This window comes from Oryctolagus cuniculus, chromosome 8 (genome assembly GCF_964237555.1).
Source record: "Oryctolagus cuniculus chromosome 8, mOryCun1.1, whole genome shotgun sequence".
Taxonomy (NCBI): Eukaryota; Metazoa; Chordata; class Mammalia; order Lagomorpha; family Leporidae; genus Oryctolagus; species Oryctolagus cuniculus.
The window spans coordinates 142,136,396-142,208,484 of NC_091439.1; the positions used below are offsets into that span (position 1 = coordinate 142,136,396).

Consider the following 72,089-nt stretch of genomic DNA (forward strand, 5'->3'; position numbering starts at 1 on the left):
CTCAAAGAAGTAAGAACTGTCCTCACCTTAACCTCCAACAGCAGCCAGGGTTTCCACAGACAGAGAGAGGAAATGAGGGAGCCCAGGACTAGAAGCAGGCCAGACTAACTCCAGCCTACAGCTCCTTGCCAGCATATACACACTAGACAAAACAGGAGTGTTCAGGCATATAACTGTCTTCACACTATGAACAGGACTCTTGCTTTCCTACATCCCCCTTTGCCCTCATCATTTTGGCCATCTTTTCCACCAGGGGCAATGTTTCTAATTTCTCCTTTTAGCCCCATAATCATAGTGCTCCTATTCCTACCATGTATAATTGACATGCTTCAAAGATAATTACAGGAGCATATGGCTGCTATATACCAAGCCATCATGCAAGAACAACACAAGATTGCTCTTCTTCAATTAATCTGATCCAGAGTATAGATACCCCATCCCATGTCAATGCTTCATATCAGCAGGAAGTAGCCATAAAAAAAAACCAGCACCCCCTCTTATCTATACTCAGAGTCAGGGTTGATGGAACAAGGACATAAGCCTCAGTCATTTTAGGTTCTTGCTACCGCTTCCTTCTTTCAAGAGACCAGTTCAGTCTCACACTCTGTATTGTTTCCCACCCCACCCCCTGCATTCTTCTTCAGGTTTGACAGCCCACAAATAAACTTGAAAAATCTGTGTGGAAAGCTCACCTCCACCTACTGTTCTCCACCCCCACCCCTAGCCCAGCTAAGTTATAAAAAGGCCCAGCTTCCTGGGGTCTTTGCTCTCTGCCATGTGTTTGGTCTGTATGCACACTGGTAGTTGGTCAACCTCTGCAACTTTATTTTCTTTGAATAAATGAGGTCTGGTTATCTCCTCTCTGTTTCCACCCCCTTTTCCTTACAGCTTGTCCCAGCAGGCACTTAGGGAGTGAACTAATGGATGAGAGATCTCTCCCTCTGTCTGTAAATCTGCCATTCAAAAGAAAATTAGTATTTAAAAAAGAAGATAGTATATAAATAATACCACATTGGTTGTGGTAAGTGTACCATGTTAATATGAGGCGTTAGTAATAGTGGGAACTGGGGTATGGGGTGTATCTGTAAACACTGTTGTCTTTGCAATTTTTTCTGTAAATCTGAAAAATCTTTTTAAATAACATTTATTTTGAAAAAAATAACTTGGAAGTCTATATTATGGGAAAGGGCCATAACTTGGCATTTAAAAGTTGAAAATTGAAGTGATGAATTAATGCAGAAAAATGGTTCCCCTGGATCCAGAACAAATTAATTGGTTATGCTTCCTCTGAATGGTAAAATGAATGGGAGTATAGTCATAGTTGTTGGAAAAGTCATTTTGTTTACTTAAAAGATGTTATTTATTTGAGAGCTAGAGTTAACAGACAGAGAGAGAGACAGAAAGGTCTTCCTTCTGTTGGTTCACTCTCCAAATGGCCACAACAGCTGGAGCTATCCGAAGCCAGGAGCCACATGCTTCTTCCTGGTCTCCCATGTGGGTGCAGGGGCCCAAGCACTTGGACCATCTTCTACTACTTACCCAGGCCACAGCAGAGAGCTAGATTGGAAGAGGAGCAGCCAGGACTAGAACCGGCACCCATATGGGATGCCGGCACCACAGGCAGAGGTTTACCCTACTAAATCATGGCACCAGCCCTGACAAATAAGTTATTTAAAAAATTAAGTGATGGTTATTTAAATCTCATAATCCAGAAATCACAGAGTTATTGCAAGCTACATGGTGAAGAGAGTTTAAAAATGAAAGCTTTAGGGTGGGTGTTCTGTTGCAGTGAGTTAAGCTGCCACTCGGGATGTGTTCAGCCTATGATGAAGTACATGGAATCTTATCTTGTCATCACTCCAGTCTAGCTTCTTGTTAATGCTGAAGAATGAGAAGCAACATTCGATTGTCCCAGTCCTTAGATTCTGTCCAGCAATATGGCTCCTGGGTCAGCATGACCCAGTTTCATTTGGGAAGAAAACCAACAGATGGAAGATTGCCTATCTTTGTGCATTTCCCCTCTTGTTCACTTTTTCAAGTAAATGAATGAGTGAATGAATATATTTTTTTAAATGAAGAAACTTAAAAGTGATCAAATGTTTGCTGTTTTCTTTAAGTGAACAAAATGGAGTGGACAGAAAGCAGATGTGATTTGTTAATGTAAATCCATTTAGCCAGCTCTGTGAGAGGTGATTTCTATGAGGACTTTTTTCTTCAAGATGGCATGATAGGAGCCAGGTCATGACACCTCATTCCTAGTCATCTTCCAAATTAGATCCCTTTGCTACTCATGCAACATCAGAGGTGACTATAGCCATTGTCTGAGTTCATTACAGGATTAAGATTGAGGTACAGAGCCTTGGCATTGACTCAATATGATATGTGCTCATCTCTCTTCTTGCCTTTGGTTAAGACCAAATGCAATAATTGCCCCCTTTGAATCAATTTGTATTCTCACCAGAGGAAGGCACCCTTGGTATTACCTTTCTATGTACTAGAGGAAGAATCTCTGGACCCTGTTCCCAGTTGTTGGTACCCAGTTTAAGAATTGGTATCCTTGGTAGTATAGGGTACAGCCACTCTTGTATATTTTAATGCCATTGTCTAGTTCTTCAGGACTCAAACACAGGTACTACTACATATGATGAGTAACCTATTACCCACTCTTTCAAATATCCATATCTCATTTTGATAGGACTTAATTTTGTCTACTCTATTAAGCTATATCAAGGATCAGTTTTTCCTAAAATTTTCTTTTGATGATTTTCCTAAAAATTATAATATACATTTATAACTGATAAACTCACTTTCAGTTAGCAGTTTACTATTTATTGGGTACTTAAATCATATTTCTATAATTTTTTTAAGATTTATTTTACTTTAAAGTCAGAGTTACACAGAGAGAGGAAGGAGAGGCAGAGAGAGAGAGAAAGAGAGAGAGATCTTCCATCTGGTTCACTCCTCAGATGGTCATAATGGCAGGAGCTGTGCCAATCCAAAGCCAGGAGCCATGAGTTTCTTCCAGGTCTCCCACATGGGTGCAGGGGCCCAAGGGCTTGGGCCATCTTCCACTGCTTTCTCAGGCCATAGCAGAGAGCTGGATAGGGAGTGGAGCAGCTGGGTCTCGAAGCAGCGCCCATATGGGATGCCAGCACTGTAGGTGGTGGCTTTACCCACTACGCCACAGTGCCTGCCCCTTCTATAATTTTTTTTAAATATTTCAATTTGAAAAAGTTACAGAGAGGGGAGAGAGAGATATCTTCTATCTGCTGGTTCACTCCCCCCATGGCCCCAAAAGTTTAGGATGGGATAGGCTGAAGTCAGATTTATCTGGGTCTCCCTTGGGAGTGACAGGAGCCCAAACAATCAGACCACTTTTTTTTTTTGCTTTTTCTCAGGCTACTATCAGGGACCTGGATTGGAAGTGGAGCAGTTAGGGCACAAACCAGCACCCCTATGGGATACTGCCATTGTATATGGTGACACCATGATGCCCACTCTTCTATAACTTAACTTTTATCTATGAGAAGCTACAACTATCCAGTTCTTTTTCAATATTATCATTTTGAATAAACATTTATCCATTAGTTCAGATGGAAATAAAGTAAATATTTCATTATACTTTCATTTAACACGTATCACACTCCTTGTTGTGACCTGACATCTAAATCTATATCTCTTTTACTTTGATGAATTCCTTTCTTATTTAATTTAAGAGACTTTGAGACAGAGGATTCCTGTTTGCTAATTTATTATGCAAATGCCATGGCAAAAGCTGGTTGCTGAGAACTCAATGCTGGTTTTCCGTGTGAGTTTTATGAACCCAATCATTTGAGCCATCAGCACTGCTTCTCAGGGTCTGCACTAACAAGATGTTGGAGTCAGGAGCTGTGTGCATATCTAGGAATTGAACTCAGGTACTCCAATAAAGGACAGAAGCTATGTAACTATTGGGCTAAATACCCACTCGCAGTCTATATTTTAACTGTGAGACACAGATAAAAGTTTGATGACCCTCTGTGTAATTTGATAGCAATATTTTAATAGACCAATATAAGGATCCTCCTATCTGACTTCAATGTAGTTTCCCAACAGTGGCATTTTTGGAATTGCAGTTTATCTAGTTGCAAATCATGTAAAGGCTGATCAGAAAGTTAGAGTGAAAATGCATCTTGATCTGCTGATTTTGGGGCTGTATATTTCATTAATCAATAACAGGGATGGAGGGTATTATATCCTAACTGTATTTTATGCTGTTACACATGGAAATTTTTTTTTTTTTTGACAGGCAGAATTAGACAGTGGGAAAAAGAGAGAGACAGAGAGAAAGGTCTTCCTTTTCCGTTGGTTCACCCCCCAAGTGCCAATCCTAAGCCAGGAGTCAGGTGGTTCCTCCTGGTCTCCCATGCGGGTGCAGGGCCCAAGCACTTGGGCCATCCTCCATTGCCTTCTTGGGCCACAGCAGAGAGCTGGACTGGAAGAGGAGCAACCAGGACAGAATCCGGTGCCCCAACCAGGACTAGAACCTAGGATGCCAGTGCTGCAGGCAGAGAATTAGCCAAGTGAGCCACAGTACCAGCCAGAAATGTTTTCTTAATTTCATTTTTAAAAAGTTCATTTTTAGTATATACAAATGCCTCTGATTTTTAAAATATTATTGAAACAGTTTCGATTAATGTGTACCACTCAGTCACTATTTTAGGGGATAGTGCAATATTTAAATACATATACACCATAGAAACTGATCAAGCTAGACAACTACTGTTTCCATTTCCTCTCATGGTTTGAGCCTACCAGCTCCTGTCCTCCAGTTCTTTATACAGTACTTAATATGTACACAGTTGTCATCTAACTATACTATGGAACAGCAGAAGGTAATCCTGCCTCACTTTACTTTGCTACCTGTTATCCATTCCCCCTCTCTCCCTAGCCTCCAAACTTCTCAGTCTTTAATAATCACAATTCTATGTTCACATCCATTTTTTTCACTTCCATATATGACAAGAAACTGGGACATTTGTGTTTCTGTGTCTGGCTTATTTCAATTAATTTAATGATCTCTTTTTATTCATTTTTCAGGATGTAACAGTGTTGTATTTTTTTGTGATAAATGATGTTCCCTTTTCCACTTTTTCATAGATAGACAGCTAGATTGGTTATAGTTCATGGCTGCTGTGAACTGTGTTACAGTGACTATAGGAGAATTGCTGTCTCTGGTATGCAAGTTTCACTTCCTTCTGATACATAACCAGGAGTAAGATAACTATGTCATGTAATAGATAAATTTTTATGTTTTTTGAAGAATGACCATACTTTTCTCCATAACATTTGCATTAATTTGCATTTTCACCCATAGTGTCTGAGAGTTATCTTTTCCCACATTGTCGCTAGCATTTGTTCTTTTTTATCTTTTTGGGATAAGAAGACATAATATTGTAAGTTTTTTTCTTCTTATCAGTTTATTAACTTGTTTATTAAAAATTTATATGTTTATTTGAATGGCAGAGATACAGAGAGAGAAGAAAATACAGAGATCTTTCTACTGGCTCACTCCCTGGGGCCTGGCCAGACTGAAGGGGCTTCATCTAGGTCTTGCACATGAGAGGCAGGGGTCCAAGACCTTGGCCATCTTCTGCTGCTTTCCCAAATGCATTAGCAGGGAGCTGAATTGGAAGTAGAGTAGCCTGGACACAAACTGGTACTCACAGATGGCAGCTTAACCCACTGTTCCACAATTCCAGCCCTTCTCTATCCAGATTTCTCAAAAAAGTCATTAATATTGGCATCCATGTCATTTTCTTTTCATTGTTATCATTCAATTTAATGAAGTCTTATTTTTATTTCAACTATTCCTCTCAAATGGCTCTTCCCAAGGTCATTAGTGATTACCATGTTGGTTAAAAGCAGCTTATGCTTTATTTATTTATTTATTTATTTTTTATCTTTTATTTAATGAATATAAATTTCCAAAGTACGACTCATGTGTTACAATGGCTTCCCCCCCATACCGTCCCTCCCACCCACATCCCTCCCCTTTCCCACTCCCTCTCCCCTTCCATTCACATCAAGATTCATTTTTGATTATCTTAATATACAGAAGATCAGCTTAGTATACCTTAAGTAAGTATTTCAACAGTTTGCTCCCACACAGAAACATAAAGTGAAAAATAATAGATGTTTTTTTTAAATGATGATGAAATCAGATCAGACCTATTGTCATGTTTAATCCCAGTGAGAGTCAAGTTGGGAATTGATAATTTCTTTCTTTTTTTTTTTTTTTTTTACAGAAGATCAGTTTAGTATGCATTAAGTAAGGATTTCAACAGTTTCCACCCCCATAGAAACACAAAGTGAAATATACTGTTTGAGTACTCGTTATAGCATTAAGCCTTAAAAGCAGCTTATGCTTGAAATTTCTCATTTACTGAGTGCATGGACCAGTGAATGGAGGACCTCTGTCTGTCTCTCTACCTCTGTCTTTGCCTCCCTGTGACTCTACTTCCCAAATAAATGAGTGGATCTTTAAAAATAAAGCAAAATATGGGGCTGGTGCTGTGGCTCAGTTAATCCTCTGCCTGCGGTGCTGGCATCTCATATGGGCACTGGTTCTAGTCCTGGTTGCTCCTCTTCCTGTCCAGCTCTCTGTGGGGCCTGAGAAGGCAGTGGAGGATGGCCCAAGTGCTTGGGCCCTGCACCCGCATGGGAGACCAGAAGGAAGCACCTGACTCCTGGATTTGGATCGGCACAGCACGCCGGCTGTAGCGGCCATTTGGGGGGTGAACCAATGGAAAAGGAAGACCTTTTTCTCTATCTCTCTCACTGTCAATAAAATAACTATTATATATATATATAATATATTATTAAATATATTATTATAAAATAAAAAATCTGTCTGTCAAATAAATAAATAAAGCAAAATAAAAAAAATTTAAATACTGCTTTTGATTGTATGGGAATTTTGGTGATATTCTTCCAATTTATTAATAGGGAATATTTTTCCTTTTGTGTGTTTTTTTCTATTTATTTAATATTTTCTAATTTTTCATTGTAGAGTTCTTTTGCTTTCTTGATTAAATTTATTCCAAGACAACAAAAGTTTTTTAGCAATTTTGAATGGTACTGACATGATAAGTTCTTTATCATTCATGAGATTTTTGTGTGTTGATTTTATATCTTGCAAGTTTAGTAAACTTCTTTATGAGTTCCAATAGTCTTTTAGTGGGGTCTTTTGGTTTCCTTATATATAGGATTATGTAATCTACAGGCAGGGATAATTTGACATTCTCCTTTCTAATTTGTATCCCTTTGATTTCTTTTTCTTGCCTTATTGCTCTGATTAAAACTTTTAGAACTATTTTGAATAGCATGGTAAGGATGAGAAGCTTTGTCTGGTTCCAGTTCTTAGTGAAAATGCTTCTAACTTTTTTTCATTCAATATGATACTGGTTGAAGATTTATCATATATTGCATTGAATGTGTTAAGAGATGTTCTTTCTATACTCAGTTTGCTTAAGTTTTTTATAATGAAAGCATACTGTGCTTTCTCTGCATCAGTTGAGATCATCATGTGGTTTTTATTCAGTTTATCAATGTGATGTATCACATTTATTGATTTGCTTATGTTGAATCATTCCTGCATATCCCTCTTGGTCCATGTGAATAATTTTTCTAATGTATTGTTAGATTCTATTAGCTAGTCTTTTGATGAGGATTTTTGCATATATATTCATCAATGGTATTGTTCTATAGTTCTCTTTCTTTGTTGTATATATTTTTTCTGGTTCAGGAATTAAGGTTATGCTGGCCTAATAGAAGGAGTTTGGGAGGATTCCCTCCCTTTCAACAATTTTGAATAGCTGAGGAATAATTGGAATTAGTTCTTTAAAAGTCTAGTAGAATTCAACAGTGAACCTGTCTAGTCCTGGGCTTTTCTTTGTTTGGAAGGTCTTTATTACTGATTCAATCTTTGTCTTGGTTTAGGTTTTCTAAGTGTCTTCGTGACTCAAATTTGGTATATTGTATGTGTCCAGGAATCTTGATTTCTTTTAGGTTTTCCATTTTGTTAGGCATCACTTCATATGCTCACATTCTATATTGCAATTGTAATCTGAGTTTTGGGTACTCCGCTTTCAAGAAGTTTCATGCTAATATCCATGGGAAAAAGTGGATGATGTCTCAAATTTCTTAGTTCCTGTTGCTTATTTGACCTGTCACCTAAGTGGAGGACTTGAGAACCTGATCCAGCCACAGCTGTTGCAGACATTTAGAGAGTGAACCAGTAGTTGGAAGATCTCTCTGCCTCTCTCTCCCTCTCTCTTTCTCTTTCTGTGTGTGTGTCTCTCTCTATCTTTTTAAAAAAATCAATTTAAAAATATTTACTTATTTATTTGAAAGTCAAGAGTTAGAGAGGAGAGATAGAGATCTTCCACCAACTGATTCACTCCTGAGATGGCTTCAATGGCCAACATGTGGCCAGGTTGAAGCCAGGAGATTGTTCTGGGTCTCCCATGTGGGTGGCAGGAACCCCAGTACTTAGGCCATGTTCCTTTTCTCAACCCATTGGCAAGGAGCTGGTTCAAAAGTGGAATAGCTGGAACTTGAACTGGCACCTATACAGAATGCCAACTTAATAAGTGGTAGTTTTTCCCATTGTACCACAACACCAGCTCCCCTCTCTGCCTTTCAAATAAGTAAATCTTTAAAAAAGATTTTTAAAAGACCTAAAGTAACAAAAGTCATTGTGATTGAGCATTGGAGAATCTATTGGAGTGATCTACTTTTTAAAAGATTTATTTATATATTTGAAAGTATCATTGAGTGAGAGAGGGACAGATTGATCTTCCTTCTGATTTGTTCATTCCCCAAATGGCTGCAATGATTGTGGCTAGACAAGACTGATATCAGAAGCCAGGAGCTTCTTCCACATCTCTCACATGAGTGCAGGGGCCCAAGCATTTGAAACATCCTATGTTGCTTTCCCAGACACATTAGCAGGGAGCTAGATCAGTTTGGAGCATTAATTTCTGTGATACTCTCCTTGCAGTTCAAGTATACAAAACCCACCTGGCACAAAGTCCCATTTATGGGTAGGCTGAGTATAACAGTTTTCAACTCTCCAAGGTTTGGGCTAGATGATTTCTGAGTAATTGTGTTAAAATAGACATTAAGCCACAACTCTCAGTTTATGCTTTGTTAGCATAGTTTCATGTTTGCCAGTGATAATGTCTCTGACAACTTTAGGTCTCTGTATTGCAACCAATGAAAGCATCCAGACCAACAATGGTGATATCATCAGTCAGCAGAATGGTGTCCAGATGAACTTAAATGGCTTTTCTTGTTTGTTAGAGAGGTGATTTCCTGCTGTAACCTGACATCTGGACACAGACATTGGAGGCCATCCCCTCTGCCAAGTGGAGTATGCCATGTTTGGATCCATCCTATGGTAAAGAGGCCTCAGTAGCCATGCTCAGGTTTTATTGTTCTATATCCATAGCCAACGTCCTAGTAGACAACATGGTTTGGAGAATCACATGCTCAAGTTGTGTAGGAGTCTGTATTTCTAGTATAGCACAGTTAATAGCCATCTAATTTAATTTTATTGGAACAAAGCAGGGTTCCAAGAGAGGTAATTTATTGCATCACAGCATTTAAGAACTAATGGATATCACAGCTGACCCAGAGAATTTAGAAGGCATGTGAACCTTTAGAGTGAAGTCATTGCGAGCACGAAGGGTAGTGTCTATAATATTTATTTTGACTGATTTTTGCACCTTTCATTGGAGAGAGACCCAGATAACCTGGACTGATTTGTAGCATCAGTGACAATTTTTTAAGTGAGGCATGCCTTACACAGAAACCCAAGGACTATAGGATATTAGCCTTGTTTGTTCTTCACAATATGTCAAATAGTGTTATTCAAGCAGGATGTCATCAATGTGATGCATACTTGTATTCGATTGGAAAATTTGTATTTGCTGGCAAAATCAGTGAGGTGCCCATGTATATTCTAGAAGTGTCCCTTCAAAGTGAAGGCAGAGACTGAGGGGCTTTTGGAAAAGCTTTGAATAAAACACATTTGCCACATTCATAATAGTTGAGATACATCATTTATCTATTGAGAGGCATCAGAAACATTGATATTAGACATAAGGTATGGCAGACATAATGGGTGGGACATAGCATTATGATTTTAGTATTCTAACATGAGATACTATTTATTTTTTCCAGATTCAGTAGATAAAATTGGGCTGCCAAATAGGGAATAGTTGAAATAATCACCTTTTTGTTAATTAAGTCTAAGGTAATAAACTGTAATGCATGAAGACCTTGAGTTTTTTTTTTTTTTTTTAGGGCCATCTTAATTATTTTAGTTTGTGATCTATGAATTCTTATTTTCTCTAGCCAAGTAACTTACAAACTTTATTACTCAAAATGTTAGCCCATCTCTGCCACCTGTGGGATCTTTTGAGTACATCTGACTATTGAAAATTTAGGCAATACTATAGTTAAAGTGAGATGCACCAAGTAAATTATTTATGTTTCTTCTGATACATGTTTTGAAATTTTTAAAAATTTCTGTTGAATTTCCTGCTTAAATTTAGTGGGATCCCTGGTTAGGACTGTTATTTGAGCCTCACTACTGATTGCATCTATGAAACTTCATGAGTAAGTGCATATAAAACCTGTGAAAGTTGATGTCTATCTTATGGTGTAGGGACACAAGAATCAGTATCGTTAAAAAATAAATTTTAAATTTTAATTTGGATCAAGTTATGTGCTTTTCAGAAATGTATAAACAATCATAATTTATACATCTTATATTTTCCTTCTTTAAATTTTAAGGAACTGTTTATTGAGGCTTGCGCTGTGGTCTAGCAAATAAAGACTCCACCTGCAGTGCCAGCATCCCATATGGGCACTGGTTCATATCCCAGTTTCTCCACTTCCAATCCAGCTCCCTGATAATGTGCCTGGGGAAACACCAGAAGATTCTGAAAGCCTTTGGGCTCCTGTATCCATGTGGGAGATCCAGAAGAAGCTCCTGGATCATGGCTTCTGATTGACATACCTCTGCCATTGCTACCATTTGGGGAGTGGAGTAACAGATGAATGATCTCTATGTGTCCTTCTCTGAAACTCTGCCTTTCAAATTAATACATAAATCTTTAAAAATATTTATTAATTTTTTTTTTTGACAGGCAGAGTGGACAGTGAGAGAGAGAGAGACAGAGAGAAAGGTCTTCCTTTTTCTGTTGGTTCACCCCCCCCAGGCATGGTTACACAGAGATCTTCCATTCACTGGTTCATTGACCAAAATGACTGTGTCATCTCATGTTTCCTTTGTTTGTATCCATCTCTTGTTTCTCTTCTTACAAGGTCATCAGTCTGGGTTAGGGTCTCACACATTTGATTTTTTTACTTGAATTGTGCCATGAAAGGCACCATCTCCAGATAGAGTCACACTGCAGGTTAGAGATTGAAGATAGGAATGTTGGAGAAACACAATTTGGTGCATCAGAATGGAAAGCATCCAGATGTCTCCCTCATGGGCAGCCAACTCTAGGTAGGAATTACTGTGTAAAGTGAGTCTTGGGATTCCTTTTGTTATTATTTTAATGCTATCTGACTAACCTAAGTGCATGCATGTACCCAACAAATTATCTGTGTACACCTACACAAACTAGAATATAGATAACTGATAGTAGTGTACATGTAAAATCAATAGAGCAGTCCATAAGATAGAACATTTTGAAACTAAAACTGATGAGTAGAAAAATGATAACAAAGCCTGAGCTCCATTATGATATATAAGATATCCGCTATTCATATTTTATAAATATTAAATATTTTTAAAATATTTTTAAATAAATCACTGTGAGGAATATAAGAAAAACATTCACACCTACATGCAGGTTAATCAGATAGTATTGAAATAATAACAAAAGGAATCTTAAGACTCACTTTACACAGTAAGTGTAATATTCCAAATTAATTTCCACATACAATGTGACTTCTTTTCTGCATGATACATTCTGTACTTACTTGTGAATATGCTATTAATTCATAAGAAAATGTGAGTATGTTTATTGACCTAATATGCTTAATTCAGGAAACAGACCTTTTGTCCATATGGGGAAAGGTGCCATTCAGTGTTATCTCTCTGTTTTTACAAAATATGTTAATGAATCAAATGATTAGAAAATAAAACATGACGAGACAATGCTGGTTGGTACATTAGGGTACATTATTGTATATTTCCATTAGTGATGCATAGCTCAAGATTGACTTCTAATTTTATTCCTTAGGGGATCCTGAATTAGTTTCTCTGTGGTCACCACTCTCTTTATATCACAGGGACTATATTTTTCATTCTTCAATAAGTACTAATCAAGTATTAGAGCTCTTCTCTCTGACTCAGTGCTTGAGATTATAAATACCAGCCATTACTCAGAAGGTATAACTAAGACAACCCAGAGAGAGGTAGTTCCAAAAGTCCTGTAGACAGTCTGTCTCATCCAAGATGGTCACAGGATGGAGATGGGTTTTCAGACTGAAATGTGTTTGGGGTGAATGAATGTAGGTTGCACCTCTGGCACTGTTTACCCATCTATGAGGTGAGTATATTAGTAGTATTTATGAAATGCCCCTGCATTTTCTAAGAAATCATTGTGAGATATGTGCAGGCTGACTTACAGTATGTGGCAGTTGCATTTGTGGTGTTTCATGGTATATCTTCCCCAAATGCACTTTCTGGTTTCCTGCACTGTGTAGACTGACCAGCACAACTCATTTGAGGTTATAGAAGTTTATACAACACCTAGTTTCTAGGAATGTGGAAGTTTGGGTACTGGGTGACAGTCCCATTTCCTTTGGAAGTGAGTAGTTTTCATGATACTTCAAGAAGGGAACCCCAGGAATAAGAATCATTTAAGACAGCATACCACTTGATGATCTTTGAGACTATCTCTTATGGCTTCAGAGAAAAAAAGAGTCACTGAAATGCAAAGGTGATAGATTTGCACAAAGATTTTATTGATCATACAGACCAGAATGAACAAGATTTAGGTGATATTACCTTACCTCATCTGTAAATTATGATATTGGAAGTTCTGGACCAGCCTTCAAAAAAGTTGTGAATGGATTAGAAAGACAGGCAAGGGCCTAACGAATGTTACGTAAGTGGTCTTGAGGGTGTGTCCTGGGGTGGAGGGATAACCTCTCATGTCTGAGAGTCACTGTCTACATTGTTATCACATGCCCATTACTTACCTTGCTATTATGATTTCTAGAACTGGAAGTCTCCTAGTCTGCCATACATTTAGTATCTAGAGCTTTGCTGCTTTCCTCTGTATCCTAGAAATTCTTCCTGGTAGTTCAAGGAATGTCGGTGAGGGTCTCTGCATGTAAAAAAGTTGAAATAAATTGTATTTTAGGAGATTGATGGTTTGAGTACTGTCAGATGATTTGTAGATGCCTGGCACCCTAACTTTTGGATGGTGATTTCTATTTTGCTACACTTAATTAAAAAACACTTTTATTGGGACTGATGATGTGGCATAGTGGGTAAAGCTGCTGCCTGCAGTGTCAGCATTCCATGTGAGCACTAGTTCAAGTCCCAGATGCTGCACTTCTGTTCCAGCTCTCTGCTATGGCCTGGTAAAGAGGTAGAAGATGGCCCAAGGCCTTGGGCCCCCACATCCATGTGGGAGACCTGGAAGAAGCTCCTGGCTTCGGGCTTCAGATCAGCACAGCTCCAGCCATTGTGGCCATTTGGGAAGTGAACCAATGGATGGAAGACTCTCTCTCTCTGCCTCTCCTTCTGTCTGTGTAACTCTGACTTTCAAATAAATAAATAAATCTTTAAAAAAGAGAAAACAAACACACTTATTTTTCAGATTAATTTCAGAAACTGTCACCAGTTTTTTTTATTAAGCAAATATAAATTTTCAAAGTACATCTTATGCATTACAATGGCTCCCCCCCATAACTTCCCTCCTGCCCACAACCCTCACAACTCCCACTCATCTCCCATTCCATTGATATCAAGATTCATTTTCAATTATCTTTATATACTGAAGATCAATTTAGTATATATTAAGTAAAGATTTCAACAGTTTGCATCCCCACAGAACATAAAGTGTAAAATACTGTTTGAGGACTAGTGATAGCATTAATTCACATTGAACAACACATGAAGGACAGAGATCCTACATGAGAAATAAGTGCACAGTGACTCCTGCTGTTGACTTAATAATTTGATACTCTTGTTTATTGCGTGAGTAATCTCCCTAGGCTATTGTCATGAGTTGCCAAGGCTATGGAAGCCTTTTGAGTTTGCCGACTTCGATCTTATTTAGACAAGGTCATAGTCAAAGTGGAAGTTCACTCCTCCCTTCAGAGAAAGGTACCTCCTTCTTTGATGGCCCATTCTTTCTACTGGGATCTCACTCGCAGAGAGCTTTCATTTACGTCAGTTTTTTTTTTCTTTTCTTTTTTTTTTTTTTTTTTTGCCAGAGTGTCTTGGCTTTCCATGCCTAAAATACTCTCACGGGCTCTTCAGCCAGATCTGAATGCCTTAAGGGCTGATTCTGAGGCCAGAGTGCTGTTTAGGACATTTGCCATTTTATGAGTTTGCTGTGTATCCCACTTCCCATGTTGGATCGTTCTCTCACTTTTTGACTCTATCAGTTAGTATTAGCAGACACTAGTCTTGTTTATGTGATCCCTTTGACTCTTAGGCCTATCATTATGATCAATTGTGAACTGAAATAGATCACTATGACTAGTGAAATGGCATTGGTACATGCCTTCTTGATGGGATTGTATTAGAATCCCAGGGCACATTTCTAACTCTACCGTTTGGGGCAAGTCCGATTGAGCATGTCCCAAATTGTACATCTCCTCCCTCTCTTATTCCCACTCCTATATTTAACAGAGATCACTTTTCAGTTAAATTTACACACCTAAGAATAATTGTGTGCTAATTACAGAGTTCAACCCATAGTATTAAGTAGAACAACAACAAAAAAATACTAAAAGGGATAAAGTATTAAGTTGTACATCAACAGTCAGGACAAGGACGGATCAAGTCACTCTTTCTCATAGTGTCCATTTCATTTGAACAGGTTTCCTTTTTGGTGCCAGGTCAGTTGTCACCAATCAGGGAGAACATATGATATCTGTCCCTCTGGGACTGGCTTATTTCACTCAGCATGATGTGCTCCAGATTCTTCCATTTTGTTGCAAATGACCAGATTTCATTGTTTTTGACTGTTGTATAGTATTCTATAGAGTACATGTCCCATAATTTCTTTATCCAGTCTACTGTTGATGGGCATTTGGGTTGATTCCAGGTCTTAACTATCATGAATTGAGCTGCAATAAACAAAATATGGTGCAGACCGCTTTTTTGTTTGCCCATTTAATTTCCTTTGGGTAAATTCCAAGGAGTGGGATGGCTGTGTTGTATGGCAGGGTTATATTCAGGTTTCTGAGGAATCTCCAGACTGACTTCCAGAGTGGCTTAACCAGTTTGCATTCCCACCAACACTGGGTTAGTGTCGCCAGCATCTGTTGTTGGTAGAATTCTGTATGTGAGCCATTTTGACCAGGGTGAGGTGAAACCACATTGTGATTTTGATTTATATTTCCCTGATGGCTAGTGATCCTGAACATTTTTTCATGTGTCTGTTGGCTATTTGGATTTCCTCTTCTGAAAAATGTCTATTAAGTCCTTGGCCCATCTCATGCGTAGGTTCTTTCCTTTCTTGTTTTGGAGTTTCTTGATCTCTTTGTGGATTCTGGTTATTAATCCTTTACCTGTTGCATAGTTTACAAATATTTTTTTTTCCATTCTGTCGGTTGCGTCTTCACTTTCCTGTTTATTTTGCATACAGAAACTTCTCAGTTTGATGCAATCCCAAATGTTAATTTTGCCTTTGACTGCCTGTGTCTCTGGGGTCTTTTCCAAGAAATCTTTGCCGGTACCAATATCAGGCAGGGTTTCTCCAATGTTCTCCAATAATTTGATGTTGTCAGGTTGTAGATTTAGGTCTTTAATCCATGTTGAGTGGATTTTTCTGTAAGGTGTAAGGTAGTGGTCTTGCTTCATGTTTCTGCATGTAGAAATCCAGTTTTCCCAGCACCATTTATTGAATAGACTGTCCTTGCTCCAGGAATTGGTTTTGGATACTTGAGCAAATATAAGTTGGCTGTAGATGTTTGGATTGATTTCTGGTGTTTCTATTTTGTTCCATTGGTTTATCCATCTGTTTCTGTACCAGTACCATGCTGTTTTGATCACAACTGCCCTGTAGTATGTGCTGAAATCTGGCATTGTGATGACTCCAGCTATGTTTCTGTTGTACAAGATTGCTTTAGCTATTTGAGACCTCCTGTGTCTCCATATGACTTTCAGCATCATTTTTTCCAGATCTGAGAATGTCTTCAGTATTTTGATTAGTATTGCATTGCATCTATAAATTGCTTTTGGGAGAATGGACATTTTGATGATATTGATTCTTCCAATCCATGAGCATGGAAGATTTTTCCATTTTTTGGTATCCTCTTCTATTTCTTTCTTTAAGGTTTTGTAATTCTCATCGTAGAGATCTTTAACATCCTTGGTTAAGTTTATTCCAAGGTATTTGATTGTTTTTGTAGCTATTGTGAATGGGATTGATCTTAGAAGTTCTTCCTCAACCGTGACATTGCCTGTGTATACAAAGGCTGTTGATTTTTGTGCATGGATTTTATTTCCTGCTACTTTGCCAAACTCTTCTATGAGTTCCAAGAGTCTCTTAGTAGAGGTCTTTGGATCCCCTAAATAAAGAATCATATCATCTACAAAGAGGGATAGTTTGAGTTCTTCCTTCCCCATTTGTATCCCTTTAATTTCTTTTTCTTGCCTAATAGCTCTGGCAAGAACTTCCAGAACTATGTTGAATAGCAGTGGTGAGAGTGGGCATCCGTGTCTGGTACCAGATCTCAGTGGAAATGCTTCCAACTTTTCCCTATTCAATAGGATGCTGGCTGTGGATTTTACATAAATTGCTTTGATTGTATTGAGGAATGTTCCTTCCATACCCAGTTTGCATCATGAAAGGGTGTTATTTTTATCGAATGCTTTCCTCTGCGTCTATTGCAATAATCATATGGTTTTTCTTCTGCAGTCTGTTAATGTGGTGTATCACATTGATTGTTTTGTGCACATTAAACCATCCCTGCATACCAGGGATAAATCCCACTTGGTCTGGGTGGATGATCTTTCTGATGTGTTGGTGCATTCTATTGGCGAGAATTTTATTGAGGATTTTTGCATCTATGTTCATCAGGGATATTGGTTTGTAATTATCTTTCAATGCTGCATCTTTTTCCTGCTTAGGAATTAAGGTGATGCTGGGTTCATAGAAAGAATTTGGGAGGACTCCCTCTTTTTCGATTGTTCTGAATAGTTTGAAAAGAATTGGAATTAGTTCCTCTTTAAATGTCTGGTAGAATTCAGCAGTGAATCCTGATCCTGGGCTTTTCTTTGTTGGGAGGGCCTTTATTACTGTTTCAATTTCTGTCTCAGTTATGGGTCTGTTTAGGTTTTCTATGTCTTCCTGGTTCAATTTAGGTAGGTTGCATGTGTCCAGGAATCTATCCATTTCTGATAGGTTTCCCTGTTTGCTGGCATACAAGTCCTTGTAGTAATTTCTGATGATTCTTTTTATTTCTGTGGTGTCTGTTGTTACGTTTCCTTTTTCATCTCTGATTTTATTGATTTGGGTCTTTTCTTTTTTTAGTTAGCTGGGCCAATGGGGTGTCAATTTTGTTTATTTTTTCAAAAAACCAGCTCCTCATTTAGCTGATTTTTTGTAATTTGTTTTTGAATTCAATCCTGTTGATTTCTTCTCTGATTTTAATTATTTCTCTTCTCCTACTAGATTTGGGTATGGTTTCCTGCAGTATTTCTAGATCCCTGAGATGCATGGAAAGCTCCTTTATTTGGTGCCTTTCCATTTTCTTGATGTAGGCACCTATTGATATAAACTTTCTTATTAACACTGCTTTTGCTGTATCCCTTAAGTTTTTATATGTTGTGCTGTTATCCTCATTTGCTTACAGAAAATTTTTGATTTCTCTTTTGATTTCTTCTATGACCCATTGTTCATTCAGGAGCATGTTGTTCAATCTCCATGTGTTTGTGTATTCTCTAGGGATTCCTGAGTTGCTAATTTCCAACTTCATTCCTTCATGGTCTGAGAAGCTGCATGGTATGATTTTAATTCTTTTGAATTTGCTGAGACTTGCTTTATGACCTAGTATGTGGTCAATCCTAGAGAAGGTTCCATGTACTGCTGAGCAGAATGTAAATACTCTAAGTGTAGCTTGAAAAGTTCTGTTGGGGGGAGGAGGCAAGATGGTGGAATAGGAAGGGAGCACACTGATAGTCCAGGGAGAGACAGTTTAATGAAAGTGGAGATATTGCAGGTTCAAGGAAGAGTAGGGGAGGAAACAGCAGAAGAAACTCTTCCGGAACGCGTGATTCACAGTGGACCTGTGTGGAGAGCATGGGAGCCCACAGTTCAGGACACCAGCGGCAGACTCAACACACCAGCGCTGGAACGCGAGGTGAGCCGAACCTCAATAGCCTGAGACACCGGCAGGCAAGCAGAGAGAGGAGACTAGAGGGAATGACCCCCGGGGGGGAAAAGTTCACCAGGCTAACTGGAAGAGAGAGAGAGAGAGAAAAAAAAAAGGTGACTGGTACGGACACGGGTTTCTCTCTCTCCGCTCACCTCTCAAGGGCGAGCAAGACAAAGAGCATGCACATCTTGGACATACATCATAAGCAGAGTGACCTCAGGTCTGCACCGGCCCTGAGCCTAGCAGAAAAACCTGACTCTGGGTGGGGCGAATTAACAGGAGATTAGGACCTAGTAAATTTGTGGTGCTACTGAACTGAGACTGTGAAAAAAGAGACAGTGGGGGAGAGAACTCACGGAATTCATGTGAGTACTCTCCAGAGACGCTACAATTCCGTAACTTTGGCAACCCAGTGGGAGACTGAAGGAGAATTTGAGCCCACTCTGAGGGCAGAACAGATTCCCTGTGTGGTCATTGTGAAAGAGCTTCTGATCTCTGGCTCCTGTGGGTATATCATTTGCCTGCTAACTACCTCCAACTTCGTTCAGCTGTGCATAATTACTTACCTTTTGAATCAAAAAAAGAAAGAAAGAGAGAGAGAGAGAGATCTACCATGCCTAACCTGGGAGTGTCACCTTTGGCACACCAAACAGAGCTCTCAGGCCACACCCATCTCAAGCCTCTAAGGCTCCATCAAAAACAGACAGTCCACTTAATCTAGAGTCATAGTATAACAAGAAAAAGCACCACAGTGAAGAAACCAAATATCTCCAATATGCCAAATAACAAACACAAAAACTGAGCTAATAAAAACAAGGAAGTCACCATGATGCCCCCAAATGAAAAAGACACCCCAATTCAAGATTATGAAGATGATGAGATAGAAGAAATGCAAGAAGCAGACCTCAAAAAATTGATAAGAACATTAAGAAGTTCTCAAAAACAAATTCTTGAACTACAGAAATCCTTAATGGACAAGATAGAAAATCTCTCTCGTGAAAATGAAATATTAAGGAGGAATCAAAATGAAATGAAACAACTAGTACAACAGGAAACTGTGATAGTGACGAGAAATCATAATGAAGTGAAGAATTCAATAGATCAAATGAAAAACACAATAGAGAGCCTTACAAACAGAATGGGTGCAGCAGAAGAGAGAATATTGGACTTAGAAGATAGAGCACAGGAAAACATACAGTCAGACCAAAGAAAAGAAGAGGAAATCAGAAATCTAAAACATATTGTCGGGAATCTTCAGGATACTATTAAAAAACCCAACATTCGGGTTCTAGGAGTTCCTGAAGGCATGGAGAGGGAGAAAGGATTAGAAGGCCTTTTTAGTGAGATATTAGCAGAAAATTTCCCTGGTTTGGAGAAGGACAGAGAAATCCTAGTACAGTAAGCTCACAGAACCCCCAGTAAACATGACCAAAAGAGATCCTCACCACGACATGTTGTAATTAAACTCTCCACAGTGAAACATAAAGAAAAGATCCTAAAATGTGCAAGAGAGAAACGTCAAATTACTCTCAGAGGATCTCCAATCAGACTCACAGCTGACTTCTCATCAGAAACCCTACAAGCTAGGAGGGAATGGCGAGATATAGCCCAGGTACTAAGAGAGAACAACTGCCAGCCCAGAATATTATATCCTGCAAAGCTCTCATTTGTGAATGAAGGTGAAATAAAGACTTTTCATAGCAAACAGAAATTGAAAGAATTTGTTGCCACTTGTCCAGCCCTGCAAAAGATGCTTAAAGATGTGTTACACACAGAAACACAGAAACACGGTCATCAATATGAAAGAAGGTAAAGGAAGGAAACCAAGGAAGGAAACCTCACAGCAAAAGATCACAGGGAATTCAAAGCATATATTAGAACTTATCTTTGGAAAATGGCAGGGCAAAGTTACCACTTATCATTAGTCACATTGAACGTGAATGACCTGAACTGTCCAGTTAAAAGACACAGATTGGCTGATTGGGTTAAGGAACAAAACCCATCTATTTGCTGCTTACAAGAAACACATCTTTCCAACAAAGATCCATACAGACTGAAAGTGAAAGGCTGGAAAAAGATATACCATGCCAACAGAAAAGAAAAAAGAGCGGGCGTAGCCATCTTAATATCGGACAACATAAACTTTACCACAAAAACTGTTAAGAGAGACAAAGAGGGGCACTATATAATGATTAAGGGATTGATACAACAAGAAGATATAACTATTAATGTATATGCACCTAAATACAGGGCACCGGTTTATCTAAAAGATGTATTAAGTGACTTAAAGGGAGACTTAGACGCCAATACAATAGTACTGGGGGACTTCAATACTCCACTCTCAGAAATAGAGAGATCAACAGGACAGAAGATCAACAAGGATACAGTAGATTTAAACGACACTATAGCCCAAATGGATCTAACAGATATATACAGAACTTTTAATCCTACAGCTAAAGATTTTACATTCTTCTCAGCAGTACATGGAACCTTCTCTAGGATTGACCACAAACTAGGTCATAAAGCAAGTCTCAGCAAATTCAGAGGAATTAGAATCATACCATGCAGCTTCTCAGACCATAAAGGAATGAAGTTGGAAATTAGCAACTCAGGAATCCCTAGAGCATATACAAACACATGGAGATTGAACAACATGCTCCTGAATGAACCATGGGTCATAGAAGAAATTAAAAGAGAAATCAAAAATTTTCTGGCAGTAAATGAGGATAACAGCACAACATACCAAAACTTATGGGATGCAGCAAAAGCAGTGTTAAGAGGAAAGTTTATATCAATCGGTGCCTACATCAAGAAATTGGAAAGACACCGAATAGTTGAGCTTTCAATTCACCTCAAGGATCTAGAAAACCTACAGCAAACCAGACCCAAATCTACTAGGAGAAGAGAAATAATTAAAATCAGAGAAGAAATCAACAAGATTGAATCCAAAAAAACATTACAAAAAATCAGCCAAACGAGGAGCTGGTTTTTTGAAAAAATAAACACAATTGACACCCCATTGGCCCAACTAACTAAAAAAAGAAGAGAAAAGACCCAAATCAATAAAATCAGAGATGAAAAAGGAAACATAACAACAGACACCACAGAAATAAAAAGAATCATCAGAAATTACTACAAGGACTTGTATGCCAGCAAACAGGGAAACCTATCAGAAATGGATAGATTCCTGGACACATGCAACCTACCTAAATTGAACCAGGAAGACATAGAAAACCTAAACAGACCCATAACTGAGACAGAAATTGAAACAGTAATAAAGGCCCTCCCAACAAAGAAAAGCCCAGGACCAGATGGATTCACTGCTGAATTCTACCAGACATTTAAAGAAGAACTGACTCCAACTCTTCTCAAACTATTCAGAACAATCAAAAAAGAGGGAGTCCTCCCAAATTCTTTCTATGAACCCAGCATCACCTTAATTCCTAAGGAGGAAAAAGATGCAGCATTGAAAGAGAATTACAAACCAATATCCCTGATGAACATAGATGCAAAAATCCTCAATAAAATTCTCGCCAATAGAATGCACCAACACATCAGAAAGATCATCCACCCAGACCAAGTGGGATTTATCCCTGGTATGCAGGGATGGTTTAATGTGCACAAAACAATCAATGTGATACACCACATTAACAGACTGCAGAAGAAAAACCATATGATTATCTCAACAGATGCCGAGAAAACATTTGATAAAATACAACACCCATTCATGATGAAAACCCTAAGCAAACTGGGTTTGGAAGGAACATTCCTCAATACAATCAAAGCAATCTATGAAAAACCCACAGCCAACATCCTATTGAATGGGGAAATGCTGGAAGCATTTCCACTGAGATCTGGTACAAGACAGGGATGCCCACTCTCACCACTGCTATTCAACATAGTTCTGGAAGTTCTCGCCAGAGCTATTAGGCAAGAAAAAGAAATTAAAGGGATACAAATGGGGAAGGAAGAACTCAAACTATCCCTCTTTGTAGATGATATGATTCTTTATTTAGGGGATCCAAAGACCTCTACTAAGAGACTCTTGGAACTCATAGAAGAGTTTGGCAAAGTAGCAGGAAATAAAATCCATGCACAAAAATCAACAGCCTTTGTATACACAGGCAATGTCACGGTTGAGGAAGAACTTCTAAGATCAATCCCATTCACAATAGCTACAAAAACAATCAAATACCTTGGAATAAACTTAACCAAGGATGTTAAAGATCTCTACGATGAGAATTACAAAACCTTAAAGAAAGAAATAGAAGAGGATACCAAAAAATGGAAAAATCTTCCATGCTCATGGATTGGAAGAATCAATATCATCAAAATGTCCATTCTCCCAAAAGCAATTTATAGATTCAATGCAATACCAATCAAGATACCAAAGACCTGCTTCTCAAATCTGGAAAAAATGGTGCTGAAATTTATATGGAGGCACAAGAGACCTCGAATAGCTAAAGCAATCTTGTACAACAGAAACATAGGTGGAGGCATCACAAGACCAGATTTCAGGACTACTACAGGGCAGTTGTAATCAAAACAGCATGGTACTGGTACAGAAACAGATGGATAGACCAATGGAACAGAATTGAAACACCAGAAATCAATCCAAACATCTACAGCCAACTTATATTTGATCAAGGATCTAAAACCAATTCCTGGAGCAAGGACAGTCTATTCAATAAATGGTGCTGGGAAAACTGGATTTCCATGTGTAGAAGCATGAAGCAAGACCCCTACCTTACACCTTACAGAAAAATCCACTCAACATGGATTAAAGACCTAAATCTACAACCTGACACCATCAAGTTACTAGAGAACATTGGAGAAACCCTTCAAGATATTGGCACAGGCAAAGAGTTTCTGGAAAAGACCCGGGAGGCACAGGCAGTCAAAGCCAAAATCAACTATTGGGATTGCATCAAATTGAGAAGTTTCTGTACTGCAAAAGAAACAGTCAGGAGAGTGATGAGATAACTGACAGAATGGGAAAAAATATTTGCAAACTATGCAACAGATAAAGGGTAAATAACCAGAATCTACAAAGAGATCAAGAAACTCCACAAAAACAAAACAAACAACCCACTGAAGAGATGGGCCAAGGACCTCAAGAGACATTTTTCAAAAGAGGACATCAAAATGGCCAACAGACACATGAAAAAATGCTCAAGGTCACTAGCAATCAGGGAAATGCAAATCAAAACCACAATGAGGTTTCACCTCACCCCGGTTAGAATGGCTCACATACAGAAATCTACCAACAATAGATGCTGGTGAGGATGTGGGGAAAAAGGGACACTAACCCAGTGTTGGTGGGAATGCAAACTGGTCAAGCCACTATGGAAGTCAGTCTGCAGATTCCTCAGAAACCTGAATATAGCCCTACCGTTCGACCCAGCCATCCCACTCCTTGGAATTTACCCAAAGGAATTTAAATTGGCAAACAAAAAAACGGTCTGCACCCTAATGTTTATTGCAGCTCAATTCACAATAGCCAAGACCTGGAACCAACCTAAATGCCCATCAACGGTAGACTGGATAAAGAAATTATGGGATATGTACTCTTTAGAATACTATACCGCAGTAAGAAACAATGAAATCCAGTCATTTACAACAAAATGGAGGAATCTGGAACACATCATGCTGAGTGAAATAAGCCAGTCCCAAAGGGACAAATACCATATGTTCTCCCTGATCGGTGACAACTGACTGAACACCAAAAAGGAAACCTACTGAAGTGAAATGGACATTATGGGAAATGGTGACTTGATCAGCATAGCCCTGACTGTTAATGAACAACTTAATACATTATCCCTCTCAGTAGTTTTATTTTGTCTGTTCTACTTAATATGACTGGTTTAATTTTGTAATTAATACACAGTTATTCTAAGTGTTGAAATTTAACTGAAATGTGATCCCTGTTAAACATAAGAGTGGGAATAAGAGAGGGAAGAGATGTACAATTTGGGACATGCTCAAGCTTACTTGCCCCAAATGGTAGAGTTAGAAACATACCAGGGGACTCCAATTTAATCCCATCAAGGTGGCATGTACCAATGCCATCTCACTAGTCCCAGTGATCAATTTCAGTTCACAATTGAGCATAATGAAACCACTAAGAGTCAAAGGGAGCACATAAACAAGTCTAGTACCTGCTAATGCTAACTGATAGAATAAGTAAAGGGGAGAGTGATCCAACATGGGAAGTGAGACACTCAGCAGACTCATAGAATGGCGGATGTCCTAAACAGCACTCTGGCCTCAGAATCAGCCCTAAAGGCATTCCGATCTGGCTGAAAAGCCCATGAGAGTATTTCAGGCATGGAAAGCCAAGACACTCTGGCAAAAAAAAAAAAAAAAAAAAAAAAAAAAAAACCTAAATGAAAGATCTCTGTGAGTGAGATCCCAGTGGAAATTACAGGTCTTCAAAGAAGGAGGTACCTTTCTCTGAAGGGAGGTGAGAACCTCCACTTTGACTATGAGCTTGTCTAAACAAGATAAGAGTCGGAGAACTCATGGGGCTTCCATAGCCTTGGAAACGCATGACTGGTGCATAGGGAGATTACTGATGCCACAAACAGGAGTGTCAATTTGTTAAGTCAACAACAGGAGTCACTGTGCACTTACTCCTCATGTAGGATCTCTGTCCTTAATGTGCTGTACATTGAGACTTAATGCTATAGTGAGTACTTAAACAGTATATTTCACTTTGTGTTTCTATGGGGGTGCAAACTGTTGAAATCTTTACTTAATGTACACTAAACTGATCTTCTGTAAAAAAAAAAAAAAAAAAAAAAAAGAAGAAGAAGAAATTATCAATTCCCAACTTGACTCTCACTGGGATTAAACACGACAATAGGTCTGATCTGATTTCATCATCAGTTAAAAAATCATCTATTATTTTTCACTTTATGTTTCTGTGTGGGAGCAAACTGTTGAAATCTTTACTTAATGTATGCTAAACTGATCTTCTGTATATAAAGAGAATTGAAAATGAATCCTCATGTGAATGGAAGGGGAGAGGGAGTGGGAAAGGGGAGGATTGCAGGTGGGAGGGACGTTATGGGGGGGAAGCCATTGTAATCCATAAGCCGTACTTTAGAAATTTATATTCATTAAATAAAAGTTAAAAAAATGAAAAAAAAAAAAAGAAATGTTCTGTAGATATCTGTTAGATCCATTTGGGCTATAGTGTCATTTAAATCTTCTGTCTCCTTGTTGATCTTCTGTCCGGTTGATCTATTTCTGAGTGTGGAGTTTGAAGTCCCACAGTAGTATTGTATTGGGGTCTAAGTCTCCCCTTAAGTCCCTTAATATATCTTTTAAATAAAGCAGTGCCCTGTTATTAGGTGCATATACATTGATAATCATATCTTCCTGTTGAATTGATCCCTTAATCATTATATAGTGATCCTCTTTGTCTCTCTTAACAGTTTTTATGTTAAAGTTTATTTTGTCTGATATTAAGATGGCTATGCCCACTCTTTCTTTATTTCTGTTGGCATGAAATATCTTTTTCCATCCTTTCACTTTCATTCTGCATGTATCTCTGTTGGAAAGATGTGTTTCTTGTAAGCAGCAAATGGATGGGTTTTGTTTCTTAATCCATTCAATCAGTCTGTGTCTTTTAACTGGAGAGTTGAGGCCAATAACATTCAGTGTGCCTGTTGATTAGTAGTAACTTTGCCCTGCCATTTTCCCAAAGAAATTTTCTAATATATGCTTTGTTTTTTTTTTTTAAACTTTTATTTAATGCATATAAATTTCCAAAGTACGACTTATGGATTACAATGGCTTCCCCCCCATACCGTCCCTCCCACCCACAACCCTCCCCTTTCCCACTCCCTCTCCCCTTCCATTCACATCAAGATTCATTTTTGATTATCTTAATATACAGAAGATCAGCTTAGTATACATCAAGTATGGATTTCAACAGTTTGCTCCCACACAGAAACATAAAGTGAAAAATAATAGATGATTTTTTTTAAATGATGATGAAATCAGAGCAGACCTATTGTCATGTTTAATCCCAGTGAGAGTCAAGTTGGGAATTGATAATTTCTTTTTTTTTTTTTTTTTTTTTTTTTTTTTACAGAGGATCGGTTTAGTATGCATTAAGTAAGGATTTCAACAGTTTGCACCCCCATAGAAACACAAAGTGAAATATATTGTTTGAGTACTCGTTATAGCATTAAATCTCAATGCACAGCACATTAAGGATAGAGATCCTACATGAGGAGTAAGTGCACAGTGACTCCTGTTGTTGACTTTACCAATTGACACTCCTGTCTATGGCATCAGTAATCTCCCTATGCTCCAGTCATGAGTTTCCAAGGCTATGGAAGCCCTCTGAGTTCTCTGACTCTTATCTTGTTTAGACAAGGTCATAGTCAAAGTGGAGGTTCTCTCCTCCCTTCAGAGAAAGGTACCTCCTTCTTTGATGACCTGTTCTTTCCACTGGGATCTCACTCACAGAGATCTTTTGCCAGAGTGTCTTGGCTTTCCATGCCTGAAATACTCTCATGAGCTTTTCAGCCAGCTCCGAATGCCTTTAGGGCTGATTCTGAGGCCAGAGTGCTATTTAGGACATCTGCCATTCTATGAGTCTGCTGAGTATCTCACTTCCCATGTTGGATCACTCTCCCCTTTATTTACTCCATCGGTTAGCGTTAGCAGGTACTAGACTTGTCTATGTGCTCCCTTTGACTCCCAGTCCCTCCACCATGACTAACTGTGAACTGAAACTGATCACCTGGAACAGTGAGATGGCATTGGTACATGCCACCTCGATGGGATTGAATTGGAATCCCCTGGTATGCTTCCAACTCCACCACTTGGGGCAAGTCAGCCTGAGCATGTCCCAAATTATACATCTCTTCCCTCTCCCATTCCCACCACCATGTTCAACAGGGATCACATTTCAGTTAATTTTCAACATTTAAGAATAACTGTGCATCAATTACAGATCTAAACCAGTCATATGCTTTGAACTTCCTGTGATCTTTTACTGGGAGGTTTTCTTCCTTTTCCTTCTTTCATATTGATGGCTGTGTTTCTGTTTTTCTGTAACACATCTTTAAGCATATTTTGCAGGGCTGGATGAGTGGTGACAAATTCTTTCAATTTCTGTTTGCTATGAAAGGTCTTTATTTCACCTTCATTCACAGATGAGAGCTTTGCAGGATATAATTTTCTGGGCTGGTAGTTTTTCTCTCTTAGTACTTGGGCTATATCTTGCCATTCCCTCGTAGCCTGTAGGGTTTCTGATAAGTCTGCTGTGAGTCTAAGTGGAGATTCTCTGAGAGTAATATGATGTTTCTCTCTTGCACATTTTTAGAATCTTTTTTTTTTATATCTTACTGTGGTGAGTTTGATTACAACCTGTCGTGATGAGGTTCTCTTTTGGTCATGGTTACTAGGGGTTCTATGAGCTTCCTGTACTAGGATGTCTCTGTCCTTCTCCAAACCCGGGAAGTTCTCTGCTAGTATCTCACTAAAAAGGCCTTCTAATCCTTTCTCCCTCTCCATGCCTTCAGGAACTCCTAGAACTCGAATATTTGGTTTAATAGTATCCTGTAGATGCCCAACAAATTTTTTATATTTCTAATTTCCTCTTGTTTTCTTTGGCTTGACTGTATGTTTTCCTGTGCTTTGTCTTCTAAGTCCGATATTCTCTCTTCTGCTTCACCCATTCTGTTTTTAAGACTCTCTAATGTGCTTTTCATTTTATCTATTGAATTCTTCATTTCATTTTGATTTCTCTTCACTATCACACTTTCATATTCTACTAGTTTCTGCATTTCATTTTGATTCGTCCTTAAGATTTCATTTTCACAAGACAGATTTTCTATCCTGTCCAGTAAGGATTTCTGTAGTTCAAGAATTTGTTTTTGAAAACTTCTAAATGTTCTTATCATAATTTTTTTTGAAATCCATATCTTGCATTTCTTCTATCTCATCATCTTCATAATCTTGGCTTGAGGTGTCTTGTTCATTTGGGAGTGTCATAATGTCTTCCTTGTTCTTGTTTCCTTGGTTTCTACATTTGTTGCTTGGCATTGTGGAGACATTCTTTGGTTTCTTCTTCCCTCGTTGTGGTATTTTTTTCTCGTTATGCTATGACTGTATTAAGTGGACTGTCTGCTTTTGATGGATCCTTAGAGGCTTGAGAGGGGTGTGATCAGAGAGTTTTGTTTGGTTCTTCAGGTTTAAGTGTGTGCCAAAGGTGACACACCCAGGTTAGGCATGGTAAATCTCTCTCTCTCTCTCTCTCTCTTTTTTTTTTGATTCAGAATGGAAGTAATTCCACACAGCTGAGCGGAATTGAAGGCAGTCAATTTCTGATCTCTGACTCCTGTGGGTATAATATTCATCTGCTCTGTCCCAAGTACCACACAATGGATTTACGCAGTCCTCAGTGTTAGCTCAAATTTCTCTGCCATCTCCCACTGGGTTGCCAAGGTTACCAAGTTTGTGTACTCTCCCGAGAGCACTCAAGTCTCCGTGAGGTCTCTCCCACACCTTCAGTCCTTCACAGTCTCAGTTCATTAGCTCCACACATTCACAAGGTCCCAACCTCCTATTATTTCACCCCACAAGAGTCAGGTTTTTCTGGTTGGCTAATGGTGGGCACAGCCCTGAAGTCGTGCAACTTTTACGTATGTCCAAAATGGTGCCTGCTCTTCGTCTTGCTTGCCCTTGAAAGGTGAGAGGAGAGAGTCTCGTGTCCATACCTGTCCCTTTTTTTTTCTCCTCTCTCTTCTAGTTAGCCTGGTGAACTTTCCCCCACAGGGCCTCAAGCCTCATTTCCTCTAGGCTCCTCCTTCTGCTTTCCCACCGGTGTCTCGGGCTACTGAGGTTCTGGCTCACCTCCCTTTCTAGCACTGGTGCATAGATTCTATGGCTGGGGTCCTGAGCCATGGGTGGCCATGCCCTCCATGTAAGTCCACCATGAACCAGCAGTTCTGGAAGAGTTTCCTCTGCTGTTTCTTCCCTAACTCTTCCTTGAAACTGCAGTATCTCCACTTTTATTAAACTGTCTTTTCCCAGACTGTCAATGTGCTACCTTCCTCTTCCGCCGTCTTGCCCCAAGTCTTTGTAACCAGTTTTAGAAGATTGCCCTGAGCATGGATTTCCTTTTGATCCTGATGCTATGTATGGATTGTGTGACATCAAAAAGCATATCGAAATTTTCCCGGTCACTGTCAATAATTTCTTCTTGAAAATCTTGACCAATATTTAGTATACATGCAGCTTCAGAAAATTTCTGTGAGCTTTTTCCTGTTTTCTGAATAGTAAAATTACATTAAATCAGACTTCATGTGCTAATAAGTTTCTTAAAATATAAACAAAAATATGACCACATATAAGCAGAAATGTGAAGCATAACCTTATGATCACCAATGAATTCACTTGCATGATTCCCAGGACTATTTTAAAAAAAATATTTATTTATTTGAAAGTCAGAGTTACACACAGAAGGAGAGGCAGAGAGAGAGAGGTCTTCCAACTTCTGGTTCACTCCGCTGATGGTCACAATGGCCGGAGCTGCCCCAACCTGAAAGCAGAAGTCAGGAGCTTCTTCCTGGTCTCCCATGTGGGTGCAGGGACCCAAGGACTTGGGCCATCTTCTATCACTTTTCTAGGTCATAACAGAGAGCTGGATTGGATGGGGATCAGCCGGGACTTGAACTTGCACCCATTCGGGATGCCTGCACTGGAGGTGGCAGCTTTACCCACTATGCCACAGCACTGGCTCTTGGAGGACTTTTTTTTTTTTAGTGTCATCAACTTTGGGGCTAAGATGCAATTCATAGGCATAGATCATGTTTATAGGAGCTTTTTTTCTAAGATTTTTTAAAAGTATTTGAAAGTGTTTTATATATATATATATATAGAGAGAGAGAGAGAGAGAGAGAGAGAGAGAGAGGGAGGGAGACACACTGATCTTCCAGCTGCTGGATCACTACCCCAGAATGCTACAATAAGCAGGATGAGGCCAAGCACTTCTTCTGGGTCTCCTGTATTAGTAGCATTTACCCAAGTACTTGTGACTTCTTCCAGTGCTTTTCTCAGTCCACTAGAAGGGAGCAGGATCAAAAGCAGAGCAGTCAGAATACAAAGCATATGGGGTTGCTTGCATTGCAGATGGAAATTTTACTTTTTATGTGGCAGTGCAGGTCTATATTTATGGAAACTTTTACATGACTGAAATTCAATTAATTTTATTTTGCACTTTAATGGAACTTTCTCTCCTGCTCACCAGGGTGTATCAGAATTTGATGTAGGACAAATCAGAAAATGCAATAACATCATGGCTTAACAAATAGCCATTTGATTTATAATTCCAATTCAATATTTTGTGATGGGCTCAGATGGGCAGTTCCTATGATCAGCCTGTGATCAGAAATGAGGGTTTAGTCATCTTAGAAGCTGATTGACACTCATGACTTAGAGATGGCTTCATTTAAATGGCTGGTGGTTTGTGATGAATCTTGGTAAGATCCTATCTCTTCAATGGGCAGGACTCAGTGCTTTCTAAAAGATAAGGAAAATCTGACAAGACAAACACTTTGCAACCTATCTTTTTCTATCACATTTACTGATATCCCAGGGGGTTAAGAAAATGAAAAATGAAATCCAGAGTCTTATGAAGGCATGGATAAAGGGAATGGTTTCATTTGGAATCATTACTGGTAAAGTGTACTGCATTAAATATACATTATGTATATATGTATATATATATTTTTTGACAGGCAGAGTGGACAGTGAGAGAGAGAGACAGAGTGAAAAGTCTTCCTTTGCCATTGGTTCACCTTCCAATGGCCGCCGCAGCCGGCACACCATGCCAAAGGCAGGAGCCATGTGCTTCTCCTGGTCTCCCATGGGGTGCAGGGCCCAAGCACTTGGGCCATCCTCCACTGCACTCCCGGGCCACAGCAGAGAGCTGGCCTGGAAGAGGGGCAACCAGGCCAGAATCTGGTGCCCTGACTGGGACTAGAACCCAGTGTGCTGGCGCGGCAAGGCAGAGGATTAGCCTATTGAGCTGGGGCGCTGGCCCAAAATAACTTTCTTTAGTGTAAAATTTAGTGACAGTATAATGTTTATCTCTTCAATAACTTCATTTATTTGAACAATCACCCTTAAATTTTACTATCTTAGTATTACATTACTATTTTACAAAATTTGTAGACAATGCTTTCATTAAGCCAATGATGATTCTGTTTAATCTCTACTACTTAATAGAAGTGGATGTGCTTTCTTATATATTTCCACGTTTAAATGTTTATTCCTCCACAGGGAAGCTGATGTTTCCTCAGTTAATGTATTCATTACTCTTTATTTTTTTATTTTTTTATTTTTTATTTTTTTTTTTATTTTTTGACAGGCAGAGTGGACAGTGAGAGAGAGAGACAGAGAGAAAGGTCCTCCTTTTGCCATTGGTTCACCCTCCAATGGCCGCCGCGGCCGGCGCGCTGTGGCTGGCGCACCGCGCTGATCCGATGGTAGGAGCCAGGAGCCAGGTGCTTTTCCTGGACTCCCATGGGGTGCAGGGCCCAAGCACCCGGGCCATCCTCCACTGCACTCCCTGGCCACAGCAGAGAGCTGGCCTGGAAGAGGGGCAACCGGGACAGAATCCGGCGCCCCAACTGGGACTAGAACCCGGTGTGCCGGCGCCGCTAGGCGGAGGATTAGCCCAGTGAGCCGCGGCGCCGGCCACTCTTTATTCATTGTATCACATTTTTTCTTTTTTCTAGTTCAGTGTAAAAGGAACCCAGGTAAGTTTTCTTTTAACTCATTCCATTTATCTTCTCTTCCAGGTATAATTTGGGTACCTCCACATATTTTCAAAACTAAACAAAATTATTACATCACCTGTAAAAGGTTTTCTTAATTATTCCTCAGCTTGCTGTCAGTTTTCATTTTAGGAGAATTTTAATAATTTATTAATTAAAATGGAAAAATAAACATAAAATTCACTCTTAGGGAGTGTACACAAACAAGATGAATGATGAATTTGCCATGATTATAAAACATTACAATCATCTGAGATACAGCAATTTGGCCTCTGGTCTTTCTGTTGCCATAGCAAAATATACATTTGTTACATATTTTGAGTTGAAACTTACAGTACGATTTGCTAAATTTTTTGGGTCATGATGTCTGAAATAGCAAAGATGATGTAGTGATCAGTGTTTTCATGCTACCCTGGAAATAAACACTTAGCATTCTGCAAGGGTAAGAGTTACATAGTATTAAAAAACACAAATCAGTTAAGCTTGTATTTGAATTGTTAGAGTAATGCAATCCTTAATTGTTTTGAGAAGCTGAATTTGATTCAGGGATAGGATCAGGAATGTGTGGGGAAAAGAATGTACTGCAGGTTCTTTTATTTTTTTAAGATTTATTTATTTATTTGAAAGGCAGAGCTACAGAGCTTGGGAGAGATGAGCAGAAAGAGACTCCTTCCATCTACTGGTGCAATCCCCAAATGAACATAATGGCTGAGACTGGTTCAGACCAAAGCCAGGAGCCTGGAATTCCATCTAGGTCTCCCATATTAGTTGAAGGAGCCCAAATATTTAAGCAACATTTCACTGATCTTTCAGGAACTTTAGCAGAGAGCTAGATTGGAGTGGAGTACCCTGGACTCAAATAGTATGATACCATGAGATGCCAGCATTGCAATTGGAGGCTTAACTGTCTGCACCACACTGGTGCCTACTGCAAGTTCTTAAACAAATCTCTATGCATTTCTCTCAGTTAGTCACAAATCCAGATTACACTGCACACTTTCCCAAGTTCTGCTTTTGGGCAATTAATTCCATTGTTTTTACCTTAATTTAATTTTAATAATGTTATCTCAGTTCTTCAAATGTAAAATAAGCATAGTCAAAGTCAAAAGATATTTTCTATTCTTTGTCTTACTTGAATATTCTCTCTTATTTAAAAATAATTATGGGCTTGATTGAGAAAGAAGTTGATGGACCAAGAGAGAAATGAAGAGAGAGCTCCCATGCACTTATTCACTCCATAAATACCCATACCAAGAAAGGTTGGGCAGGACTGAAGCCAGAAGTCAGGAATGGAGTCTAGCTCTTTCTCATTGGTGGCATCACTACTGCTTCTGCAGCATTAGCTGGGAGCTGGAAACTGGAACTGGCACTGGAAATTGAACCTAGGTACTTTGAGGTAGAAGTAGGGTATCTTAGCTGGCATCATAAACACCAAGATGAATGCCTGCCCTCTTTTTAAAAATATTTTTTCTCTGCCATATTTGAAGTGACTTTGCATGGTGTTTTTCTGAAAATTCTTCTGTGTTCACTCCCAACATAGCTCCACTGATGGTTTCTTGTCTTTTCACCTGAATACTCTACATTCTTCCCCTTAACATGGCTTATTGAAGAGTCAATATTTTCTTCCTTTCAACCTGCTGTGCAATTCCCCTTGACATATGTGGCCCCTTGTGACCTGAAACTCCTGTTTTCTTCCAGTTGTGGCATTTTTCACAGTCTTTAGACCATAGGTTTGACTCCCTGCTGAATGCTTCTGTGTGGCTGTCCAAATGCTCAATAATTCTAAAATGAAAACCCATCCTTCCTTCTTCCTTCATACCCATGTACAAGATGAAAACTGTCAGTCTTTGTTTTGTGACAGAGTTAATATGTTGACCAGAAATGTTCTTTTACAGATGATGCTAACATTTGAAGACCTGGCTATTTACTTTACCTGGGAGGAATGGCAGAACATGAATAAAGCTCAGAAAATTCTGTACAGGGATGTGATGTTGGAGACCTACAATAGCCTGCTTTTCTTGGGTGAGTGACACCCATCACATATCCAATGATAGCATTTTCTTGCTATTTGAAAAATAAGTGAACACTTTATAAAGTTTAATGATGGGCAGGTATAGAATTTGATTCCATAAATAATCTGTATGTCTACCATCTAGGAAAGGATCCAAATTGGAACATTTGTTGCATAGCTCCTGGAATAAGCTGTAGTCTTTTAAATAACCCAAGATAGCAGTTTTACAAAATCTTACATTGTTTGCATTAAATAGGACACTGCATCACTAAGCCTGATTTGATCTTTAAGTTGGAGCAAGGAGGAGAGCCATGGATGGTGAACAAATGCCTAAATCAGAGCCTTCCAGGTCAGTACGCACATAACAGATGTTGACTGATGTTCTTTCCATGAAATTTTCCCAAGTGTTACTCCTGATGACACCTGGTTTTGTGCATCAGACAAGGGATTCTAGAGTATCTAAGGATGCCATTATATCTCTAACTCTTTTTTCTTGATGAAGACGATCTTTGATTAAAAAAATATTCTAATCTTTTTCTGATGTTACTAAGGGTTTTTCTAGGTTAGATATATTCCCCAGATTCTAACTTGTCCTTCTATAGTAACTTTTCCTTCATGCATTTATTCTATTCTTCAGTTCTTTTTTTTTTTTAAGATTTATTTATTTTGCTTGAAAGAGTTACACAGAAAGAGAATGAGAGGTAGAGAAAGGTCTTCCATCTGCTGGTTCACTCCCCAATTGGCCACAATGGCTGGAGCTATGCTGATCCAAAACCAGGAGTCAGGAGCTTCTTCCAGCTTGGTCCATCCTCCACTGTTCTCCCAGGACATAGCAGAGAGCTGGATAGGAAGTGGAGCAGCTGGGTCTTGAACCGGCACCCATTGGGGATGCCAGCACTGCAGGCAGGGATGTAGCCACCATGCCACAATGCCAGCCTGTCTTCATTTCTTATAAGTTGGGCAAGTTATAGAGACTTGTTTCAGATTGAGTCCCCACTCATGGTTTTGGCCAGGCACAGAGCTTGCTATTTTAAGCATCTCACAACTGAACCAATAAATGTGAACTCTTTCTCTTTCTCTCTCTCTTTTCTCTTTCTCTGTGCCTTTCAAATAAAATAAGAAAAAAAAATAGGTTGCTAGAAACATTGGAGGAGAGAGCCTGTGGCTGGCAATCTTCTGTTTCATTCTCCCTTTTTGTCTAATTCTCCATCTCTCTGACTCTCAAGTATGTAAATGAATAAGTAAATGCTAAGAAATGGTCAGAAGTAGGCCTCTGTGCAATGACATCAGAAACCCTGAAGCTAAGCATGAACTTATGTAAAAACATGAAAATAAGTGATCCTAAACTCACCAAGAAAGTCTTGAGATTCTGAATCCCAAGGTCAAGTAACTTCATGGTTTCATGTTGAATGTCTCAGATTTGTTTAAAAGTTAGAAGCATGAATTCTGTCTCAAATAAACAATAAAGATAACAAAGGCATAGGAAATGAAAATTTCTTTGAAAATAAGAGACAGCTGATCAAAAGCCTCCAGAAACTCAAATTATCACACAAAAAAATGTTTATAGAAAAAACCTGAGGGGATATAACTAGGGCTCATGATTTCAGAATGAGCTAGAAAATACTTTTCAAAGAAAGTAAACACACTCTGGGCTGTCAGAAAGTGGTGGGGTGGCACATTGCTATATTTCTGTAACTGCTGTAGTTCTGAGAAGCTGAAGATGTTAGATTTCCTTAGGAATATGGGGAAGCTGTCATAGAGTGCAAATAAAAGTTTCTCATTTGCAAAATCCCACAAATGCTGTTTACCTGGGAAGACTGAACATGAGACAACCATAAATTCAAATCTTGTTCCTTAAACGTGATCCTGTTTAGAGTACAGACACATTTCACTCTTCTTCACCTGTAAGTAAATGATCCAGTAAAACATTCCAATATTTATGGTTGAAAAAGTACAGGAAAAAACTGGTTGCTAGGCAATGGGGGAATATATTTATTAAATATTTGTCCATTCTTTAAAATCTTATAGTTGTCTCATCAATGCTAAAGACTAGAATGACAATAAGAGGAGGAGAGACAGAGATTGTTTATTAGCTCACTCCCCTAATGCCTGTGAAATTTAGGTCTGACTAGTCTGAAGCCAAAAGTCTGGAATTGAATGCAATGTATGTCACAATGTGCATCCCCATGGTGGGCCTGATGAGCTGCAAGCTGGAGAGAAGCTTGATGCCGCTAAGGTACCTGGGAACTCTGTCCAGTGCTGTGAGCATCTTAGTGAGGATCACAAGATTCAGACTGTGAAGCCTTCATTTGAATATAGTGGACAGGGGAAAGACTTCAAAAGGAAGAAGATATTCTTTAGATTTTGCACGGTCCATATGGGAGACCCCTGTAATAAGTCAAAAATTACTGTTGGAAAGACAACTCAAATAGAAGAAACTCTTCATAAAAATACTAACCTCAGTAAGCACCAACAAATCAACACAGGAGAGAAACTCTATGAAGATATGGGGTATGTGGAACCTCTCATTTACAAATCAGATCTTCCAATAGATCAGAGACAACATACAGAGAAAAAACCTTATGCATGTCAGCCTTGTAGGATCTCCCATGCGTGTAATGAATGTGGAGAAACCACGTACCAGAAGTTAGATCTCATTAGACATCAGAAAATTCACACAAAGAAGAAACCTCATGAATGTAATGAGTTCCAAAAAACCATTTTCCAGAAATCATACCTCATAACACAGCAAAGAATTCATACAGAGGATAAACCTCATGATTGTAAAGACTGTAGAAAAGCCTTTGGAAAGAAGTCACAGCTTGTAGTGCATCAGAGAATTCACACAGGAGAGAAACCTTATGAATGCAATGGCTGTGGAAAAGCCTTTCTGTGCAAGTCACAGCTCATCAAACATAAGGGAATCCACAAAGGTGAGAAACCTCATGAATGTAATGACTGTGGAAAAGCCTGTGGCTTGAAGACAGACCTAATCAAACATTGGAAAATTCACACCACGGAGAAACCTCATGAATGTAATGACTGCGGAAAAGTCTTTGGCTCTAAGTCACAACTCATAACCCATCAGAGAGTTCACACAGGGGAGAAACCTTATGAATGCAAGGAATGTGGAAAAGCCTTTGGCAAGAAGTCAACAATCACTAGACATCAGAGGATTCACACAGGGGAGAAACCTTATGAATGTAATGACTGTGGCAAAGCCTACGGCTATAAGTCTGACCTCATCAAGCATCAGAGGATTCACACAGGGGAGAAACCTTACGAATGTAATGACTGTGGCAAAGCCTACGGCTGTAAGTCTGACCTCATCAAGCATCAGAGAATTCACACAGGAGAGAAACCTTATGAATGTAATGACTGTGGCAAAGCCTTCGGCTGTAAGTCTGACCTCATCAAACATCAGAGAATTCACACAGGGGAGAAACCTTATGAATGCAAGGAATGTGGAAAAGCCTTCACCTGTAAGTCACATCTCATAATCCATCAGAGAATTCACACAGGGGAGAAACCTTATGAATGCAAGGAATGTGAAAAAGCCTTTGGCCAAAAGTCACATCTCATAATCCATCAGAGAATTCACACAGGGGAGAAACCTTATGAATGTAATGACTGTGGCAAAGCCTACGGCTAAAAGTCTGACGTCATCAAACATCAGAAGATTCACACAGGGGAGAAACCTCATGAATGCAATGACTGTGGAAAATCCTTTGGCTATAAGTCACAGCTCATAATCCATCAGAAAATTCACACAGGAGAGAAACCTTATGAATGTAGTGACTGTGACACAGCCTACAGCTGTAAGTCACAACTCATAATCCATCAGAGAATTCACACAGGGGAATAACCTTATGAATGTAATGACTGTGGCAAAGCCTTTGGCCAGACGTCACATCTCATAATCCATCAGAGAATTCACATAGGGGAGAAACCTTAAGAATGTAATGAACCCTGTAAAGCCTTTGGCTGGAGTCAGTAATCATCAAACATCAGAGAATTCACACAGGGGAGAAACCTTATGAATGTAATGACTGGAAAAGCCTTTGGCAAGAAGTCACATCTTATAATCCATCAGAAAATTCACACAGGACCCTAAGCATCTGTGCATATACATTTATTTATATTTACGTCTTCCTGTTGAATTGATCCCTTAATCATTATATAGTGCCATTCTTTGTCTCTTTTAGTAGTTTTTGTTTAAAGTCTCTTTCCTTTGCTATTAGCATTGCTACATCTGTCCTTTTTTGTGTTCCATTGGCATAGAATATCTTTTCTCATCCTTTTACTTTCAGTCTGCATGCATCGTTGTTGGTGAGATGTTTCTTGTAGGCAGCAAGCAGATTGGTTTTGTTTTTAATCCATTCAGCCAGTCTGTACCTTTTAACTGGAGAGTTGAGGCCATTTACATTCAAAGTGACTGTTGATAAGTAATGACTTTGTCCTGTCATTGTTTCATAAATTTTCCTATTGTTTACTTTGGATTTCTTTGGTACTTTTGCTCGAGTATTTTTTTTTTTGCTTTCAGATTTTTGAAAGATTATTTATTTGTTTGAAAGGCCGAGTTACATAGAGCCAGAGTCAGAGGCCAGAGAGAGAGAGGTCTTCAATCCACTGGCATACTCCCAAATTGGCTGCAATGGCTGGAGCTGGGCCAATCTGAAACCAGGAGTCTGGAGCTTATTTTAGGTCTCCCATATGGGTGCAGGGGCCCAAGAACCTGAGCCCTCTTCAGGTGCTTTTCCAGGCACATTAGCAGGGAGTTGTATCAGAAGTGCAGCAGTCAGGACTTGAATCAGTGCGCATAAGGGATGCTGGTGCTGTAGGTGGTAGCATTATCTGCTATAACACAGTGCCAGCCCTTCTCATTCTTTTATCATGATGACTATCTTTCTGTGTTTCTTAGTGTAGCACTTCATTTAAAACATCTTTTGTAATGCCACTTTGTGACTGAAAATTCTTCCTACTCCTGTTACAAATGGTCTTTATTTCATTGTCATTCTTAAATGAGAGCTTTGCAGGATACAGTATTCTGGGTTGACAATGTTGTATTAAGACTTAGACTATGTCTTGCACTCCTTGCCTGTAGGGATTCTTATGAGAAGTCCATTGTAAGTATAATTGGAGATCCTCTGAAAGTAATTTGGCATTTTTTTGTGCACCTTTTGGAATCTCTTTATATACAGAAGGTCAGTTTAGCGTACATTAAGTAAAGATTTCAACAGTTTGCTCCCACACAGAAACATAAAGTGAAAAATACTGTTTGAGTACTAATATAGCATTAAATATCAATGTATAGCACACTAAGGACAAAGATTCTACATGAGGAGTAAGTGCACAGTGACTCCTGTTGTTGACTTAACAAATTGACACTCTTGTTTATGGCATCAGTAATCACCCTAGGCTCTTGTCATGAGCTGCCAAGGCTATGGAAGCCCCCTGAGTTCACTGACTCTGATCATATTTAGACAAGGCCATGGTCAAAGTGGAAGTTCTCTCCTCCCTTCAGAGAAAGGTACCTCCTTCTTTGATGACCCATTCTTTCCACTGGGATCTCACTCGCGGAGATCTTTCATTTAGGCTTTTTTTTCCCCCAGAGTGTCTTGGCTTTCCATGCCTGAAATACTCTCATGGGCATTTCAGCCAGATCCGCATGCCTTAAGGGCTGATTATGAGGACAGAGTGGTGTTAGGACATTTGCCATTCTATGGGTCTGCTGTGTATCTCACTTCCCATGTAGGATCATTCTCTCCCTTTTTTATTTTATCAGCTAGTATTTGCAGACAGCATTCTTGTTTATGTGATCCCTTTGGCTCTTCGTCCTATCATTATGATCCATTGTGAACAGAAATTGATCACTGGGACTAGTGAGATGGCATTGGTACATGCCACCTCGATGGGATTGAATTGGAATCCCCTGGTATGTTTCTAACTCTACCATTTGAGGTAAGTCAGCTTGAGCATGTCCCGAATTGCACATCTCTTCCCTCTCTTATTCCCACTCTTATATTTAACAGCAATCACTTTTCAGTTAAGTTTCAGCACTTAAGAAGAATTGTGTATTGATTACAGTATTCAACCAAAAGTATTAAGGAGAACAAACAAACAAAATACTAAGAGGGATAACATATTAAGCTGCTCATGAACAGTCAGGGTGAGGGCTGATCAAGTCACCATTTCTCATAGTGTTCATTTCACTTTAACAGGTTTCCTTTTTGGTGCTCAGTTAGTCACCTATCAAGGAGAACAAGTGGTATTTGTCCCTTTGGGATTGGCTTATTTCACTCTACATAATGTTTTCCAAATTCCTAACAGGGATCACTTTTCAGTTAAAATTTAAACACCTAAAAATAATTGTGTGTTAATTACAGAGTTCAACCAATGGTACTAGAACAAAAAAAATACTAAAATGCATAAAGTATTACATTGTACATCAACCGTCAGGACAAGAGCTGATCAAGTCACTGTTTCTCATAGTGTCCATTTCATTTCAACAAGTTTCCCCTTTGGTGCTCAGTTATTTGTTGCCAATCCGGGAGAACATATGATATTTGTCCCTTTGGGACTGGCTCAATTTACTGAGCATGAGGTTTTCCAAATTCCTCCATCTTGTTGCAAATGACCGGGTTTCATTGTTTTTGACTGCTGTATAGTATTCAATAGAGTACATGTTCCATAATTTCTTTATCCAGTCTACTGTTGATGGGCATTTGGGTTGGTTCCAGGTCTTAGCTATTGTGAATTGAGCTGCAATAAACATTAATGTGCAGACTGCTTTTTTGTTTGCCCATTTAATTTCCTTTGGGTAAATTCCAAGGAGTGGGATGGCTGGGTTGAATGGTAGGGTTATATTCAGATTTCTGAGGAATCTCCAGACTGACTTCCATAGTGGCTTGACCAGCTTGCATTCCCACCAACACTGGGTTAGTGTCCCTTTTTCCCCACATCGTCTCCAGCATCTATTGTTGGTAGATTTCTGAATGTGAGCCATTCTAACTGGGGTGAGGTGGACCTCACTGTGGTTTTCATTTGCATTTCCCTGATTGCTAGTGATCTTGAACATTTTTTCATGTGTCTGTTGGCCCTTTGGATTTCCTCTTTTGAAAAATGTCTATTGAGGTCCTTGGCTCATCTCTTAAGTGGGTTGTTTGTTTTGATCTTGTGGAGTTCCTTGATTTCTTTGTAGATTCTGGTTATCAACCCTTTATCAGTTGCATAGTTTGCAAATATATTTTCCCATTCTGTCGGTTGTCTCTTCACTTTCCTGACTGTTTCTTTTGCAGTATAGAAACTTCTCAATTTGATGCAATCCCAAATGTTAATTTTGGCTTTGACTGCCTGTGCTTCTGGGTGTTTTCCAAGAAGTCATTGACAGTAACTATATCTTTCAGGGTTTTTTCCAATGTTCTCTAATAATTGATGGTGTCAATTCTTAGATTTAGGTCTTTAATCCATGTTGAGTGGATTTTTGTGTAAGGTGTAAGGTAGGGGTCTTGCTTCATGCTTCTGCATGTGGAAATCCAATTTTCCCAGCATCACTTGTTGAATAGACTGTCCTTACTCCAGGGATTGGTTTTGGACCCTTGATCAAATATGAGTTGGCTGTAGATGTATGGATTGATTTCTGGTGTTTCAATTCTGTTCCATTGGTCTATCCATCTGTTTCTGTACCAGTACCATGCTGTTTTGATTACAACTGCCCTGTAGTATGTTTTGAAATGTGGTATTGAGATGCCTCCAGCTTTGTTTTTGTTGTACAAGATTGCTTTAGCTATTCGAGGTCTCTTGTGTCTCCATATAAATTTCAGCACCATTTTTTCCAGATCTGAGAAGAAGGTCTTCGGTATCTTGATTGGTATTGCATTGAATGTATAAATTTCTTTTGGGAGAATGGATATTTTGGTTATATTGATTCTTCCAATCCATGAGCATGGAAGATTTTTCCATTTTTTGGTATCCTCTTCTATTTCTTTCTTTAAGGTTTTGTAATTTTCATCATAGAGATCCTTAACGTCCTTGGTTAAGTTTATTCCAAGGTATTTGATTGTTTTTGTAGCTATTGTGAATGGGATTGATCTTAGAAGTTCTTCCTCAGCCGTGGCATTGCCTGTGTATACAAAGGCTGTTGATTTTTGTGCATTGATTTTATACCCTGCTACTTTGCCAAAATCTTCTATGAGTTCCAATAGTCTCTTAGTAGAGGTCTTTGGATCCCCTAAATAAAGAATCATATCATCTGCAAAGAGGGATAGTTTGAATTCTTCCTTCCCCATTTGTATCCCTTTAATTTCTTTTTCTTGCCTAATAGCTCTGGCTAAAACCTCCAGAACTATATTGAATAGCAGTGGTGAGTGGGCATCCCTGTCTGGTACCAGATCTCAGTGGAAATGCTTCCAACTTTTCCCCATTCAATAGGATGTTGGCTGTGGGTTTTTCATAGATTGCTTTGATTGTATTGAGGAATGTTCCTCCCATACCCAGTACGCTTATAGTTTTCATCATGAAAGGGTGTTGTATTTTATCAAATGATTTCTCGGCATCTATTGCAATAATCATATGGTTTTTCTCGGCATCTATTGTAATAATCATATGGTCTGTTAATATGGTGTATCATAATGATTGATTTGTGCACATTGAACCATCCCTGCATACCAGGGATAAATCCCACTTGGTCTGGGTGGTTGATCTTTCTGATGTGTTGTTCCATTCTATTGGCGAGTTTTATTGAGGATTTTTGCATCTATGTTCATCAGGGATATTGGTCTGTAATTCTCTTTCAGTGCTGCATCTTTTTCCGGCTTAGGAATTAAGGTGATGCTGGGTTCATAGAAAGAATTTGGGAGGACTCCCTCTTTTACAATTGTTCTGAATAGTTTGAGAAGAATTGGAGTTAGTTCTTCTTTAAATGTCTGGTAGAATTCAGCAGTGAATCCTTCTGATCCTGGGCTTTTCTTTGTTGGGAGGACCTTTATTACTGTTTCAATTTCTGTCTCAGTTATGGGTCTATTTAGGTTTTCTATGTCTTCCTGGTTCAATTTAGGTAGGTTGGATGTGTCCAGGAATCTATCCATTTCTGATAGGTTTCCTTGTTTGCTGGCATACAAGTCCTTGTAGTAATTTCTGATGATTCTTTTGATTTCTGTGGTGTCTGTTGTTACATTTCCTTTTTCATCTCTGATTTTATTGATTTTTGTCTTTTCTCTTCTTTTTTTAGTTAGCTGGGTCAATGGGGTGTCAATTTTGTTTATTTTTTCAAAAAACCAGCTCCTCGTTTGGCTGATTTGTTGTAATGTTTTTTTTTTTTGATTCATTCCTGTTGATTTCTTCTCTGATTTTAATTATTTCTCTTCTCCTACTAGATTTGGGTCTGGTTTGCTGCAGATTTTCTAGATCCTTGAGATGAGTTGAAAGCTCATCTATTTGGTGCCTCTCCAATTTCTTGATATAGGTACCTATTGATATAATCTTTCCTCTTAACACTGCTTTTGCTGCGTCCCTTAAGTTTTTGTATGTTGTGCTGTTATCCTCATTTACTTCCAGAAAATTTTTGATTTCTCGTTTAATTTCTTCTATGACCCATTGTTCATTCAGGAGCATGTTGTTCAATCTCCATGTGTTTGCATATGCTCTAGGGATTCCTGAGTTGCTAATTTCCAACTTCATTCCTTTATGGTCTGAGAAGCTGCATGGTATGATTCTAATTCCTCTGAATTTGCTGAGACTTCCTTTATGGCCTAGTATGTGGTCAATCCTAGAGAAGGTTCCATGTACTGCTGAGAAGAATGTGAAATCTTTAGCTGTAGGATTGAATGTTCTGTAGATATCTGTTAGATCCATTTGTGCTATAGTGTCATTTAAATCAACTGTCTCCTTGTTGATCTTCTGTCCTATTGATCTGTCTATTTCTGAGAGTGGAGTATTGAAGTCCCACAGTAGTATTGTATTGGGGTCTAAGTCTCCCTTTAAGTCCCTTAACAAATCTTTTAAATAAACCGGTGCCCTGTAGTTAGGTGCATATACATTGATAATTGTTATATCTTCCTGTTGAATTGATCCCTTAATCATTATATAGTGTCCCTCTTAGTCTCTCTTAACAGTTTTTGTGGTAAAGTTTATGTTGTCCGATATTAAGATGGCTATGCCTGCTCCTTTTTCATTTCTGTTGGCATGGTATATCTTTTTCCAGCCTTTCACTTTCAGTCTGTATGCATCTTTGTTGGAAAGATGTGTTTCTTGTAAGCAGCAAATAGATGGGTTTTGTTCCTTGAGCCAATCAGCCAATCGGTGTCTTTTAACTGGACAGTTCAGGCCATTAATGTTCAATGTGACTAATGATAAGTGGTCACTTTGCCCTGCCATTTGCCAAAGATATGTTCTAATATATGCTTTGAATTCCCTGTGATCTTTTGCTGTGAGGTTTCCTTCCTTTACCTTCTTTCATATTGATGACCGTGTTTCTGTGTTTCTGTGTGTAACACATCTTTAAGCATCTTTTGTAGGGCTGGACGAGTAGCGACAAATTCTTTCAATTTCTGTTTGCTATGAAAGGTCTTTATTTCACCTTCATTCACAAATGATAGCTTTGCAGGATATAGTATTCTGGGCTGGCAGTTGTTCTCTCTTAGTACCTGGGCTATATCTCGCCATTCCCCTATCTTGTAGGGTTTCTGATGAGAAGTCATCTGTGAATCTAATTGGAGATTCTCTGAGAGTAATCTGACATTTCTCTCTTGCATATTTTAGGATCTTTTCTTTATGTTTCACTGTGGTGAGTTTAATTACAATGTGTCGTGGTGAGGATCTCTTTTGGTCGTGTTTAGAACCCAAATGTTGGGTTTTTAATAGTATCCTGAAGATTCCCGACAATATGTTTACTGAAATGTCAATCTTTTATTTTTTGGCTGTATTTATTAAGAGCTCCAGTAGAGTTAGAGGATAGAATATCCACTAATATACAATGTTATGCTTGACATTTTCAGCACACTTTAATCAACTTGGTATCATCAAACTCTGTTCCAGATGGTAATAGAATATTTGGCTTGGAGAAATGCTCATCTGCAGCAATAATACTGGTTTTATCAGAAAGTCTAGTTTGCTGTTAGGATCCTTTTAAAGGATATAGGAACTACACAGAACATTGAATTTGGAAAATAAGCAGCTTTCAGTCAGATCATGCCTAGTCCAGGACTTCACCAATTATGATTTAATGTTCTTGGGAACCAAGTTACTTAGTTTCTTTAGGCTTCAGTTTCATTTAAAATTTGCTTTAAAGTTAAGATAATAGAAGCAATCCAATTTTTTCCTGAAACCATAAAGTGTTAGAAATATTGTTTAGTATAGAGTAAATATTAGCTGTTATTTTTACCATCTATTTTTATTTTTACTATCTAAAAGAATCTAAATGTCACTTCTGCATGTTATATTGTACAAATTTAGGTACAACTAAAAATATTTGAAACACATTTGTGTACATTCAACTTATAATTTGAAACTTCATATTTTACATTTAATAATACACTCCTTTCACTTCCTGTTTAATTAGATTAATAAGGCATCTCCTACATAATTTCCTAGATACTGTAATTTATTTACTCTTTGCTTTTTGTGATGGTACTTTCATATTTTGGAAAAAGAGTAATTAAATGGTGCCATTTTCTTGTTTTAAAAATGACCATTGATTTTTGGGGCCAGCATTGTTGCTTAGCAGGTAAAATCATTGCCTGCAATGTTGGCATCCCATATGTGTGCTGGTTAGAATTCCAGCTTCTCTACTTTGATCTAGCTCCTTGCTAATGGTCTAAAAAAAGCAGCAGAAAATGGCCCAAGTGTTTGGGTCCCTGCACTCTTGTGAGCCATTTTCCTCTGCATCTAGCCAGATGAAGGGAAACAAAAGCAAGGAGGTGCACACTCACCCTTAAAGGCTCTAGCCTGCCAGTGATACACATCACTTCCATTCACATTCTGCAAGGAGGGATGTTAGCTCATTGCTTCACTACTACAGAGGAGCAGAATAGGGGCACAGCTGGGAAATGTATTCTGGCCATTTGTCCTAGATTCCCGTAACTTTGGAAGGTGGCAGCAGGTTGTGGTAGATGGCTAGCAGTCTCACAAATGCTTCTGGTATGTATTATTAACTGAACTGTGATAATCATCCTTGTTTACAAGTCTTGGTGTACCTGGCCGAGGGGAGCTTCTTTGTATACACTGCAGACTGAAATGGCCCAGACGGTGCATCATCAACTTTATTAAATATGGCCAAATTCTTTTCAAAGTGACTGCTAACATTCCAAACCATGCAGCAATTTACTTTGTTCCAAAACCTTGATATACCTCATAGTGTCAAAATTAGTTTGTTGATTCTAATGAATCCTAATGAATTTGTTTTTTTAAACTTTTCCAAAAGGTGTAACTCAGTGTAATTAGTATTATTTATATTGGGGCTGGTGCTGTGATGCAGTGGGTTAAAGCCCCAGCCTGAAGGGCCAGCATCCCATATGGGTGCCAGTTCTTTTTTTTTTTTTTTTTTTTTTTTTGACAGGCAGAGTGGACAGTGAGAGAGAGAGAAACAGAGAGAAAGGTCTTCCTTTTGCCGTTGGTTCACCCTCCAATGGCAGCTGCGACTGGTGCACCACGCTGATCCAATGGCAGGAGCCAGGTGCTTCTCCTGGTCTCCCATGGGGTGCAGGGCCGAAGGACTTGGGCCATCCGCCACTGCACTCACTGTTAGTCAATGACGAGTAAGATCCCCTGGGGGACAACCTAAGACAGGCACAGCTGCGTATGGAGACCACATGGAAACGGAGTCAACAATGGTATGGCCAAGAATCATGCCTTCCGTTGCTCAAAAATAAAAAGGGAGAAATGTGGTGGAATGAGAAGGCCATGCGAAGGTAGCCACTGGCAAGTGAGTGTAAGTTACTCAGGAATGGCTTTGGAAACTGCCTGGCAACAGGCCGTGATTGGATGGCTTTGGAAACTGCCTGGCAACAGGCTGTGATTGGATGGCTTTGGAAACTGCCTGGCAACAGGCTGTGATTGGTTGGGGCATAGACCACCCCTTGACCAGATTGGCTGGTCTTGGCCATATAAGATGTTGTACCAACTGAAATAAATGAGTCTGCAGGCTGCACACCTCAAGCCTGCTTTCACCCGACTCCCGGGGTCTGTGTGGTGACTCCGTGCTTCTTGCCCCCACCACGCTGCTCCTCTCAGAAACGAATTCACTGCAACATCTGGTGCGCCAACATGACTGAGAGAAAGACAGTGTGTTGGACTCGGTGAGGTCCCCCCTGGATTTCGGCAAGTAGGCGCCTTGGTGTTTTGTGTGCTGTTTGGTTCTGTGAGGGTGAGCACAGAACCCCCTTCTATGCCCCTTTCCTTGTCCTTGGCCTCAGTCTAAGTGACCTCAGGGTAGGCACACACTGCCCAGAAGCGTACATCACTTCTTGGCTACTCCTTTTACTTTCAGTTCACCTGGCGAATTCACATAAGGGACTGATCTTCCCAGAATTCGGAACCAAGTCATCTTCCCTCACTCAAGAGAGGTGACGCTCCGGAGACACCGTGTGGGCATATGGCCTTGACCTAATGAGTCAAGGAAGTCCCCCACTAAGCACAGGGCATACTTACAGCCTGATACACCACTATCTATTTGTCTAATGTAGGGAAACCTCCTGCAAAATGCCATCAACAGCTGAGGTGCTAGGAATTTGCTTTGTTATGGCAGCAGTGCTGTACATGTCTTTCCTTTGGCTAGAGTTGGTGTGCCGTGCCGCTCTTATGCGTTCAGATATGGGAAAGATACCCCCTTCTCAGAATCCTGTGCAGATTATCATAGTGAATCTGAGTGATAAGAGCCTGACACTCCAGGTCCCTGTCTCGCAGACAATGGTTGATGACTTAGGGAGAGAGAACTCTGTGTGAAAAAAATAAGGTAGCAATGCCTAGTCAGCCACCCCCCATATACCTGTGGGATGAACTTAAAGGACCTCTAGACAATAACTCATGCAAGGTCATCCCATCTGCACCCAGTGAGGATCCCAACATTTGTGGCAGTACTCAGACACCCCCAGCTCTTAGGGCAGCAGCTGGACCCCGTCCCACCTGCACATTTGCTGTTAATGTAGGAGAGGGTGCAGAATTCAGGCCCTGGATTCCAACACCCATAAAGGACCTTACTATGCTAAGAAAGGCTTCTCAAGAGTCAGGTCCTGACTCTCCCTACGTTGAACAAGTGCTCACACAATGGGCAGCAACCCTTCAAACTCATTTTGACTGGGTTGCACTACTCAAAGCATGTTTGTCGAGACTACAGTTCTTACAGTGGAAAGCCTCCTATGAGGAAGAGGCTGAAACTGTGGCAAGGAATGATGCTGCCTATGGAATAGCAGTAACCTTTGATATGCTTACAAGCCATGGCACCTACATTTATCCTCAAGAACAGGTCCGCATTGGAGTAGTTGCCTATTTTGATCAGGTCAGAGATTTGGCACTTAAAGCCTTAAAAAATATAAATCCTCCTGATTACAGTCAGCTCTTTAGAAATCTAGTTCCAGGCCTAGGTGAATGGTTCCCCAATTTCCTTGCCAGGGTCTTGGAGGCAGTAGAGAAAAGATTACTGCCTGGCCCTGATGAAGACAATTTGGTCAAACAATTAGCTTGGGAAGGTGCTACAAAAGAGGCAAAAGCAGAAATTGCCCCAGTCTATAATGAAGAGATTTCTAAATGGATAGTAGCCACAAAGGAGGTAAACCCTGCTGATGCACCCATACAGGCCCTAACTGCAGCCATTAACAAATTGAACACAAGGAAGTCTAATGACCTTCCAGTTTGTTGGGGATGTCAGGAAATAGGACACCTATGGCTAAACTGCCCAAACGCAAAAAGATGGGGCAAGCCCAAAACGCTGTGTCCCAGATATAAAAAAGGCTTTCATTGGGCAAAAGATTGCAAGACCAAACATTTAAAGTTCCAGTGGGGCGGCCCTCAGCCCAGCAAGTAAGAGGGAGTCCCACCACCATTAACTGGTCGATGCCTATCTTCAATCTGAGGCCAAAATTGACCTTATATTTAGATGACATTGCCTTTGTGGATTTAATTGATACGGGAGCAGATGTTACTGTCTTAAAAGCTAGGGATGCAAGAAAAATACAACATTGGAAGACAGCACCTGGACCTGACCTGGACTGCCTCAGTGCATCCCTCCCAGCAATGAGGGTGGGAAGAAGAGCTTGTCAGAAAAAAAGAGATCCAGGAGATGAGGCCAGAAAGCTCCCAGCTGGTCAGCGGCTTCTGACCTGATCTGTGTTTGGTGGGGTGTGGCCTGTCCCCATCCCCTCCATCTGTGAGTGGGACCTGTTCCCCTAGCTGCAGCTCTACAGGAAGCTCCTGACCCAATCCTTGTGTTTAGCTCCTGACCCAATACTTGGTGTCTGAAAGGATTCGGCAATTAAGCCTCTGCAGGGTGTGTGTGGGAGTGTTTGCTGTCCCCATTAAAATGTAGTAGTGGAGAAACTGTCCCCAGACACATCTGGATGAGCTCTGCACTCACTCTGCCCTCTTCTCCAGGGACTCATCCAGGATGTACCACTTCTCCATGGGCTCCTCCAACTTTTTATGTTTTTAAAGATTTCACTCATTTATTCAAGAGGTAGAGCCACAGACAGAAGGAGAGGCAGAGAGGGAGAGAGATCTTCCATCCACTGGTTCACTCCCCAAATGTCCACAATGGGCAGATCTGGGACAATCTGAAGCCTGGATCCAGAAGCTTCATCTGGGCCTCTCATGTGGGTGCAGGGGCCATATTTCACTGTTTGTCCAGGCTATAGCAGAGAACTGGATAGGAAGAGGAGCAGTTAGGACTTCAACTGACACCCACATGGAATGCTGGCATTGCAGGTGGAGACTTGGACTACTACACCACACAGTTCAAGTCCTATTTTTCTTTATGGGAGGAGAGGGTGTGGGTAGTACAAAGCTCTAGGCCCTGCCTGTGTGCTAAGTGGAGGTAACCATGGAGGACCAAAGAAGTTATACCCTAGAATCCCATGGTTCTATGTCTGTCCCTAGCTCTCTGCTTCTTCTCAGGTATTTTTTTTTTCTCTTTCTAGTTGTGAAACATATGTCTGTCATCTAAAGACTGCGAGTCCTGCATCAGCTGCAGACACTTTTGTCTGTGGCTGACTGGTTCAGGTGTTTTGCATTCTTCTGCAGTCTCCATGCTGCCTCAGAGAGCGCTGGCCTTTGGTCATTACAACTTTTGACAACTGGAGTCTCGCCTACAGTATTTAGATAAGTATGTCTCATTTAAAATAATTTCTGTGTTTAGAAATAAAGAGGTTGTCATTACTGGTTTGACTACATGCCTATTTAAATGACTAATTCCACCTTGACTCAATTACTGATCTCCCAGTTGGAAGTTAATACATAATTTACCAACTAATACCTTCTCTTCAACTCTAAAACACTGCTGCCTGGCTTCTGAGTAACCTGCCTAGTTCCCTACTTCTTTACCAAGACATCCCTGATACCAACACTTCTGGCACCTGCATTAGCATTTATGCTTAGCAAGTATCTATGCACTTGGATTGCAACAGGTCTTTTAAATGTTCAAGAATTTATTTTGAATGGCCATCTTTGTGATGCAGTAGGTTAAGCATGTGATGTTGGCATCCCATATCAGAGTGCAGTTGGAGTCCCAGGTGTTCAGCTTCTAATCCAGCTTCTTGCTAGTGTATCTGAGAAGGCAGAGGAAGATGGTTCAACTACTGGAGACACTACCACTCATGAGGGAGACTCAGATGGAATTATGGTTCCCAGCTTCACCCTGGCCCAGATCTGGCTATTGTGGACATTTTGGGAGTGAAACAGTAAAGGAAATATCTGTATCTTCTCCTTCACAACCCCCAATATAATTGCCATTCAAATAAATAAGAATTTTTTTAGAAGTTTGAAATCCATGTATCATTTTGCATAATATGCATTTTGCTTAAAGTTTTTAAGGAGGATTTCAAAATTTGTTGCATAAAATAAACATCTTTTAATAATAATTTTCCACAAATTTTCTGAAAACCTCTCATATTTGCTTTTATTTATATTTTCCTATAAATAATACATATATTTGCATGTCTTGCAAAGCATGGATTGTATTTCCTTCCTCATTTTGGCCTTACTGATATCACCCTAGTTTTATTTTCATTTCTTATCTGCAAAATTTTATTCTGTCTTGCAATTTCTTCTCATCTCAGTCTATCCTATGTGAAGTGATCAGATCAAACTTGTTGGAGAACAGTTTTTATCTTGTTACTCTCTTGTACAAAAGTGACTAAGAGAACAAAAAGGCATCCATATTTCATTAAGAATCAAATACAAAATCTTTAGTCAAATGATTATGGATATCATAAATCCAACGGCCTGTTAACTTTAAAAATAGGCTTATTTATTTGAAAGGCAGAGTGACAGGGAGGGAAATAAAGGGATGGAGGGAGGGAAGGACAAGGAGAGGGTGGGAGAGGGGCAGAGAGAGAGAGACAGAAAACCACAGTGCTGGGAGGGGTGTTTTCACCTGCTGATTCACTTGCCAAATGCCCACACAGCTGGAGTTGGGTCAGGCTGAAGCAAGGAGCCAGGAATTCCATTCAGATCTCACACATGGGTATTAGAGCCCTAGGTACTTGGGCCATCATCTGGTGCCACCCATGCACATTAATAGGAAGCTGGGTTAGAAGCAGAGGCAGGATTCAATCCCAGGCATTCTGATATGTGTTTTAGGCATCCCAAGTGGTACCTTAACCCACTGCACCATAATGCCATCTTTAGCATTTTATTTGACATTTCTTTGATATTTTGAATTGTTTTACCTAACTTTATTTTTCAGAGCTAGTATTGTGATCCAGCAGGTTAATCTGTTGCCAGTGATGCTGGCATCCCATATGAGCACCATCTTGCATCTCGGGTGCTGCATTTCCTATCCAGCTCCTTGCTAATGCATCTGGAAAGCAGCAGAAGATGATCCAAGTTCTTGAGTTCCTGCCTTCCATACAGGAAACCTGGATGGAGTTCCAGCTACTGCATTTGGCCTGACCCAGCCCCAGTCAAAGTGGCCATTTGGGGAGTGAACCAGCAGATGGGAGCTGGATTTCTCTCTCTCTCTCTTTTTCTCTCTCTCTCTCTATCTCTGTCTCTGCCTTTCAAATAAGTAAGTAAATCTTTTAAAAAGTGAATTTTTTTTTTCAATTTTTTTCTCTAGCTTCTAGAATAGCATTCTCCCTTGGTGCTACAGCAATCTGTTGACTTGTCCTTCTCAATCTCTGAATAGAGCACAACACGTCTCCCAAATGTTGACATCCTGTCACAGATGTTGGCCTCTTCTGTTCTCTAAACTACAGACTCTTGAGCACCTAAATAACTTTCATGCATTAACTTGCATACACATACCCGAGGACTCCAAAATCTTAGATTGCAGGTCTGACTTAGCTTTTATTTTCAAATGACTGATGAGAAAGCATGTCAGGAAGACAGCATTTAGCCTTGTGGTTAAGATGCCAGTGTCACATACTGGAGTTTCTGGGTTTGATTCCAAGTTCTGACCCCTGACTGCAGCTTTCTGCCAATGCAGATCCTGGAAGGCAGCAGTGTGATGGTTCAAATGATTGAGTTCCCTGCTCCAAGGCCATCCCTGAACATTGTGTACATTTGAGCAGTGAACCAGAGGGTGAATCTTCTCTGGTTTTTTTTTTTTTTTTTTTTTTGCCTCTCAAATTAAAACACAAAACAAAACAAAAAAACAGTGTCTGTGTCTTCCAATAAAATGGCTTAATGGCTAAAAGTATTTTCATTGTTAAATTCAGCAAAAATAATTCTTGGATGTAAATGATATGTGAATAATGTATAATTATAAATCAAACTTACATAATGGATAGAGAAGAGAGAAGATGTGGGCAATAATTTTTACATTTGGCTTTGATACATTTTTGTCATGTAACCTTAAAAAGTCCATGTGAATGCATTGTGCCTAAGTTTGATGTCCTTAAAATTATGGGCTCATCTGGTTGAGGCAGGTAATATAGGAGAGGTACCTGACAACTCATCTTGCTTCTGCCCTAGAACAGCTAAGAGACACTGGCAAGTCATTTTACCTCTCTAGTTCTTTCTCCTTTGTAACATAAGAAGACTGTCTATTTATTTCTTTCTTTTTTCTTTTTTTTTTAATTTAATGAGCATATATTTCCAAAGTACAGCTTATGGACCACAATAGCCTCCTCCCCCCCGTATCTTCCCTCCCACCCACAACGCTCCCCTCTCCCACTCCCTCTCCCCCTTCACATCATGATTAATTTTCAATTATCTTTATATACAGAAGATCATTTTAGCATATGTTCAGTAAAGATTTCCACATTTTGCTCCCACACAGAAACACAAAGTGTAAAATACTATTTGAGTACTAGTTATAGCATTAATTAAACACCTAAGAGTAATTGTGTATTAATTACAGAGTTCAACCAATAGTTTTAAGTAGAATATAAAATGCATCTTTTGTATTGTTGTGGCTTCCCCCCCGACCTCTCTCCCTTCCGTGGCCCTCCCCTCACCCACTCCCTCTACCATCCCACCCTTCGTCATGTTTCATTTTCAATTACCTTCATATCTTGAAGATCAACTTAGTATATACTAAGCAGGGATTTCAACAGGTTGCACTCACACAACCGAACCAGGTATAGGGTATTGTTCGACTAGTAGTGTTGTTTTTGAGTTTCATAGTTAAACATATTAAGGACAGAGATCCTGCATGGGGAGCATGAACCCAGTAACTCCCGTTGTTGATTTAACAATTGGCACTCTTATTTATGATGTCAGCAATCACCTGAGACTCTTGCTATGAGCTGTCTAGGCTATGGAAGCCCCTTGAGTTCAGCAACTCTGAATTTGTTTAGTCAAGGCCATATCACAGTGGAGGTTCCTTCCTCCCTTCAGAGAAAGGCGCCTCTCTCCTTGATGGCCTGATCCTTCTGCTGGGGTGTTGTTCACCAGGATCCTTCATTTAGATTGTTTTTTGCCACCGTGTCATGGTTTTCCATGCCTGTGAGACTCTCATGGACCTTTTAGTCAGATCTGAATGTCCCAAGGGTTGATTCTGAGGCAGGAGTGCTGTTTTGGGCATCTGACATTCTATGAGTCTGCTGTGTGTTCTGCTTCCCCCGCAGGATCATTCTCTCCCTTTTGATTCTATCTTTCATTATTTGCTTACACTGGTCTTATTTGTGTAATCTCTTTGACACTTACCCTATCTTTTTGATCAGTTGTGTATTTATATTTGTCACTTTACCAAGTGTGCTGGCATTGGTACCTGCCTCCTTGGTAAGATTGAGTTGAAATCCCCTGGCACATTTCCAGTTCCACCATTGGAGGTAGGTCTGAGTGAGTATGTGCCATCCTATATATCTCCTCCCTCTCTTATTCCCACTCCCATGTTCCACAGAGATCAATTTTCTGTTAATTTTAAACGCTTAAGCATGGTTGTGCATTGATTGCAGAGTTCAACCAGTGGTCTTGTGTAGAGCAAACCGAGCAACAACAACAACAAAAATACTAAAGGAACAAAATAGTAAGTTGTTCCTCAACAGTCTAGACAAGGGCTACTCATGTCATTGTCTCTCATAGTGTCCATTTCACTTCAATGGGTATCATTTTAGGTGCTCATTTAGTTGCCATCGATCAGGGAGAACATGTGATATCTATCCCTTTTGGACTGGCTTATTTCACTCAGCATGATGTTTTCCAGCTTCCTCCATTTTGTTGTAAATGCCCGGATTTCATTGTTTTTTTACTGCTGTATAGTGTTCCATAGAGTAGATATCCCATAGTTTCTTTATCCAGTCATCCATTGATGGACATTTAGGTTGATTCCATGTCTTAGCTATTGTGAAATGAGCTGCAACAAATATTGAGGTGCAAATGGCTTTTTTCACCCCTTTAATTCCATTTGGGTATCTTCCAAGGAGTGGGATGGCTGGGTCCTGTGGTAGTGCTATATTCAGGTTTCTGAGGACTCTCCAGACTGTCTTCCAAGTGGCTTTACCAGTTTGCATTCCCACCAACAGTGGATTAGTGTCCCCTTTTCTCCACATCCTCACCAGCATCTGTTGTTGGTTGATTTCTGTATGTAAGCCAATCTAACCGGAGTGAGGTTTCATTGTGGTTTTGATCTGCATTTCCCTGATGGCTAGGGATCCTGTGCATTTTTTCATGTGCCTGTTGGCCATTTGGATTTCCTCTTTTGAAAAATGTCTGTTAAGGTCCTTGGCCCATTTTCTATTGGGTTGTTTGTTTTGATTCTGTGGTGTTTTTTGATCATTGTGTAGATTCTAGTTGTTAATCCTTTATCTGTTGTGTGGTTTGCGAATAACATCTCCCATTCTGTTGGTTGCCTCTTCGCTTTCCTGACTGTTTCCTTTGCTGTTGGGAAACTCTTCAATTTGAGGTAATCCCATTTGTTTATTTTATCTTTGATTACCCGTGCCTGTGGGGTCTTCTCCAGGAATTCTTCGCCTATTCCGATATCTTGAAGGGTTTCCCCTATGCTCTCAATTAGTTTCATGGTGTCGTGGCACATCTCTAGTTCTTTGATCCATGTTGAGTGGATTTTTGTATAAGGTGTAAGGTAGGGGTCTTCCTTCACACTGAGACATGTGGACATCCAGTTTTCCCAGCACCATTTGTTGAAGAGGCTGTCCTTGTTCCAGGGGTTGGTTTTAGGTCCTTTGTCGAATATGAGTTGGTTATAGATGTTTGGATTGATCTCCGGTGTTTCTATTCTGTTCCATTGGTCTATCCATCTGTTTTTGTACCAGTACCAGGCTGTTTTGATTATAACTGCCCTGTAGTATGCCTTAAAGTCTGGAATTGTGATGCCTCCGGCCTTGTTTTTATTGTTAAGGATTGCTTTAGCTATTCTGGGTCTCCTGTTTCTCCATATGAATTTCAGCATCGTTTTTTCTAGGTCTTTGAAGAATGACTTTGGTATTTTGATTGGTATTGCATTGAACTTGTATATTGCTTTTGGGGGAATGGACATTTTGATGATATTGATTCTTCCAATCCATGAGCATGGCAGGTTTTCCCATTTTTTTGTGTCATCTTCTGTTTCTTTCTTTAGTGTTTTGTAATTTTCATCATAGAGGTCTTTGACCTCCTTGGTTAAATTTATTGTTTTTGTGGCTATCGTGAATGGGATTGATCTTAGTAGTTCTTCCTCGGCCCTGGCATTGTCTGTGTATACAAAGGCTGTTGATTTCTGAGCGTTGATTTTGTATCCTGCTACTTTACCAAACTCTTCCATGAGTTCCAGTAGTCTCTTATAGGAGTTTATTGGGTCCCCTATATATAGTATCATGTCATCTGCAAAAAGGGATAGTTTAACTTCCTCCTTTCCCATTTGTATCCCTTTAATTTCTTTTTCTCGCCTGATGGCTCTGGCTAACACTTCTAGGACTATATTGAATAGCAATGGTGAGAGTGGGCATCCCTGTCTGGTGCCAGTTTTCAATGTAAATGCCTCCAACTTTTCCCCATTCAATATGATGCTGGCCTTTGGTTTATCATAGACTGCCTTAATTCTGTTGAGAAATGTTCCTTCTAACCCCAATTTGCTTAGGGTTTTCATCATGAAAGGGTGTTGTATTTTGTCAAATGCTTTCTCTGCATCTATTGAGATAACCATATGATTTTTGTTTCTCAATTTATTAATGTGATGTATTACATTGATTGACTTTCGAATATTGAACCATCCCTGCATACCAGGGATAAATCCCACTTGGTCTGGGTGAATGATCTTTCTGATTTGTAGTTGGATTCGGTTTGCCAGGATTTTATTGAGTATTTTTCCATCTGTGTTCATCAGGGAGATAGGTCTGTAGTTTTCTTTCTCTGTTGTGTCTTTTCTGGGCTTAGGAATTAAAGTGATATTGGCTTCATAGAAGGAATTTGGGAGGATTTCCTCTCTTTCAATCTTTTGGAATAATTTGAGAAGAACTGGGGTTAGTTGTTCTCTAAATGTCTGGTAAAATTCGGCAGTGAAGCCATCCGGTCCTGGGCTCCCTTTAAATCCTTTAGTAATTCTTTCAGGTAGCCAGGCGCCCTGTAATTAGGTGTGTATACATTTATAATAGTAATATCTTCCTGTTGGATAGATCCTTTAATCATTATATAGTGCCCTTCTCTGTCTCTTTTAATAGTTTTTATGTTAAAGTCTGTTTTGTCTGATATTAGAATGGCCACACCAGCTCTTTTTTGATTTCCATTAGCTTGGAGTATCTTTGTCCATTCTTTCACTTTCAGTCTGCGTGCATCTTTGCTGATGAGGTGTGTCTCCTGAAGGCAGCATATAGATGGATTCTCTTTCTTTATCCAATCAGCTAGTCTATGTCTCTTTGTCGTGGAATTAAGACCATTCACATTCAATGTGATTACTGTTAAGTACTGTCTTTTCCCCTTCATGTTTCCTGAAATGAGCTGTTTATGTATTTTGAACTTTGTGGGTTACTCTACATCACTTTTTTTTTTTGCAGTGAAGTTCTTGTTTTTGTATTTCTGTGTGCAGCACGTCTTTGAGCAAGTGTTGTAGGGTTGGACGCGTGCATACAAATTCTTTCAGTTTCTGTTTGTGGTGGAAGATCTTTATTTCCCCTTCATTCATAAATGATAGCTCTGCAGGATATAGTATTCTAGGTTGGCACTGTTTGTCTTTTAAAACTTGAAATATATCATGACATTTTCTCCTTGCCTGTAGTGTTTGCGATGAGAAGTCTGGGGTGAGTCTGATTGACTTACCCCCTGAATGTGATTTGTCGCTTTTTTCTGGCACATTTTAGGATTTGTTCTTTGTGTGTCACTGAACTGAGTGTTGCCACAATGTGTCGCGGTGAATTTCTCTTCTGGTCTACTCTGTTCGGAGTCCTGGCTATCTGTTGTATTTGTGTGTTGTTATCCAGCTGCCTTTGTTTAAAGTTTTCTGATATTATTTCATTGAAGACGCCTTCTAATCCATTCTCTCTTTCCACCCCCTCAGGGACTCCTATTATCCGAACATTACACCACTTGATCGAATCTTGTAGGTCTCCGACCGTATTTTTTAATTTTTTAATTTCTTCTTCCTGCGATTGAACTGACTGTATTATTTCTGGAAGTTTGTCTTCGAATTCTGATATTTGGCCTTCTATTTCATCTGTTCGATTTCCGAGGGATTCCACAGTGTTTTTTATATGGTCAATTGAGTTTTTCAGTTCTAGTATCTCATTCTGGCTTCTCTTTAGGATCTCTAATCCCTAGGCTTGTTTTTCATTCAGCTCTTGACACTGTTTCTCATTATTTCTAAGTATTCTGATTATTAATTTTCTGAATTCTTTTTCTGGCATGTTTTCAACTTCTTCTTCTGCCTCTGTTATGGTTGGTTTAGCCTGCTCCATTGGCAAGTTTATATGTTCTTCTATATTTTTTTGGGTTTTTGTTTTGTTTGTTGGCATTCCGTCTGGGTGATTTTTCAGGTTGATTTCCCTCTACTATAGGCTGCTGTGAGTCTCTACCAATATCCAGTGTAATCAGGCTGCTCTACACAGCCCGCAGGTAAACAGACAGGATGGCTGCTCTCTGCCCACTGCAGCTCTGCATCCTGCACTTTTTCCCCCACCAGCAGGCGCTATTTAGTTTTTTTTTTCTTGTAACTTGAGTAGAGGGGTGTCAGGACTTTGAGCTGCCCTCCCTCGAGCAAGAAGTGTCCTGTTGCTCCGCTCCACCTTTGGGCTCCACCTCCAAAGGTTAGCGTGGAGGCAAAGACAGTTCTCCTTTAAGCCCGAATGTAAACAGACAAAATGGCTGCTTCCCGCCAGCTGGAGCTCGGGGGAGGCGCCAAGAGATACTGGCTTACTCAGTCTCTCAATTAGTACCCCTGAATCGTGCACTCTCTCCGCAGGCACCACTCACTCTGTTCCGTTTTCTATTTCCTCCTCCACTCAGTCGTGCGTGTCTCAGTGTCCATCCCAGGGTGTGTTGGGGGAGGGGCAGCGGCAGCTGTGCCACAGTGCTAGGCGAGTGCCCCGTCTCACCTCGGCTTCCAGCACTGGTGCGTACACAGTCCTGCTGGTGTCCTGAGTCTCAGGCGTCCGCATCCTCCTTGCATGTCCACCCTATCTCTCCAGTTTCACGAAGGGCTTCTCGATCCTTAAAAACTACAAATTCTCACCCCTCTTTGAACCTTCCCTTAGTGGACCTTCGCTGTGCTCCCTCCCTCTCTATTCCGCCTTCGACAATGATGTCTTTCTATTTAAATGATTTACTCTACACATTCCTACCTTAAGGTAAGGTTCACATGACTGTGAAACATTTTGTGACTGTCAGGTCTTCTTCAATTCTACTGCACTGTTAACAGTGTAATAATCAAGTTGGCATTGAAGATGAAGTGCTAAACAACATAGGACTGCTAGGGCTTGTGGTTCTATTTGGAGCTACAAAGAATCATTTGAGTACATGGAAATTTTTAAATTTAAAAATAGAATCACTGAATTATTGTTCAGAATAAATATAGTTACTAAAATTTTTATTTATAATAATTGCATATTGCTAGTGTAATTTCTGATAGTATATTCCTAGTATTATATATTGTAATATTGGACAATAGTATATATTGAGTATTGTAGTTATATAATACTTATAGAATAACTAAAAGTATAGATAGCAATATTTATTGCTCCTCTTTTACTGAATTTGATCATAGCATATGTCAATAAACCTTTCTATTTTAAATTAATGATTAAAGAGAGTATCCACTGTTCAGCCTAATGGCTTTGGCCTGGCCCACTCTGCAATGCTGTGGATATTTGAAGAATGAACCAGAGGATGAAAGATCTCTTCCTCTCTCACTCCCCCTCTTGCTGTAAATCTGCCTTCAAATAAATAACTAAATTTTTAAAACAAATTATCCACTACAAATTGAACACAATCAGAAGGAAAAATTCAAATTGGAAAACATAACAATTTGGTAAAGATGAAGGTATTTGTTATACAGTAAAGAGATTATTATGTGACCCAGAATTTCCCCAAATTTTATGGAGGAAAAGGAGCACTGGTCACTGACTCTCACCCTTGGAGATTTACTTGACTTCTCTATCTGTATTTTCTGGGTTTTTTTTTTTAGGCACCAGTATAATTGTCAATCCAAGTTTGCATCTTTAGCTATTGTAGAAGGCAGTTGATCACCTTGCCACCCACCTCCAGTTTGACACACACACACACACACACACACACTCACACTCACACAGTTTGGTTAGGAATGCAGTCAGCCCATTGGGAAGTTTAATCTCTCTGGGAAGTTTATAATTTCTATGACTATCTGATGATTCTCAGAGGATGCATAAATGCATAAAAAGAAACCAATTTTTGTAAATATGGTCATCAAAATATTAAAAGCAAAAAATGGTAGAGAAGATGTTCACTTCCTGAAAAATAGAAAACACACTATTTTCCCTATTTCCACTGAATACAACTAAAACATTTGTACATTATAGAGAAAACAAACATAAAAAGTCTGAAGTGCAGGGGTCAGCATTATGGTGTAGTGCATTAAGCTGCTGCCTGCAATGCTGGCATCCCATCTGGGCACTAGTTTGTGTTCCTGCTGATCCCATCTGCTCCACTTCTGATCCAGTTTCCTCCCAATATGCCTGGGAGAACAGCAGAGGATGGCTGAAATGCATAGGTCCCTGCCACAAACAAGGGAGACCTGGAAGAAGCTCCTGACTCCTGGCTTCAGTTTGGCCCATCCCTGGCTGTTGTGGCCATTTGGAGAGTGACCCAATGGATGGGAGATCTCTCACTCCCTTTCTCTGTAACTCTGTTTTTCAAATTAACAAATAAATCCTTAAAAAGAAAAAAGACTGAAAAGTAGAGAGAAGTAGAACAAACAGCTAGAGACTAGGACCCAAGAAATGAGATGGTGGAAAGTTCTCTACCTTGTCCTTTGGCCTAATATATGTCAGACTTGGAACCCAACAACTGGTAACTCAGAAATGTCAGGAAGAAGACAAAAAAGTCCCAACAAAAGCTTTATTTCTTAAGTCAAATGATAAGGAAAGGGGCAGCCTCACAAGACAGATCTGTTTATATTATTTTATTTTATTTTATTTTATTTTATTTTTTGACAGGCAGAGTGGACAGTGAGAGAGAGAGAGACAGAGAGAAAGGTCTTCCTTTGCCATTGCTTCACCCTCCAATGGCCGCCGCAGCTGGCGCACCGTGCTGATCCGATGGCAGGAGCCAGGTACTTATCCTGGTCTCCCATGGGGTGCAGGGCCCAAGCACTTGGGCCATCCTCTACTGCACTCCCTGGCCACAGCAGAGAGCTGGCCTGGAAGAGGGGCAACCGGGACAGAATCTGGCATCCCGACTGGGACTAGAACCTGGTGCGCCGGTGCCACATGTGGAGGATTAGCCTAGTGAGCCACAGCGCTGGCCAAGACAGATCTGTTTAAACAATAACTGCCGACCTCTACCCAGGCCAGCAAATGCTGAAAGCAGAGTATAAACTGCAAATCTAGACAAGCTGAAAACCAGGGCCATCCATAGAAACCAGCAGAGAGCTGCATCTCCACACCAGTCCAAAAGGAAAAGGATTGTCCCTCCTTGTTGGGGGTCAACTATAAGCCAGCAGGGAACCTGGACTTATTTCCCATTTGAGAACAAAGCAGGACCTCTTCTGTTGGAAGAGCACAGCCCAAACCAGGTGCAATAGGTTTGGCTAAATAGGATGTAGGTTCTCATCATAATTACTCAGACTCAGAAAATCACCTGTCATACCAAGAACGAAGCAAATCTCAACTTGAATAAACCCAGACAATCAGTAGATATCAACAATGAGAAAGCAGAGATGATGGAATTATCTGACAGGGTTTAAGGCAATAATTATAAATTTGACTGCCTATATTTGCAAAAGACATGATTGTCTCTATAAAACAACAAATTCAAGAATCTACAAAAATAAAATCCTGAAGCCAATAAGTCCAATGAGGTCTTAGGGTACAAGATAAACATGAAACACAGTAGAATTTGTATAAAACGGCAATGAATTACAGGCAACAAAATGAAAAGTCTGATAGCAAGTATAGCCACTCAAGTGAAGAAAGGGATCAGCTTTAGAGCACAGCAGTTTATGCCACTGCATGTGATGCTGGCATCCCATGTGGCCACCTGTTCAGGTCCCAGCTGCTCCATTTCCAATCTAGCTTCCTACTTAACGTGCCTTGGAAAGCAGCAGAAGATGGCCCAAGTCTTTGGGTCCCTGCACACACATAGGAGACCCAGCTGAAGCTCTTGTCTCCTGGCTTCCTTCAACTTGGCCCAGCCCTGGCTGATGTGGCCATTTGAGAAGTGAACCAGAGGATGGAAGATCTGTGTGTGTGTGTGTGTGTGTGTGCCATGTGCTTCTCCTTCTCTCTATGACTGCCTTTTAAGTAAATAAATCATAAAAAACCCATAACTTGCAAATCTAACAAAAAATGTGTAGAACATGTATATTGAAAACTACAAAACACTGATTAAAGAAAAAATACATGTAATATTGTGTAAAAAAAAGTAAACAAATAAACTGGTCATTGAATAATCTTATTGACAGAGGAGATAGCTCTAAAAAGTAAGTACAGAAAGTGATGCTTTGAGGTATATTATTTCAATAAAATGCTATAATGGATGTATGAATAAAATACTGCAGGAGATAAGAAGAAATTATTCATCCTGCCTTGAGTTCATCTGTGAAGTTTTGAAGAAGTCCAATTTTATCAAAGAGCTGAATGATGTTAAGATCACCTCAATCAGAGGATAAAAGGCTATTTTAGGCACAAGAACAGTGCATTCAAAGGGCTAAAGGTGTGGCACCAAACAAGAGGCTGACACTGACACTGACACAGAACAGTGAGATCTCTCCCTTGGTAGTAGACAAGGTGCTTCAAGAGAGCTTGAAAATAGTTCTTGCTAATGCACACTCTGGGAGACAGCAGATGATGACTCAAGTATGTGGGTCCTTGCCATCCCTGTGGGAGGTCCAGATGGAGTTTCCAGCTCTTGTTTTTGGCCTGGCCCAGCCTAGGCCTTTGTGGGCAACTGAGGAATGAACTAGTGGATGGGAGGAGCTTTCTTTATCTGCCTCCATCTCTCTCATATCTAAAATAAATAAATACAAACTTAATCATAAGGATGTAGATTATCTTGATCATTAGTCTGGTGTATCATCACAAGATTGGCACAATAGTTGGATAAACCTGTTATTCTTGATGATTTCAGAAATAATTCAAGAGATTTTTTTATGTCATTAAACTTGATGAATTCCTTATTTATTTTTTTGACAGAATGGACAGTGAGAGAGAGAGACAGAGAGAAAGGCCTTCCTTTTGCCGTTGGTTCACCCTCTAATGGCTGCCACAGCGTGCTGATCTGAAGCCAGGTGCTTCTCCTGCTCTCCTATGCTGGTGCAGGACCCAAGGACTTGGGCCATCCTCCACTGCACTCCTGGGCCATAGCGGAGAGCTGGCCTGGAAGAGGGGCAACCGAACCCGGGGTGCCGGTGCCGCAGGTGGAGGATTAGCCTAGTGAGCCACGGCACCGGCTGAATTCCTTATTTATTGAAGAATTACTGTTGTTATTATGAAGTAAATGGAAAGTATGTCATCACAAAACTTAAAAGAAAAGTAAGGAAGGATGGAGGGAGGGAAGGAGAAAGGGAGAATGAGAAATATCATTATGCTCTTAAGATTGTATATACAAAATACATCAAATCTATTCCCTTTACATAAATTCTAAAAGGTAAATAAAGCAATGATTTCAAATTTTAAAATATCACATACTGTATTTTGATTAAAAGATTATTTTTATAGACAAAGATTATTTTGGAACTAAGAGAAAGTTGTGACCTAGCTAAAATAACTTTTACATTTATCCTATTCAAATAGAATTTGTTATTAAAATGCAGAGTCTGGAGTTTAGTTGTTCAGTCAATACAAATTCATGGAGGGGCTGGTGCTGTGGCTCAGCGGCTTAACGCCCTGGCCTGAAGCATCGGCATCCCATATGGGTGCCAGTTCTAGTCTTGGCTGCTCCTCTTCTGACCCAGCTCTCTGCTATGGCCTGGGATAGCAGTAGAAGATGGCCCATGTCCTTGGGTCCCTGCACCCATGTGGGAGACCTGGAAGAAGCTCCTGGCTTCGGATTGGTGCAGCTCCGACTTTTGTGGTCCTCTGGGGAGTGAACCAGCGGATGGAAGACCTCCTGTCTCTACCTCTCTCTGTAACTCTTTCAAATAAATAAAAAATAAACCTTTAAAAAAATTCATGAAACATATAGAATGTGCCTTCCCAGGCAGTCAAGTCTTTTTGTCTCATCACTTAGTTTTTTTTTTTTCTCACAAGCATTTGTCAAAATCCAGAACTACCTTGTTTTATTTTGTGACTTATTCATTACCTTTGACCCCAATGGATTGTAAATTCCACAGGGGCAGGAATTTCCTTTCTTCCTCTAGGTGTCACTAGGGCCTTATTTGAGTAGGTACTCAACAAGTATATTTTGAACCTGAGGTTGGGCCAGAGATTAATGAACTATTGTGCCTTAAGATGTTGAGCTGAGTCTTGAAGAATGTGTCAGATGTGGGAAGATTAAGGGAAGAGGGAGCAATCCAGACAGAAGGTCATCACGAGTAAAATCATGGTGTTTTTGTTTATTCTAATCAGGAAGGCAGCAAATGGATAGAAGCCATGATTTTATGTTAGATATTTTTGGTAAAAAAATAAAGTCGTCAGGGTAGGGACATATTCTAATGAACATCCAAATCCCGACAGAATTTTGGAGCTGGAAGCATTTTTATCGATCTAGTCAACTCCCTTAGAGATGAAGTAACTGAGGTCCTAAGGGATGATGGTTACTGGGTTAACCAGGAAGTTAATGCTGTATGATCAGAATCTTATTCACTAACTTAAATCCAGTGCTCTTTCCATGGTACTTTGGAAATATTTGAAGAGAAAACAATATATGGTAAAATAGGTGTTTATTAAAAGAAATCTTGGGCCAGCACAGTGGCATAGCTGGTAAAGCCACTGCCTGCATTGCTGGCATCCCATATGGGTGCCAGTTCGAGTCCCAGTTGTTCCACTTCCCATCCAGCTCTCTGCTATGGCCTGGGATAGCAGTAGATGGCCTAGGTGCTTGGGCCTCTGCACCCACATGGGAGACCCAGAAGAAGCTTCTGGATTCTGGCTTCGGATAGGCCTAGCTCTGGCTTTTGCAGCCAATTGGGGAGTGAACCAGCTAATGGAAGACCTCTCTCTCCCTGTCTGCCTCTGTTTTTCTCTCTGTGTAATTCTTTCAAATAAACAAATAAATCTTAAGAAAAAAAAAAAGAAATCTGACTCCATATGTAAGATGAATTGGAAAAAGGAAACTAATATGAGAGAACCCACAAAGACTATGAAGTAACATTGGCATGACACAAATGAAGCCTTGATGATGGTAGTGAATATGTGAAGGAGAAAGAATAGATACCATTGGAGGTTAAACAAGCACAACAAAATCAAGTGCTACTCCTTCAATGGTTCACCCTATGAGAAAATAGCTCTTGCCCCATGGATATTTTTGTTCAGTCCCACCTAGAATATTTAAATGATTTGTTTTCAGTTACATTTAAAAAAAATAGTTATTTGAAAGGCGGAGTTAGAGAGAGGCAAAGTCAGAGAGAGAAAGATAGAGAATTTCTATCCACTGGTTCACTCCCCAAAATGGCCATAATGGCCAGAGCTGGGCTGATCTGAAGCCAGGAGCCAGGAGCTTCTTCCAGGTCTCCTTCCTTTGCAGCAGTGGCCCAAGAACTTTGGCCATCTTCCACTGCTTTCTCAGGCCATAGCAGAGAGCTGGATCAGAAGTGGAGCAGCTGGGTCTCAAACTGGTGCCCATATGGGATGCCAGCACTGAAGGCAGTGGCTTTACTCACTATGCCTCAGCGCCTTCCCCTTCAGTTACATTTTAAGAACACATTTTTGATTGACTTATTTATTTGAAATGCAGAGACACAGAGGAGAAAGAGAGAGAGGGAGGGAGAGAGTGAGATATTCCATCTGCTGATTCATTTCCCCACATGACCACACTGGGTGGGATTGGACCAGGCCAAAGCCAGGAGCCAGGAGCTTCTTCCAGGTCTCCCATGTGGGTGCAGGGGCCCAAGCACTTGGGCCATCCTCTGCTGCTTTCCCAGGGGCATTGGTAGGAAGCTGGATTGGAAGTGGAGTAGCTGGGAAAGGAACTTGTACTCATATGGGATGCCAGCACTGCAGGTGGTGGCTTAACCAGCTATAACACAGTACTGGCTCCCCACTGTATGTAGTTTCAATTAAGAGTTTGTTGGGGGCCAGCAATGTGGTGTAGCATGTAAAGCTACCACCTGCAGTGCCAGCATCCCTTATTGGCACTGGTTCCAGTCCCAGATATTCCAATTCCAAAATACATCTCTCTACTATGGAGACCTGGAAGAAACTCCAGGCTCCTGGTTTTGGATTGAGCCCAGCTCCATCCTTTGAATGCACCAGCAGATGAAAGATCTCTCTCTCTCTCTCTCTCTCTCTCTCTCTCTCTCTCATTCTCTCTCTCTCTGCCCCTGCCTCTCAATAACTCTGCTTTTCAAATAAAAAATCTTTTAAAAAAAAGTTTGTGCATCATTCAACCAATCAATTATTTAATTAGATCATCAATGAGCAGTGGGTCCTGAATATCTTCCAAGACTGCAACTTTATTAATTACTTTGAAAATGAAGTAGAGTATGTCAGAATGGTACAGTTATTGATCATTTACTTGAGAAAGAAGACTTATATACCCTTGAGGATAGTTCATGGAAATGAATCGATCTGAGCCTTGACAAATGAGTAAAATTCAAGCGAACAGAGTATTTTGTTTTAAAAAAAAAAAAAACTTTTTTAAAAATACACTTGAAAGGCAGAGAAAGAGGGAGGGAAATTGGATCAATAATAGGAGATAGTTTATCTTGGGCCCCATAAAAAAAGCCTGTATCAAATATTGCTGATAGGAGTAGCAAGGCAGAAAACAAACCAAGCTATTAGAGAGAAATTGTAGTCTTAGGCACAAGAGTTTACCATGATTTTAGAGCCAAGGAGTCCAAGTTTTCTGAGCATAAAATATGAGAAAAATGATGTTAAAATAAATTTTCAAGAACAGGTCAGAAGCAGGACACAGGTACTGAGGCCTTCTGAGATCCAGGTGAAGAATGACAACACCAGCGAGGAAGCAGGTGGCTGCAGTAAGAGAAGGACAGGGTGACTGGGACATCCTGAAGGTAGATCTGGTAAAGTCTGTCAAGTTGTGGATGATGACCTTACCCTTGATGATCATATGGAAATCTGTTTCTAAGAAAATAAGGTTTGAGTCTCCATCTTTTCTCTCCATTTCCTCCCCAGTAGACAACCATGTCTTCTACTCTTTTTCAGATCACTGGCCCAGATAAGCCCATCACAGATATTTGCCAAAATACGGTTCCATGGAACATGTCAAAGAAAGCTTAGAACCAAGGGGGAAAAGACAAAAGAGGGAGGCCCATGTTCCCCTTATTTGGCTCTTTCTTCATTGGAGCAATTGAATAACCTAACATTGGTGCTTGTCTCCACACCCTTCACTTCTATTTAGTTGGTTCTTAATACTCATGAAGGGCTTTAAATCAAAGTCCTATTGTTCTTATTAATGACCTTGATCTTTAAAAAATTATACCAAGAGGCTTGACACAGGGTGGTTCTAAGGATGTGCTGTAACTTAGGTTTAGAAAATTGTATCTTCCCTGCTACCCTCATCTGAGAATCAGAGAATCACTCTGGGGGATGCCAGCTCTCCAAGGACAGGCACAGCAGCAGATGCTTCTGCTTCCCTAGACAGATGTTTCCCCTTGGGCTTGACATATTTCCAACTATTAAAATCAAATCAACTCATACCTGGACTCCAAGCATTCAATGGCATTATTTATCAAAAAATGTATTAAAATATCCAAAGACCACTTCAAATTTCTGCTGCCTTCAAGACAGTTTTTGGCACTTGTAACAGACACTGTAGCTTTCTACACATGAGCACCCACTCTATTTCACAAACTATCTAGCAATTCAAACAGACCATTTCAGGTTCAACCATGCATAAGAATAGTATGGATGATCTGGAGTCACAAGAACTTCAATACTCTTGCACAGAGCAAACCTGCTAATGTTAGAACTCAAAACTGAAAAATAAAGCCACTATGTGGTAACATGGACGGGTTTAGGGAAAGATGTACAGCCAGCTAGCCAAGGCCACATAATCTCAGACATTGATTTTTCATGTGTTTGGATAAATTGTGTTATCTTCCATTTCATATTCTTGCTTTTCCAGTGAGACCCTCCACATTCAGGCCACATATTCTTTCCATGTGTCTGTAGAGCAGTGGAAGTTATTCTGATACAAGATTCTCCTAGACAGTCAGCAGCTTCCTGATTCACTACCCAACTTGGAATCAGTAGTTCTGAGAGATGTTTCCCAAACAACCAGGCTGAATTCAATGTCATTCTCTTTGGTAGGTGACAGCCTTCTACCTCAGGATGCAGAAAGACATGTCTCTCACTCTGGGGCTCCCTTTTTCAAATCATATAGCATGGTGCTCTGTGGTGATTTGTGTTTTTTTACACAAGTTCTGGTAGAATTCTGATGCCAAGAAATGGGGATAGGAGTTATTCTCCATCAAGCTGTAAACCCTTTTCTGTGCAGATGTAAAACAGCCAGTTGTAGCATTTTGTATATTTTGCACAATAAGGATTTTGGTTTGGAAGTCTATGTTTACCTGAAATAAAACAAAAAAGCAGATTACTCAGTATTCATTCCTAGAGAATCACTCAGTACCCATTGCTCTGCTATTTGAAAATGAAACACAAAAAGAAGCTGTACCATGTGATGAGCTTCACCTGCCAGGTTTTCAGATACAGTTGAAAACCAGAATGCCAGGGGAGATATCCTTTCACCATTCCTCACCCCTGGTTTAATCTAATGTCTAATTCTTTTGCTGCCTCTTGGTGCCAAGGATGTCCACATTATGCTGAAATGAGTATTTTTATCTTACCTCTTTTAGGGCATCTTTTTCTATGAATTCTATATATATTTCCTTTGCTTTTGAGGACAGCTTCTGGGATGACTTGATTTTTTTGAAGTCTTCACAAGCCAGCCAGAAGTCTATATTTTCTTCACAGAATTGAGATTTTAAAAAGGCCCTAAAAACAGCCACACCATCTATAAAGATAGAAGAGATGGGAGGAGAAAGAACACAGAATATGAAGAACTGAATAACCAAATAATTATCACTTAGCTATTTTCTAGATTTCATTCAAACACATAATCCTCAGAATTTAGCTCTTTTAAAAATATTTTATTTATTTGAGAGGCAGAGTTACAGACAGTGAGAGGGAGAAACAGAGAGAGAGGTCTTCCTTCCATTGGTTCACTCCCCAAATGGCTGCAACAGCCAGAGCTGCACCGATCCAAAGCCAGGAGCTAGGTGCCTCCTCCTGGTCTCCCATGTGCGTGCAGGGGCCCAAGCACTTGAACCATCTCCACTGCTTTCCCAGGCCACAGCAGAGAGCTGGATAGGAAAAGAAGCAGCTGGGACTAGAACCAGAGCCCATATGGGATGCCGGCTTTGCAGGTGGATGATTAACCTACTGTGCCATGGTGCCAGCCCTCAGAATTTAGATCTTTAAAGACAAAGATGCTGGATGGGAACAAGATGCTGGGATTCCAAGATGCTGGAATAGGGAACAATTTACTACACTCGGCTAGAGAACTATGCTTATAGTGAGGACTGTGCAGATCATTTGTATGGTTCACATGGTGGCACAGATAAGTACTGAACACAGGGAAAGCACCTAGGCATTGCTCTGCTTGGAGGAGAGGGGGTGGGGGTATGAGCATAACAATAGAGGTACAAAGAGCTATCAAGAGCTGTATGCCAACTAACCTGGAAAACTAGAAAAAAAGAATAGATCCCTATGGGTCAGCACCATGGCTCACTTGGTGAATCCTCTGCCTGCAGTGCCAGCATCCCATATGGGCAACGGGTTCTAGTCCCAGTTGCTCCTCTTCCAGTCCAGCTCTCTGCTGTGGCCCGGGAGGGCAGTGGAGGATGGCCCAAGTGCTTGGGCCCCTGCAGCTGCACGGGAGACCAGGAAGAAGCATCTGGCTCCTGGCTTCAGATTGGCGCAGCGGCAGCCATAGCAGCCATTTGGGGAGTGAACCAATGGAAGGAAGACCTTTCTCTCAGTTTCTCTCTCATTATCTATAACTCTACCTGTCAAATAAATTAAAAAAATAGATCCCTAGACACAAGCCACCTACCTAAATTGAGCCATGAAGACATAAAAAACTTCACAGACCAATAACCAAGATGGAAACTGAATCAGTAATAAAGAGCCTCCCAATAAAAAAAGCCTAGGATCAGATGGCTTTATTGCTGAATTCTACCAGATATTTAAAGAACTAATTCCAATTCTTCTTGGGTTATTCAAAGCAATTGAAAGGGAGGTAACCCTCCCAAACTCCTGAAGCCTGTGTCACCTTAATTCCTATACAAGAAAAAGAAACAGGGAAATTGTTCTGTAGTTCTTTCTCTGATGAACACAGATGCAAAAATCCTCAACAAAATACTGGCCATTTGAATCCAACAACACACCAAAAAGATCATTCATCCAGAACAAGTGATATTTATCCTTGGTATGCAGGGGTGGTTCAACATTCACAAATCAATGTGTGATACATTACAATAACAAACTGAAGAAAAACCATATGACTATCTCAATACATGCAGAGAAAGCATTTGATAGTAGATAACATCCTTTCATGATGAAAACCTTAAGAAAATTGGGCATGGGAGGAACATTCCTCAACACAATCAAGGCAATTTATAACAAACTCATGGCCAGCATACTATTTTTTTTTTGACAGGCAGAGTGGACAGTGAGAGAGAGACAGACAGAGAAAGGTCTTCCTTTGCCATTGGTTCACCCTCCAATGGCCGCTGCGCTGTGGCTGGCGCACTGCGCTGATCCTAAGGCAGGAGCCAGGTACTTCTCCTGGTCTCCCATGGGGTGCAGGGCCCAAGCACTTGGGCCATCCTCCACTGCACTCCCTGGCCACAGCAGAAAGCTGGTCTGGAAGAGGGGCAACTGGGATAGAATCCGGTGCCCCGACCGGGACTAGAACCCAGCGTGCCAGCGCCTCAAGGTGGAGGATTAGCCTATTGAGCCACGGTGCCACCCGCCAGCATACTATTGAATGGGGAAAAGTTGGAAGCATTTTCACTGAGATCCAGAACCAGACAAGGATGCCCACTCACCATTGCTATTCAATACAGTACTGGAAGGTTTAGCCAGAGCCATTAAACAAGAAGAAATCAAAGGGATACAAATTGGAAAGGAGGAAGTCAAACTATCCCTATTTGTAGGTGACCCCACTGAGACACTACTGGAACTCATAGAGTTTGGAAAAATGACTAGATAAAGAAATTATGGTGTATATATATACACTATGGCATACTAGTC

At 40.0% G+C, this 72,089-nt stretch overlaps 1 protein-coding gene, 1 long non-coding RNA gene and 1 pseudogene across 2 annotated transcripts in view; 2 read left to right on the forward strand and 1 right to left on the reverse strand.

Annotated features, from left to right (window-relative positions):
• The first annotated feature begins 8,663 nt into the window (after positions 1 to 8,663).
• On the forward strand, positions 8,664 to 34,792 carry LOC138843303 (uncharacterized). The gene is made up of 3 exons (XR_011377998.1): positions 8,664 to 9,442; positions 34,328 to 34,454; positions 34,700 to 34,792. It is a non-coding gene; the product is annotated as an uncharacterized lncRNA (long non-coding RNA).
• Positions 34,793 to 36,820: 2,028 nt separating this feature from the next.
• Positions 36,821 to 38,897, forward strand: LOC138843362 (zinc finger protein 420-like; annotated as a pseudogene).
• Positions 38,898 to 67,695: 28,798 nt separating this feature from the next.
• LOC127489069 (regulator of G-protein signaling 2-like) overlaps positions 67,696 to 72,089 on the reverse strand; it is a 7,662-nt gene continuing 3,268 nt past the window's right edge. Inside the window, exons 4-5 of the mRNA XM_051840042.2 lie at positions 69,620 to 69,786; positions 67,696 to 69,343 (exon numbers count right to left, since the gene is read on the reverse strand). Coding sequence (XP_051696002.2) covers positions 69,149 to 69,343; positions 69,620 to 69,786 — 362 coding nt within the window. The 3' untranslated portion in view covers positions 67,696 to 69,148. The remainder of the gene's footprint in view (positions 69,344 to 69,619; positions 69,787 to 72,089) is intronic.